Source organism: Mauremys reevesii, linkage group 2 (genome assembly GCF_016161935.1).
Source record: "Mauremys reevesii isolate NIE-2019 linkage group 2, ASM1616193v1, whole genome shotgun sequence".
NCBI lineage: Eukaryota > Metazoa > Chordata > Testudines > Geoemydidae > Mauremys > Mauremys reevesii.
The window spans coordinates 122,502,546-122,574,634 of record NC_052624.1 but is presented as its reverse complement, the minus strand read 5'-3'; the positions used below and the strand labels follow the sequence as shown (position 1 = coordinate 122,574,634).

Sequence of the window (72,089 nt, the reverse complement as noted above, 5' to 3'; positions counted from 1 at the left end):
TTAACTATCTTGAATAGTTTTGTATCATCTGCAAATTTTGCCACCTCACTGTTTACCCATTTTTCCAGATCATTTATGAGTATGTTGAACAGTACTGACCCCTCAGGGATACCACTATTTATCTCTCTCCATTCTGAAAACTGATAATTTATTCCTACCCTTTGTTTCCCATCTTTTAACCATTTACTGATCCATGAGAGGACCTTCCCTTTTATCCCATGATGGCTTACTTTTCAAAAGTCAATTTAAATTAAATACATTTTTTTTAAAAATTATATTTTTTTAGAAATGTAGACCTGTTATGTGTTTTGGTATAACTTGCATTATCCTTATGTTAAATTTGCATTATCCTAACACAACATTTACTTTATTCATCTCTCTTTTATATATCTCATTGGTCCTGACACACACACATCTTGTGAATTCGAGCACCACCCCTAATTTCAATTCCTGGGGAAACCACTGCCGCCAGGCATGGAAGAGGGTCTGCCCAATGGAGAATCCTCCCTTTCTTATGCTTCCCTACCATTGCCTCCCTGAGTCCCTGAGCCATTGCCCTTGCTCCCTGACCCAACCCCGGTTAACCAGCCCCAAGATGATGCCATGGAGGGCTGGACCCTAGTACAGGGGAAGCGGGGCAAGCGGAAGGCTCGAGCTCCGCTCCTTTCCACCAATGCGGAAGCCCCCCAAAAGACCAGGAAGGGGGGCACCGATGCTGAGCCTTCCGCTTTGCCCTCTGGCACCTCCCATTTAATGGTGCCGGCTGGGGAAGACATGGCAGCATCGGAGGGTAGCGCCGTCCCTTCCCTGGAGTCCCTTCCATCAGAGGCCCCTGATGGAGCCCCTCCTGCCCCCTTCACAGTTGAGGCCCCAGCGAGCCCCAAAGCGAGCGTCACTTTGGGTGCTGGCGGGGTGAACCCCGGGGTGGTGGACGGTGATCTCCCCTCTATTTATGAGGAAATCAAGGCCCTGGGTCTGACCTCGGTCACCCTGGGGGAGGACAAACCTCTGCCAGCAGGCCTCGATATAGGTGACCTCACTCCAGCCCCCATTTCCACGTGCTCCATCCCCCTAACCGTTGCTTCTGCTCCCGTCTTCAAGGGTTCCCACGGCTTTTCCATCTGCCCAGCCGAAGGTGGCACCCTGTTGACGGCCGCCGAGCCTACTGAGGCGACGGCCGGTGCCATGCGGCCGGGACCCAATTCCCATGGGGTATCCCTCTTAGGTGTGAGGCAACTGGCCTCCTTCCCGGGCGGGGACCCCACTGAAGACTGTCCATCTCCCGATGCCATGACTGCCACACCGGCCATAGAATCATAGAATCATAGAATTCAAGATCAGAAGGGACCATTATGATCATCTAGTCTGACCTCCTGCAAGATGCAGGCCACATAAGCCGATCCACCCACTCCTTTAGCAAGTGACCCCTGCCCCATGCTTCGGAGGAAGGCGAAAAACCTCCAGGGCCACTGCCAATCTTCCCTGGAGGAAAATTCCTTCCCGACCCCAAATATGGCGGTAAGCTGAACCCCGAGCATGCGGGCAAGACTCTCCAGCCATACCCTCTGGAAAAAGGTTATATCATATCATTGACCCATTGTACTATTTACCAGTGTGGCACTTAATTGACCTATTGACTAAGTCCATTATCCTATCATACCATCTCCTCCATAAACTTATCTAGCTTAATCTTAAAGTCATGGAGGTCCTTCGCCCCCACTGTTTCCCTCGGTAGGCTGTTCCAGTATTGCACTCCCCTGATGGTTAGAAACCTTCGTCTAATTTCAAGCCTGAATTTCCTGACTGACAATTTATATCTGTTTGTCCTCGTGTCCACATTAGCACTGAGCTGAAATAATTCCTCTCCTTCCCTGGTATTTATCCCTCTGATATATTTAAAGAGTGCAATCATATCTCCTCTTATCCTTCTTTTGGTTAAGGAAAACAAACCGAGCTCCTCAAGTCTCCTTTCATACGACAGGCCTTCCATTCCTCGGATCATTCTAGTGGCCCTTCTTTGTACCCGTTCCAGTTTGAATTCATCCTTCTTAAACATGGGAGACCAAAACTGCACACAATACTCCAAATGAGGTCTCACCAACGCCTTATATAATGGGACTAGCACCTCCTTATCCCTACTAGAAATACCTCGCCTAATGCATCCCAAGACCGCATTAGCTTTTTAACGCCACATCACATTGCCTACTCATAGTCATCCTATGATCAACCAGGACTCCTAGGTCCTTCTCCTCCTCCGTTACTTCTAACTGGTGCGTCCCCAGCTTATAACTAAAATTCTTGTTAGTCATCCCTAAATGCATAACCTTACACTTCTCACTATTGAATTTCATCCTGTTACTAATACTCCAGTTTACAAGGTCATCCAAATCTCCCTGGAGGATATCCCGATCCTTTTCCGAATTGGCAATACCTCCCAACTTGGTGTCATCCGCAAACTTTATCAGCCCACTCCTACTCTTGGTTCCCAGGTCAGCAATAAATAGATTGAATAAAATTGGACCCAAAACCGAACCTTGAGGAACTCCACTGGTAACCCCCCTCCAACCTGACAGTTCCCCCTTCAATACTACCCTCTGAAGTCTCCCCTTTAACCAGCTCCTTATCCACCTCTGGATTTTCATTTCGATCCCCATCTTTTCCAATTTAACCAGTAATTCTTCATGCGGTACCATAGAATCTGAGCCCGGCATCATTGAGGGTCCCCTTCCCACCCCCCAGATCCCTGAGCCAAACCAAGTGGGACCACCTTCCAGCGGCCCAACTCCTGAAGTTCCAGATCCTGCCTCTGTCCCCCTCCCTGACTCTGCTCCTGACCCCTGTCCTGCCCCTACTCCTGACCCCTGCCCTGCCCCTACTCTTGATCCCTGCCCTGTCCCTGATACCAACCCCGTCCTTATCCCCTCCACCTCCCGTGATGCCATTGCCGCCCCTGGGGCCGACTCCTTCCATATCCCAGAGGATGACCCCCAGGGAGCGGCCTTTGTATTCCCCTGTCCTGACCCACCAGGGGCTACTATCTTCTGTCCACCGCAGCTCCTTTATCTCCATCCAAGAGGTCTTCCGTGAGACCTCTCTGGGCTACCGGTCTTCTACTAAGACCTCCTCTGGACCTGGAAGCTGTTTTCAATGACTGGGTCCGTGGCGGCTGCCGTGGGGGCTAATCTCCTCGTGGAGCCCCGCTACACAACCCCCAGCTCCGTGTGCAGGTGGCAGAGTCCCCCGCGGTGTGCCAGAGGTTGGTCCTGGAAGAAGTCACAAAAGTCGGAGACCTTCTGGTCTCTGACCGGGGAGACTGGCTGGATCCCCTGATGCTCACTCAGCACATGGGGCTCTCCAGACCTCATACTCCCCACCGTGTACTTCAGGAGGTGAAGGCCACTTTGCCTCCCGCTGCTCATGCCTACCTCGACTGGGTCCTGCAAGAGAGCACACCCTGCTCACCCTCCACCCCTGGCCCTCTGGACCTTTTCATCAGGCCCCTGCCTTGTGGACCCAACCTCACTCCCCGCCCTTTCACCGTGAGCCGGCTGCACGATTTGCAGCCGGTTCGGTTCTAGACTGCGCCAAGAAAACATCTGTACATGCTCGTGCTGCACACCCTTCACTTCCTCACCCTCACGTTCCCACCCCGACACAAATGGCAGGACCTCCTGCCACTTCTCGAGGGTGAGGAACCCCGGTGGGCCTCGGAACCAGGGTGGAGTATAGGCTGGCCCATCGGGGATATCAGTAGGCAGCTTCTTCATGGGGCCGTGAGCACGGGTGTGTACTTGGTGCAGTTCAGCCCTATCCCGGACACCTGCCCCTTCTGCGGCGTGAGGGAAACCCTGGTGCACGTTTATCTGGAGTGAGCCAAGTTGCAGCCCCTATTCCGGCTACTCTTAGATATATTATTACATTTTTGGTTGCACTTTTCCCCTCACCTGTTCATTTACGCATTCCCCATCCAAGGCCCCACAAAGTCGCAGGACCTCCTTGTCAACCTCTTCTTGGCCCTGGCCAAACTGGCCATCTACAAAACCAGGGAGAGGAGGTTGGCCGATGGGATTTCCTGCGACTGTGGGGCCTGTTTCCACTCCTCAGTCCATTCACGCATCTGGGCAGAGTTCCTCTGGGTGTTGTATTCTGGCTCCCTTGACACCTTCGAGGAGCAGTGGGCGCTGTCTGGGGTTTTCTGCTCGGTGTCCCCATTAGGTTCCCTACATTTAGCCCTTTGACCACACTCCTGTCCCTGTTATTTCATTTGTTGTCCCCCGGAATTACTTGGTTATCCAGGTCCTGTGGCTTCTCCCCTTAGGCTGGGTGGAGGTCCTTTGGCCCACTTCCTGGCTACCAATAAGACTACTCTGCTGTTCCCAAATGGCCTGGGTCTATCACACTTCCTAATGGCCCATCAAATCTGATGGCCTGTCGTCTGGTGGGTGTCTTCCCAATACACCTAGCTGGAATAGTCACATAGCCCATATTCCTAACTTTAGATACAGAAATTATACATGGATACAAATTGGATAATCACATTCAGTAAATCATAACCTTCCCAATGATATCTTACATGAGCCATCTTGCATAAAGTACATCTCGGTTATATCATATCCATATCATAAGCATATTTCCATAAAGAATATAGAGTGTAACATCACATCAGCAGCCAGATATTGGGGCTATTAGAAGGGCACAGTGGGGGATTATTTGAATCAGGTAGGCTTTGAGGCACCATTTTGACAATAATGTGTCTTTCTAAACAGCACTCTGCCATGCTTGGTTAACTTGCTGTCTTGCATGAAAATTCTGATGATTCCTGACTGTGCTTTATACTCAGGAACTGATCAAATTGCCACTGTGTGTTAATTCCAGCACTGTGTGTACGAGACAAATAAAGATTGCTTATCTTTCAGATAGTTTGTTTTTATTAAATACCAATTAAGAAAAACACACAAATGCTTGGTGGGAAAGGAGATAATAATGAAGGGCAGTGTAGATTCTTATAGCTGTGCGTAAGTCCATCTATCATTTTGGAAGCTGTCCAAAGGTGTTGGTGTCATTAGGCATGACTCTAGGTAACTCAGGAGGGTGGAAAACCACAGTGTCAATGAAGCCTTTTTGTAGTAGGCCTGAATGAACTAAAGTCACTCCATGTCTGACCAAAGTGCTTCCATGTTTATGTTTGAACTTTAATTGACCTAACAGGCCGGCAACAAAGAATGGTTATCAGTTACAACACCTGCACCAGAAGGTAATAACAAGGCCTGCTATAATGACGCCTGCCTGCTCAAAGAGGGAGTAAAACAAGATAACTGTTCACAGAAGAGTTACTAACGAGCTAAAGTGGTTTTTGCCAAGTATGACTTAACTGCTTAATGTAATTGCCATTGCAAAGTGTATTTGCTACATGGGAATAGACGGGAGGGGCAAGAAGGGGGCATAAAGGGGAATGAGTAGTGTGGGGGGTGATGGGAAGGCTTAGCTGAAATCATGTATAAAGAGGGGAAAACTGCTTGTAGGGGTGTGCAGGATTTGAGATTGCTATGTCTCCCTTGCACCTTATTTGGGCTCAAATAAACCTGGTTTGCTTCTCCACCTTGGTGTGTTTATTGGAGCGAAGCACACTGGGCAACGAATCACTGTTTGCTGCCTCGGGGCCTCTGTGCCGGCAACAAAGGGGTGGAATGAATGGGGTACTGAGACAGGCTGGGAAGTTGCAAGGAATGTGTGGGAGGAGTTTGGGGAGGGCATGGAAAGCAGTTCTGTATTGCAGCGAGAGGGCGGTGATGAGAGCATACAAGTATTCTGCCTGCAGCATGATTAGGGACTTCAACGTATCTATTTGCTCCTCCATCACTTTTACCATCCACTCTTGGCCCATTAAAATTCACTCCTGGCTTTCTTTTCTGTTCTGACAGTCTATTTTGCCACAGGGTCCTAGTGCCCCCCTTCTCCTACTGACAGGGCAGGCTGACCCTGAGCCTGCCCTTCCCCCTCAGACCCTTTAATTTTCCAATGGGACCCTCCACCAGCACAGGCCCCCCCACACTCGTAGTCACTGCTCCTGCCCCATGCTGGACAAGGGGCAGCCCCATTCCCCACCCCCAGTGAGGATACAGTGAGGGGCAGCAGCAGGGGAGGAGGTGCACATATGATGGTAGCCCCCCACGGCACCCACCGCATAGGAGACAAGGGGGCTTCCTGTACCTGAGAGGGGCCCTAGGAGTATATGCAGTGACAGCGGTGTGAGGTGAGTGTGGTGCAGCCCTGTCCCACCCCAGAGCTCTCACCCCCATACCCCAGCCCTCTGCCCTAGCCTTGAGCCCCCTCCCACACCCAAACCCCTCATCCATAGCCCTCATTCCTGCACCCCAGCCCTCTGCCTGGGCTGCTCCCACACCTCAAACCCCCCATCACCAGCTCCACCCCAGAGCCCTCACATTTTTACATTATTTTAAAAAATATACAGTAACTCCTCACTTAACGTTGTAGTTATGTTCCTGAAAAATGCTACTTTAAGTGAAATGATGTTAAGCGAATCCAATTTCCCCATAAGAATTAATGTAAATGTGGGGTTAGGTTCCAGGGAATTTTTTTTTTACCAGACAAAAGAATGTATTTTATATATATACACAGTATATGTTTTAAACAAACAATTTAATACTGTACACAGCAATGATGATTGTGAAGCTTGGTTGAGGTGGAAGTCAGAGGGTGGGCTATTTCCCAGGGAATGCCTTACTGCTAAATGATGAACTAGCACTAGGCTGAGCCCTCAAGGGTTCACACATTGTAGTTAATGCAGCCTCACACTCTATAAGGCAGCAGGAATGGAGGGGGGAGGGAGGAAGACAGCATGGCAGAGAGACAGAGACACACACCCTGTGTGTGAGAGAGAGACTTTGAGACAGCAGCTGCTGCCAGCAAGCTCCCTCCATTCTGAACCCTGTCATGTCCCCCCTGCTCTATGGAGATGGGGGGGCAGGAAGGGGAAGGGTGGCACCCTGACAACAGCACCCCTCTTCCCCCTCCCCCCCTCTGCACATAGGGTGACCAGACAGCAAGTCTGGGTGGGGGGTAATAGGAGCCTATATATGAAAAAGACCCAAAAATCCGGACTCAAAAATCCCCCCAAAATCACCAGTGGTCCGTGAGCTCCATTCAGGTGATCTGTGGATAGTTCCCTCCAAGGTACACTCCTGGGCAGCCGCACATGAGAGAATGAAGGGCCACCCACCTAATTAGTGGAGCCGTGCAGGCGTGGCTCCTCTAATTAGGTGCTTGGACCCTGGAGAAGATGCACTTGTAAGGTGAGGTGGTGGCCTTGGGGGGAATAGGGAATAGGTAGGAGGGGGCAGTGGTGAGAGAAGAGGGGGTGGGGGAATTTGGGGTGTGCAGGGCTACAGTGGCCAGAGAAAGAGGCTCAGGGCTGCGGCTGCTGGGGAGAGACCCCCTTCCATCCCAACTTCAGCTCTGTGGCTGCAGTGGCAGGGGAGAGACCCCCCTCATTTCCAGCCAGAGCTCAGGGGCTGCTGCAGTGGGGGAGAGAGGGAGAGGACCCCCCTTCTTCCCAGTCCCAGCTTGGGGGCTGCTGCAGCAGGGGAGAGAGGGCACATCCATCGCATTAGAAAGGTTAAGACTACTGATATTAAAATGAGTTGTGTGCTTTTATGTGTAGAACAAAAAAAGTTAATTATTATTTAGGGTTTTTTTTATATAGCACTTTTATCCAAAGTGCTTCACAATAGTTAGCTAATGGTACATACAACATTTAGAAAGATCATTAAGTGTCCACTAAGACTTAAGGGGGGATGGATAGCTCAGTGGTTTGAGCAATGGCCTGCTAAACCCAGGGTTGTGAGTTCAATCCTTGAGGGGGCCACTTAGGGATCTGGGGCAAAAATTGGTTCTGCTAATGAAGGCAGGGGTTGGACTTGATGACCTTCCAGTTCTAGGAGATTGGTATATCTCCAATTATTACCCTTAGCAATTTTCAAGTGGTCTGTGGGAAAAAAAAGTTTGAAAGCAACTGCTCTAATTGATCAACAACAAAACAATGTTAACTGGGATTACTTTAAGTGAAGAGTTACTGTATATTCACTTACAAGGCAGATGTGTGTGGGGAGATGGGAGGTAGGACTTTGATCTGTTCTGGGCACCACCAAAAATTATACAAACCTGCTGCCCCTGCCTTGAACCCATTGTTGATGTCATGGCCCATGACTGCGGGACTTCCGAGTCCACAGCTGTACCCTTTTGTTTTCTGAACATGTTTTTACAATTTGTTAGTACAACTTTAAAGATTTTTAATTACTTGAGATTTTACATAGCCCACACCGGCACTGGGGCTTACAATGTTCACCCCCCTTGGGCTGGAGGGAGAGATGCTAAGCCTCCCTCCATATTACTCGGTCCAATATTACTGAGGGTTCATACACCAAAACCCTACCTTGGCAAAGCAAGACACCCTATGTTCTTCTCTTTAACTCAGGCATGCTTCGGCTGAGGGTGTATGCACCTAGGATTATATGCATGGAGCGAGACTCCCTGAATCCTCCCCTCCTATTACCTGGGACTTTTACAACCAGGAGTATACCCACCTGCACCCTACCTCCGCCAACTGGGGTGGAGAGAGGAATGCTAAACCTTTTTTCGGTTTTTAGACCTTTTATGGCTGACACCTTTAATTATAAAATTTTTAACATGTAAAACCAACAGTGCTGAACAGAGCCAACATGAAATATTAAGGGCAAAACAGTTGGTGCACTTCACAGGGTTCCCCCCTGCACCGCAATTCTCCACCAAAACTGTGACAGATTTTTATTACCAATTTGCCTGAGGCATCAGGTGATCAGGCTGAGGCCGCAGGATTGTTTGGGGAGGAGATGATGAAACACACCAAGTGTCTAAGTTTTAAAGCTTTATTAATAAAATAATAAAATAACAGTGGAGAGTGCTAGGTGGGGAGGGGTTCCCCACATCACTCAGAGGAAGGAAGAAAGCATTCGTGTTCCAAGCCTTAACCTACTTTCATACTCACACCCACACTACCCAAGGCTGACCAAGCCTGTGTGTAAAGTAAGACGAAGAGTGGGAGTGGTTAACAAGAGTTCTTGTCCTGGGCCCAGGTTGTTCGGGGTTCACTGTGATTTCCAAATTGCTCCAGCTCTGGGGAGGGTTTTTAAGTCCAGGGTTCCTTTGGGCATGTTTTGTTTCGTGATCTCTGTTTTTGGTGTTTTTTGTACCAGTCCAAACCGGCTTTCTGTGGTCTCCTTAACTTTTCCAAAACACACCAGCTTTAGGGACATGCAGCTTTGCTTCCCCACCCCTGGTCATCTCGCCTGTGTTTTCCATCTCTGCAGCCCTAAGTTTAGTGTACTTTTTTTTATGGCTGTCTGTGGCTGAGTGAGAGAGAAACGCAGCTGCAGATTTTTCATCTAGTGCCGTAACCTTGGACTGGGGCCAGTGTAGCATCTTATTATCAGACTGAGCTAGCTAGCTACAGTGTTGAGTTAACCCATTCTCTGCTTTTTTCCTCCTTCCCCCTCTTGGCCTCTCATAACCTGCAAAGGAATCTTGCATTCCACACTCACACCTTTGAACCTCCCCAAAATGCCCTGTGATGCTTGCAACAGCATTAGCAATATAGAATGCTGATTTGCCTCCCCAAGGGGGACCCCTTGAGGGAGGGGGCCATTGGGGTGTGACACTGTCCCCTGCCTTCAACCATTTACCAATGGCAGTTCCTGATCCTACCAAACTGGGTGCAAGACATGGAGTGAGGACAAATGGTTATGTAGTAGAGAGGGAGATCAGTGGGATGGATGGAATTTGGGCAGAACTTTCTGATATGCCAAATATAGCTATTCTTGAGGGCCAATGACAATTTATTCAGTCATGTGATACTAGTATAATGGATTCCAGTATTGCCATGGTATGCTCATGGGTGGACTGTCACTTCTGGTACAGGAAAACCAATATCATGTGGTGGGATCACATTGTTCTGGAAACCTGGGATGACCAGCAGTGGCTTCAGAATGAGGAAGCAGGCCTTTGAGGAGCTGTGTGAGGTGCTTGCATCAATCCTCCAGTGCCAGAACACTCAATTAAGGGATGTCAGACCATTTGGGTTGCTATTGCCCGGTGGAAACTGGCAATAGTAGACTGCTATTGGTCCATTGAAAACCACTTTGGGATTGGAATGTTCACTGTTGGGGTCTTGGTTGTGCAGGTTTATGAGGCACTTAACACTGTGAGCTAACCATGAGTGGTTGCCATCAGCAAAATTCCAGAAAGAATAATGGGATTTGAGAGGATGGGTTTTAAGAACTGTGAAGGGGCCATCAATGGCACCCGTATCCCAGTACTTTTCCCAGTAAAACGGGCAGTGAGTATATGAACTGAAAAGGTTACTATTCACCTGTTCTGCCAGGCTTAGATTCATGAATATAAATATAGGGAGACACTGGAAAGGTACATGGTGTCAGCATGCTGAGGCGATCAGGATTGTATTTGAAAGGGAGAAGAAAAGACTTTATTCTCCCAAAACAATATTGTTCTGTACAATGTGTCTTTGCCAATTGCTATTTTGGGGGACAATGCATACTTGCACCTGCCTTGACTTCTGAAACTGCACCCTGATATCAGTGTCCCTGGAAAAAGGGAATTCAGTTGCAATCTCAGTAACTGAAGAATAGTCGTGGAGGGTGGGTTTGGTAGACTGAAAGCTCATTTGTGTTGCCTATGCACTCATCTGGATGCCAGTGTGGCAAACACTGTTAGTATAATCCTTGCCTGCTGTGCACTCCATGATGTTTGTGAGAGTAAAGGTGAGTGTGTCTGTCCCGAGTGGGCTCAGGACAAGTGGGGACATAGGACTGTCATAAATAAACAGATCAGGGTTAAGGTCTCTTTTACCTGGAAAGGGTTAACAAGCTCAGTAACCTGAGAAACACCTGACCAGAGGACCAATCAAGGGACAGGATAATTTCAAATCTCTGTGGAGGGAAGCCTTTGTGTGTGTTCCTTGTTTGCTCTGTGTGCTCTCTTTGGATCTAAGAGAGGCCAGACATGTCTCCAAGTTCTCCTGGAGGATTTCCTACTATCCAGTATAGTGAGTATTAGAAAGGCGAATTAGTCTTATAATTTGATTTCTACATTTGCAATTGTGTGTTTGCTGAAGGAAATTCTTTATTTCTGTTGCTGTTACTGATTATTCTGAGGAGGAGGGAGGGGGAAGTCTCTCCAGTTTTTATAAGTTAGACCCTGTATTTTTGCATCCTGGTAATACAGAGATAGTGTACTTTTTTTTCTTTCTTTAATAAAATATTTTCTTTTTAAAACTTGATTGATTTCTTCCCTTGCTTGGATTTTCAGGGGAAGGGGAGGGGGAAAAAGTGAATCCCTCTTTGTTTGATTCAAGGTATTTTCCCCAAGGACTAGGGGAAAAGGGGGGGGAGGGGAACTGGCTGTTTCTCTCTGGTGAGATTCAAGGGGTTTGAATCTGGGTTCCCCAGGGGAAGCTTGGGGGACAGGCAGTGTGTTATCCACTTTAAATGTAACTGGTGGCAGCGAAAACCAAATCTAAACTAGAATTTTAGTTTAGAGGAGTCCATGCAGGTCCCCATCTTGGAACCCAACAGCTCCAAGTGGGGGAATAAACCTATGACAAGGACAAAGTGTGTACAGGCAGCCAAATCCCACCCACATGCACACTGGTCATGGTTCCCACTGAGCAAGGGAAATCAGGGATGCCATATGTGCACAATCTTGATACTGTAGGAAGGCAGAGGATGACATCTGCCTGTGCCAAGGGATATCTTCACACTCTGTGCAGCTGCTGGAAAAAACACGTGATGGAACATTAGCACATTCTTGTGGGGCTACATAGCTTTATTCCCCTGTAGGTGAAGGTCATTAGCCATTTTTTCCTGTGAGGTTGCACAAATTAAAGACAATTATAACAGAACACATCCAATGCGCTATCACCTTGCGGTTGGGTTTGTGCTGTGGAGGGTGGTGGCCTCGTTGTAATGGGGTCATTGATTAAACAACCTTTTTGTCTTCACTATTCACACTTCTTTTACAAACCTTTGTTATTTGGAGCACTCAATCTCTCAAGGACCTTATAAAGATTTGCTTGTGGGTGGGAAGTTATGCAGCCATTTTTTTAACCATTCATTGTCAGTGGTGCTAACTGCACTTAGCGGTGCTAATTGCACATACTGTGCTTGAAACTGGTCAAGACTTTGTGGGGAAAGGAGGTGCTGTTTATGCTTAGGGTAGTGGCAGTTGCTGTCATTGCCTGTATTGTTACTGGAATTATATTTCAATTTTCTGCATGAAATTTTCTAAGCCATAAAGATGTTCATGAACCCTTTTCTGTGTTGTAGAGTTCTTGCATTGAAAACTAGCAGTGCTTTCTGTAAGCACATAACACCTTTCACCATCCTTCCCATGTATCCTTGGGACTGTGGATATTTCTGAACCTGGGGATGGGTGGAGGTGGGACAGACAGAAAAATGTTTGCAGTATCATGGCACTAGATAGTTATTCACTATGCAATTTCATGTGCTGTGAATCACGGGGCCCAATCCTGAACCTGAAAACATCTTCAGTTCATTATACTTAGGAAGGAAGCAGCATACACAATTCAGGGAAACTATAATATTTATTAAAAGTACTTGATGGAGCATGTAATTAAAATAGCTTAAAACATAGGCCAACCAAAAATCTTTAAAACATTAAAGGAATGAATCCAAGTACACTGTCCAAATGTTACTGTCTCTGCACCCATTTTCTTATCTTCCTCTGACCCGGAAGAATGATGGGGGAGGGAAATCATGCTAGGTAGAAACTGGAGCCATCTCCTGTGTGGAGCCTGAGGGGTGGGCACTTGCAGGCTCATCATTCCCCTCTTGTATGTTCATGGGAGTCCCCTGGTGAGAGGTTTTGGGTGCAGGTGGAGGGTGAGGTCCCAGGGATCCTACAGACTCCATGTTTTCCTCCTTGGAGGTGGGGGATCCTTGAAGGAGTGTACTATGGCTCAGCAACACCTGGCCAGCATTCAGAGAAGGAGGAAGAAGAGGAAGAGCTGTTAGTTCATAGACTGGTTGAGGTGGACCCTGAACTGTTTGACCACCAGTTTGATTAGCCTGGTCCTGTTCCCTATGTCTTCTGCTCCATAACTAGTTCATCAATGTCTCTTCCTGCTAAAGACCCTGCTCCTCCCATACCCTGAGGAATTCAAACTTCTCCTGATTTCTCCAGTCCATGCTTATGAGCAGCTCTTCCAGGGTCCTTGTCTATCTGTCTCTGCAGTGCTTCTTCTGCCCTCCTAGAGTGGTATCCCTCTTGGGAACTGAAGATCCTACAAGTTCAAAGACAAGGGTAGTATTATATATTTTTTCCCTTTGGAAGAAGCTGAGAAATCCCTCCACATAACGTAACTTTGCTGTAGAAGGCCACAATTCTGATACTTTTCAGCATTCCAGGAATGCAACTGATAGTTATCCTTAATTCTCAGACAACTTTTGTAGCCCATGAGCAGGAGAAGAGGCTATTAATGGTAAAAAAAAGAAAAAGAAAAAAAAGAAAAAGAAAAAAAGAAAAAAAAGGTCTATTTTTTTTTAAATTCTCAAGGAGACAGGATGGGTGGCAGGTCCTTCCAAGTGCTATGTTACCAGTTTGCAATTTCTTCTTTAAAGGTTGTCCAACATTTGGAGAACATTGGATGTTTTACTAAACGATATGCTGCAGGAATTATTTTGGGGAAGTTCTATGATCAGTGTTATACAGGAGATCAGACTAGATGATCACGCTGGTCCCTTCTAGGCATGGAATCTATAAACATAGCCATTTTAAAGGTTTCAAGTCCAGTTGTGGAGGAGATGTGGCAATCTATTCCAGATAGATGTTTCTGCTAATGGTCACCTCTCAACATATTGCTGAAAGGTGGGGCTTGGTCAGCTATGAAAATGAACCAAGCAGATTTGCACTGCTGTTGAACCACAAGACCCAGCTGGAGTTTCTGATACACTAGAAATGTGCTGAAATATGCTTACAAGACTGGGAGGCAATTGGACTGGAAACTGATTATATTCTCAGCTAGCATTAAGAGTTTCCATGCAAAGGGAGATGTAATCCATAAACACTACCCACTCACCCACCAACCCTGGCATCATGGGCAAATCCTGCCCCTATGCCTGCCTAACAACAGTGAAATGGACAGGGAAAGAATGAGACAAACCACAACTTTATTTGGTTTTCTGAAGTTTCAGATCAGCACCACAAGCTGCTTGCCACCCCACTGAAAAGAGACACCATACTGTGTTTATTCAGCTTCCAGACTGGATCCTTCTCCCACTCCTGTTGCATTGGTTTGTCTTGTGCATCATGGCTCAGTGCAGGGAGAAGCCAGACAGCAGGGAGAGAGACAGTAAACATTTTATAATCTTCCAGAGGAGAAAGGACTGCTGTGACTAAGTTTTCATCAGACAACTAAAGTGTTCTAAATTCTGTTCCCTTCCTGGACCTAATCCCTGCACTCCCCTCTCAGTGCTTACCTCTCTTCTTCATGGCTTCTGTTTGTAAGGGGGCAGTAAGATGGGGTGGGGGGAAGCATTGAAACTGTAATCTTTCAAGGTACAAAAGACAAACAACTATACAGTATCTACAACTGTCCCACCCCCAACCCAGACCTTTCTAACCTGCCCCCTCTGTTCCCTCACCCAGTCCATGTGGCCGTGGAAGCATTGCTTCCTGACTACTGGCCAAGAAATGCACAGACACAGGGGCACAACGATTTTTTGTTAGTAATCTGTTTTTAAGACATAGCTTCATCCAAATGCATAATAGTGGAAATCACTATTTATAACTTTCTCTTGCTTGGGAACCATTGTAGGGTAGAGCAGAACAGTGGCTGGATAGAGTGGGAAAGCAGGAGGACTTTGGTAAGGGGATGGACATGACATTGCTGTAGCTTCAGCACTGCAGTTCAGACACAGACACAGCAATGCATGACATGATATCCAAGGAGGAAAAGCCAATGCTCAATACTTCAGATGCTCTGGATCTTAAAATCAGTATTTAGCACCATAGCAAGAGGGGATATTGATCGGGTGGGTGGAGATGGTAGAGGTATATGAAATAATGCATGGTATACAGAAAGCCAATTGGATACTCATATTTATTCTCAATACAAGAGCCAGGGGATATTCAATGAAATTACATGACAACATATTTAAAACAGATAAAATGAAATACTTTACTACACAATACAGAAGGAGCCTATAAAACATAGGACCTCAAGGTTTGTAATTGAGTGAATCACGATTCAAAAAAGTTTCATCCACAGTTACACTAGGTAGGTTAAAAATCACCCCTTTAGCATCTTGCCTGGAAGCTGCTAGTCTTTAGCTGTATTCTTGCATTTGCATCTAGAAGGTATCTCACTGACTACCCTTTCTAGAAACTTCTGAGGTTCCCAGAAAATACAAATTCCAGAAATTTCTGACCAATCCCTGTACCTTCTTTGCTTGTGCTCCCTCTTCACCTTTTTCCAAGAACCAGTAGTTCCTGTAGTCCCTGCTAGATGGCATGGCAAGCCACCTCAATAATAACAATGTGATAAGATAAACTTCCTAACATGTAAGCTGCACAGCGCCAAGGGAGACTGCTCACCTATCACTCTTTGCTTCTGTTTTTCTCTTTTTCTTTATGTAGCTGTTATTGTTCAACATTTTATTTTATTCCACAGGTGGGAGACAACAGTTACACTTCCAATCTCATAATTATGCAAAGAATGTCTAGGTAAACAGTAGGGGCCCAGTTCTGCTCTCTGATTCACAGATAAAAGGGATTAAATCAATGGATGTTAAAGCATGAAACTGAAGGCCCCGGCATCCCTCCTCTCATCTTCCTTGCACTATAAATGCTATAAACCCAGCCACAGGTGTACCTTTCCCTCCCTAGACTGTAAACCCTATAAACCCAGTTGCAGCGGTAGCTTTCCCTCTTACACTGTAAAGCATGTAAATTTAGCTTCACCTACCTATCTCACACCTCATTTTGCCACCACAATGCCATGCAGGAGTGGCAGGGATGTTACTTGAATGTTGGTACCAGCAAGCACACATATTTAAAAAGGATGTTTCCCTTGGTGTTGTTACTCCATTCAAGTTATTAAATACAAAGAGCCTTATTCTCATCTTACTTATGCTGGTAAAAAATCACTGAAGTCAGTGGAGTTACACTGGTGTAAAACTAGTGTTAATGAGGCTCAGAATCAGAGTCCAAATGTTTAGACAGTGACATTTTCAGAAATCCGGGTTGTGAGCTGTGGCATGGCATTTTCTGATGAGCTTAAGTATAGTTTATTTATTTTTTATAATAAATATAGGTGCTCAGATACCATGATGATGGGCAGCAGTATAATTCCTTAAAAGAGATTAAGTTATATGGAGCCACCTACACTTTCCCCTGGACTTGTCTGTAATGGGAAATATTTTTCTAGCACAATAGATGTTTTAAAGAATTATGAAACTAATAAATCAGATTAGGGGCTAAAAAATGGTCTTATCTTTCATTGTGAAATCTAATAAGTATGTATTGTATTACAATCCAGATCCATAGCTTTACCTTTTCCAGGCAGGATCACTGACTAAAAATCATTCTAAAAGTTAGTAATCCTGTACAGATCACAGAGAAGAGAGGAAACAGTTAGGAAAATAGTGAATATATTATAAATAATACTGACATCCATTTTCACCCCATTCCTCCCCTCTGAAGGAATGAACAATAATTACTGCAATGACTCCTAATTTGTGATTAATACATTTTTCCTCGTGTAGAATTTCAGACAATATCTAACTAAAAGCATCTGCACTGTGATGAAAGCAGGCTATTTACAGTCCATACACAGAATTTCAACAGTAGTAGAACTAGTTTTGAAAACAATTCAGATATTATGAGGAATGATGTAAATTATGCTATTCTGTTTTAGAAGATGCCCCAAGACATAACACTCAATTTTAGAGCCTGAAGATTTGTCCCTTTTGTATGGGTCTTTTCTCCTATTAAAGTCAATGGACATGTTTTCCTGGGTAAGGACTGCAGGAACAAGCTCATAATCTGAAAGGATAATACAGAAGGAGCTAAAAAGATGATTAATGATTGACCTCTCAGTAAGAGGATCTCTGAAGTAGGGGTGAACATCTCTGTGGATAATCCCTTAGTTACATAGTTTCTTCAACAGTAGGTTCTAGCAGTTGTTCAAATGGGGTGGAAAGAAACGAGTGCTCAGGAGACCCTTCCTAACCCCCTTCATACCTGCACAAGGATGCAACCAGAATCTTGGTGTTTCTGCTTCCTAGGCCTGCTCCTGCTTCCATGGAAATCTCTGGCAGAGCACCCATCCATTTTAATAGGAACAGGATAGATGTCCTGGGCACAAGCACCAGGAGAGTCAGAGCTCCACTAGATGACCCAGGGAAAGGTGGAACTACAGAACTGCAAGGCATTCTGCTCTGTCTCTTCTTCACATGAAGAATACCTCCAGCTCCTGACATGGGTGCAATGTCTCTCAACAGCTCCAATACAGCATGGGCTGCTAAGGTCACAATCTGACTTCATGTCTACAATGGGTTTAAGATTGTTTCACAAAGTAGGAGATTGTTTCATTACTGCAGATAAGAAAAAATAAATCAAAGCCTAAAAACTCTTTTAGACTAACAACAAATGTCAAAAACACATTTATAGATAAAAAATATCAAGTTCACTTTTTTAGTGAACATCAGAAAATCTACATTTTTGCTAGTTCAGTATCAACATTTAAAATAATTTTCTAGATATGTATTCAAAATTCAGTGCAAGCTTTGCTATTAATATCTTCTTCATTGTTAGTAGTACTCACATTGCTTGTAATTTTGTCATTATGATGAAACAACAGATAAGAAACAGACAATATATAAATCAGTTATAATATTGTCTGTTTCTTATCTGTTGTTTCATCATAATGAATGACAAGGTGCAGAGTTACAAACCATTTCATCTTGGAAAAGGGTGAAGAAGAGAGCAAAAGAAAATAGAAGGAGATATAGAAAGGTAGAAGGTGACAAGAGAGCATTAAGCAGAGTGGGAATATATTGTAACATGATTTCAAAAAGTATGTATTAATAATTTGTAATTTCACTTATCTAGCTCACAAATATACAGTTTTAAATCCTGATTTTCTATAGTTAGTCTATATTCCCTTACATTTGTAACCTTCTTTCTACTTTCTATTTGTTATAAGCAACTCTTATCAAGTCTACCATTTCAATGAATTTCACAGCCTGGTCATAAGGGGATTTTTTGAGTGATCTGTAGATCACTTCCATACATTAATCAAACAGAAAGCACATCAGGTCTGATTACAAAAGGGGCCATTACAATATAAAACCCCCCTCTCTCTCTTTTTACAGTCCTGAGGATGCTTATCAAATTTCTGAAGATCCTTTTAGCTTATAAAGCTACACCAAGGTAGTTTTGTTGTGCTTTTTTTTTTAAACAATACCCTCTTCATTGCACAGTCCAAACAGTCTTCATGAGCAACTGCAGGTGAATATGAGTGCTGAATCGACATGGATTTGTAAAAATACTTTTTATGGAGATGCCTTATTACCAACATAATACTCATCCTTCTGTGAACCAGTATCAATATATCAGAAATCAGTGCATCTGATCCCTGTTAAGAAAGGTAGAAATGATTTTTTTGTTCACCAAAATCTATCTTAGATATTTACACAGCACCAAAGGACTCGAGAGGGGACTCCAAAGTAAAACATTGACACCAACAGAGGAACAGAAACCTAGGTAGAAACTGGCCTAGGCTGCAGGTGTAGGAGTGCCTGCCCGCAGGCCACACATTTTTGAACTATTGTTTACTGTGCCCTGGGTTAGAACCCAGTGAAGCAGGCTGGGCCCAGGTTCCCCTACTCTGGTCATTGTCTCTCACCACCGGCTGGCACCATAGTAGGTGATGACAATGATGCATTCTTTCCTAAACAAAATATAACCTGAGAAAGCTTCATGGAATCACATAGGAACACTGGGATCCTGTGCAGAGAAACCTGGAAAGAAAACTTCACAAGTCAGGTATACACGATGAACAGATAGATATTGAAACAGACCTTGATGCTGGGATTTTGACTACTAATCCTATTAAGGGGAACAGTAACAACAGATAAAAACCTCATAAAATAGGAAACACATCAACTGTACTCATGCTCAACCTAGGGAATGTGATCAAGTCTAATATCATTCTGTAGTGTCTTAAAACATGGGAAGTAACTGTCCCACTTTATTCGGCACTGGTGAGACCTCAACTGGAGTACTGTGTCCAATTCCACGTGCCACACTTTAGGAAAGATGTGGACAAACTGGAGAGAGGTCCAGAGGAGAACAACAAAAATGATAAAAAGTTTAGAAAACCTGACCTATGAGGAAAGTTTTAAAAGGCTGCATGTTTAGTCTTGAGAAAAGAAGATTGAGGGGGACCTGATAGTTTTCAAATATGTTAAGAGCTGTTATAAAGAGGATGGTGATCTATGTTCTACATGTCCACTGAAGGTAGGACAACAAATAATGGGCTTAATCTGCAGCAAGGGAGATTTAGGTTAAATATTAGGAAAAACTTTCTTACTGTCAGGGTAGATAAGTTATGGAACAGGCTTCTAAAGGAGGTTGTGGAATCTCCATAATTGAAGTTTTTAAAAACAATTTGGACAAACACCTGTCAGGGATGGTCTAGGTTTACTTGTTCCTGCCACAGTACAGAGGACTGGACTTGATGACTTCTTGAGGTTCTTTACAGTCCTACATTTCTATGATTCTATAAGCCCATCACAAACATGAACTGGTTAGACCTCTGAACAGCAAGCCTGGCTTAATTCAGTCCCAGCTGCTGCAGTTTGACACCTCAGGGGTGTCAGGCAGCATTACTGCAGTACCTATCTAAGTTCACAAGCAGGAAATGAGAACCCAGAATCTCATGCAATGGTGGAGAGAATCTTTGTGAGACCTGAAAAGTACCCGCTGCATGAAAAATAGTCCCTGTAGAAGGGTCATGGCACTCAGGGGCGGCTCTAGACCCCAGCGAACCAAGCAGGCGCTTGGGGCGGCCGTTTCCCGGGGGGGCGGCATTTGGCTCCGGTTGAGCTCCCGCCGTCATGCCTGCGGCAGGTCCACCGGAGCCCGGAACGAGCGGACCTGCCGCAGGCATGACTGCGGCGGGTCCCGTCTTCCCGCGGCTCCGGTTGTGCTCCCGCAGGCATGACTGCGGCAGGTCCGCTGGTCCCGGGCTCCGGTGGACCTGCCGCAGGCATGCCGGCCGGAGCTCAACCGGAGCCGCGGGAAGAGGGGACCCGCCGCGGGACCGGGGAAGGGCGGCGCAGCGCTCCGCGCTGCTTGGGGCAGCGTGATTTGTAGAGCCGCCCCTGATGGCACTTGAGTGGATTGGATAATGCAGCTTGAAACTCTGAGACTTTCAGATAGAGGGCATCTGTCCAACCGTTCTGGCATTTCTTAATTTTAGAGTGCTTGATATTTCAACCTTAACATTATTTTAAGTTAGCTTATTTAAATGTAATTTCCTAAATTTAAAAAGCCCCCAAGACTTTAAAAATAGAATTTTCAGCAGATAAAACCATATTCACCCCAAATTTGGGCCATCAACAAGGTTCAAACCTTTAGATTGATAGCACAGATCTCTGCTACTTGTGTTAGTGGAGTACCTGGTAACAGCAGTAGACAGTTATCCTCTAAGTGGACCAATCACCAGTGGGTGGAAGAGGTTCACACTTTGCCAGTGAGTTTAATAATTATTTGCTAATGGAAAAGGAATGCAGAGACTGAGGACTCATGAGTTCATTTCCAGGTCCTGTAACACAGTGTGGTTTTGTGGTTATAGACCCTTCTGCTGCTGTGCCCCTAGTCTTCCCCTGTCTCTGTTCCTCTCTCCTCATAGTCACCCCTCTGTAATGTGGTGTACCTGCACTGGGGGAGGTAAGTGTTAAGGAGCATCTCTGGGCCCAGAAAGTCATACCCAGCCACCCCTGCTGGGTGTGGGAAGCTGAGAAGCTTAGCTCAGACAGACAGGCAGGCTTAGGCAGACCAAGCAGGAGAGCAGTTGTGTGGTACAGGCTCCTGCTGAGATGCCACTAAGGCCCCACATGGCCCAGACCAGGCCCTACTACTGGTCCACTGCAGGCCTTTCAACCACAGAGGTCAACAATGATGAGCCACAACTTAGAGATGAAGCCCCTTAGAGCACGACCAGAGAGGACTCTGGAGGGGATTCTGAAGAGAACCAGTGGCACCAACGGAAGAACCAAAGCCAGAGTAGGAGTGTCCCAGGGAGCCGGCAGAGGAATGCCCATCCCCTAGACTGCACATTTTGGAACTCCTATTTACTGGGCCCTGGGTTGGAACCCAATGGAGCAGGGAGGGCTTGAGTTCCCATACCCCTGACTACAGACTCTTGCCGCTGGGTGATACGGTCATGGACTCCCACCATTAGGCAACACAGCCCACAGTGCCTCCAGTAGACAGTACTGCTGGGCCTGGACACTAACCCCTGACAAGTGGTGAAGAATGCCCAGGTCCTGTTAAGAGGACCACTGGAATACTGATTGAACTGGCCCAAAGGAAGCTGTGGAAATCAAAAAGCTGCTGAAATGGTTGCTGGAGAACCAGCAGCAACTGGCAGCACAGCAACAACAACTTCAGAGCCAGATATTACTATGACCATGACTCAGCAGCAACAGCAAGCAGCTCAGCAGCTGCAGTGGCAGCAACAGCTGCTTCAGAAGCTGGCAGCCCAACACCAGGCACAGCAAGAACACCTGATCCAGCAGGTAGCAGCACTATTGCAGCCCTGGGGGCCTCCAAAGCCATGATGTTTGGGCCCACAGTGGGAGAACTAAATATTGAGGCAGAATGGTGTGGAGGTACTGAGGTCTCTGAAGAGGGTCCTATGCCCTACCTGGGGGACCCATAGCCCCAGGGGTGAGCCAGGTGCTGGTGACACTGAAGGGCAATTTCTTCAAGTGTAGACAGGAAGGGCATTTTAGGCAAGAGTGCCCCTTCATGGACTGCAGCTATGGGCAGGCATGGACGGCAAGCACCAGAGCCTGGAAATGGAGCCTGGACAAGATGCTGCTGCCTGTACAGGTCAACAGCACCAAAGTGACAGGCCTGGTGGACCCTGGGTGTAGCCAGACCATACTATGGGCAAGCTCGCTAGAGTCCTCCAACATAGTGCCAGCCCCGATCTACCTCTAGTGCATCCATGGGGACATGCAAACCTACTCTGCAACAAAAATTCTACTGGAAGTAGGAAGCCACACTTAGACTTATTGAGTTGACTTAGCAGCCACTCTGGCCTACCCAGTAATATTGGGATGGGATTGGAGATGGTTTGGAGAGCTCCTGTGGCAGTGGAGCAAAGGCCCCCTGATCAAGACCAACCCAGACCCCAAAATGAGGGGGTATGGTTCAGGATAAAGTGGAAAACCCTGGGGAGCCCCCCTCATGCCCATCATATATGCTAACTTGACAATATGCTAGCTTGAGGACACCTTAGGAACTGAGCCTTGGCTGGCTACCAGAAGATGAGGACTTCATACGGGATCAGCGAAAGGACCAGACACTGAGCCGGGCCTGGGAGCAGGTAACCATCCCTGACAGAGAGGAGAGTGAAGCCCATTTGAAGCACTTTGAGCTCCAGAATGAGCAGCTCTACCAGGTGAACAGAGACCCCAAACCTGAGAGGTATGGTGACAGCTACTGGCATTTAGGAAGTTCTGGTAGAGACTTCTCCACCTGGCCCACTCAGTGCCATGTGCAGAGCACTTGGGGAGGGAAGAGACATTGGAGAGAGGTTTTTCTGGCTGGAGAGCCACAAAGAGGTCTGTGACTTCTAGGCCTCATGCCTTGAATGCCAGCTGGCAGGGACCAAAGGGATGCCAAAATCCTCTCTGATTATTTATTAATATGTCAAACAATACTGGTCCCAGTATAGGTCCCTGGGAGACATGGCTATTTACTTCTTCTATTCTGAAAACTGACCATTTATTTCCACCCTTTGTTTTCTGTCTTTTAATCAGTTACTGATCCATGAGAGGACCTTCCTTCTTATCCCATTACTCCTTACTTTGCTTAAGAGCCTATAGTAAGGGACCTTATCTATGGCTTTCTGAAAGCCCATGTACACTATATCCACTGGATTACCATTGTCAACATTTTTGTTGACCCCTTCAAAGAACTATAATAGATTGAAGAGGCATGAGTTCCCTTTACAAAAGCTGTGTTGACTCTTCCCTCAATATATCATGTTCACCTATGTGTCTGATAATTCTCTTCTTTACTATAGTTTCAACCAATTTTCCTGATACTGAAGTTAGGTTTACTGGCCTGTAATTTCCAGGATCTCATCTGGAGCCTTTTTAAAAAATCGGTGTTATATTAGCTATCCATCAGTCATCTGGTACAGAAACTGATTTAAGCAATAGGTTTCTTACTGATTTATTAAATGAAATTATAGTTTCATTTACAGCAGAACTAGAATATATGTTCAAAACTTGTAGAGCATTTATGCAAATCTTAATAATATAAAGTTATATTCATCCACCCTTTAAGTTTGTATTATTTATGATGTTTACTATTATTCTACCACTGTAAGCAGAGCAATTTTTTTTAATCGCCTGCAGGCTGAAATATTTTTCTTTGCCTAGGTTGAAGGTCTTCTGGTTTGTCACTGGAAAGGCCCTTTGCTTGCTGATTTCTACTCATTAAAGTGGTAGTTTATCCACCTTCAAATGTCTCTGCACTATGTCACAGACACTTATTTGTTCTCCAGCCATCAAAGTGTATTAAAATTAACAGCAGTCATCACATGAGAGGATGATAGCCGTCCTCAGACACATAAGATAGTTACATAGTCACAGCAGGAAACTTGCAATCAAATTGTAACAAAAGGTCACATTTGCAATAAGTAAAGGAAAATGTAGGTAATTGGTTATGGAATCAGTTAATACCTCTGCAGGCCTTGAAAGGCAATCTGATGGACTTGAAACCTTTTTTGTTCAGGTAATTAAAACTGAGATTTCATTATATCATTAAAAAGTGAGAGAACATTAGATATTCAGTAAAATAGTATTACTCTAAAGGGAGACAAAACTCAGGAAGGAATGTTATTTGTGATTTGTTAAGAAAGAGATACAAATTACAACACTATTTAAAACAATGTAAAAAGTAATTAGGGGACAGACTGACAATGCAAGAAGAGTGGACCTTGAAGAATATTTCTTAAATCCACTTTAAAGAGTCTGCTGCTATTTGACTTGAATAGTCTAGATTTGTGATCATACTAGAAACCTCAGAGCCATATCATGCCAGCAGTATTTACGCAGGACTCTCCTGTGATTTCTGAGGAGAGTTCTGCTTAAAAATTGGTGGCATGACTTTTCAAGGACTTTTGTGGGTTGGAATATCAGTTTCTGAAATTCTGCCCTTTTGTTAAATGGTAACTATTAGTTCAAAGCAGTTATATCACTGCTAGCTATTTCTTGATTTAACGTAAAGGCTATTTGAGGAGCTAAAATTAGAGTTAGGCAAATAAGAAAAATATTTCTGGAGTATTCATTACATTTTTTTTTAAATAATTTACTTTGCCCCCCCTTTGGATTTGGTGTCTGTGACTGATTTTAAGTGATTTTTTAAGTGAGCTTTTATTTTCACAAATGCTTGTGGAAAACAAATGTTAAGAACACAGGCTTGCATTCTCTCCAGAATTGGTATTTTATTATGTATCCATAAATCTAGATTCTTATACAGTGCCCTTCATCACCATAGTATCTGATGGGATGAGACACTGCTTGACACAGCAATGGGGCAGAGTTGTCAAAACACCTTTCATTGGAATAGATGCAGTTAAAGGAGCCATGCAAGAATCTGACTCCTTTTGAACTAGGACCACATGCACACACACACACGCACACACACACACAATTAGTTTGTGTGAATATGCTAGAGATGGTTGGAAAATGCAAATTATTTTTCATGAAAAAATTAGCTTTAAGAAAAATGTCCCATGCCATTTTTTGTAGTTTTTAAGTGAAAAACAAAAGCCAACAACTGAAAAACAGGAAGTTTTAACCAAAATAAAGATTTTCAAAAACTCAAAAATTATGACCAAAATGAAAGTTTTCCACAAAAATGTTGAGTTTGGTTGAGAAGCCATTTTTTCAATGAAAAAAGTTTGGATAAAAAAAATTCACTTTAAAAATTTAAATTTAAACTATTCACCCAGTCAGGAAACCTTTCACTAGCCTAATTGTTCTAAGAATGATGCCCCAGTCATGGCCAGGAAGTGGCAGCAGCAAGGGCTCCCCCATCAAAAAGTGGGGGAAGGAGGCTCCCAGGACAATGGGCTTCAGAGTAAATGGGACATTAAGGTGAATAGGACAGTTCAGGCTGTCTACATCATGAGTTACATTTAGTTCACATTTTCAAACTTTTCTTTGGAAACATAAGGACTAGAAAAAACATTTTTTAAAATTAAAACCTGTGATTGCTTCTGGACCTCTCTGTCTCCCCAGACTCATACTCTCTACTCCTGCCCTTGGCCCCCACCCACACCACATTCTCACTGATCTCTCACACATTCACTCCATGTACACACTGTCATGCTCACTTTCTCTTTGAACACTCAGGCATTTCTCCCACACAGACTGGTGCCTTAAACCAGTAACAGTGCAAATGGCAAGAGCATGATGGCGTGTACATGGAGAGAGAGAAAGAGACTGGGAATTACAGGATTATCTTTAGAGTGGGGAGCAGCTGGCACAGACAAGGCACAGGCTACCTTGATCTTCACCTGTTCCCTTCCAAGTTTGGAGCTGACAACACCAGGATCTTATTATTTCTTTCTCCAGACCTGGCAACAAGGCTCACATGGGGCTGACCTTGGCAAGTTTTCTCTGCCATAAAAGTGAAACTCCTTGTCATGATAGCTCACCTTAGTTACTCCAAGGAAAAAACATAGCTTGTTTAGCAATAAAGACAAACACTTAGACTGAAGTGGGGATGGGAAAATGCCTGCCTAGTGTTAGAAAGGATGAGAAGTGGCAGCTCTGAGCTGGGCTCTTTAGGCTCTACTACTGTGAGATTGTAGCAGGCACCAGGGGAGGCAGATCAGCCTCAGCTCCTACTGAGTGCTGCACTGAGCCAAAAAAGCTTAGAAAGCATTCTATGAAGCTTGGAAAGAACCCTGATTGGAGTTTGAATTTTGAATATAGACTACTCACAGCAAACTGTACACAATCATTCCGGGAAGGGGGAAGGATGAATTTCTGCAGAAAACATGTCAAGTTTATTTTAGTAACAAATACATTTGAGGAAATCCCAAATTTCTTACAGAAATTAAAGGAAAAGGAAAGGAGACTCAGTTAATTCAATGAATTAGATGGAAATTATTTGCTCAAATCTATCTAAAATTATTACAAGGAGTGCTTTGTAGATTTGGGAGTCATCCACTAAGTGAAAAGAAACAATACTATGATGATTAAGTAACCAGTCCTACAACATAAATTACAAATTAGGATTAGAAAATACCGCAAGCAAAGGTTGCAGCAAATATGTCTCAAACTATAGACTGAAATATGTTTGCATAAACAGTTTGCTAAATAATTTCAAATGGCAAACAAATTAGAAAAAGAAGTCTGCTAATAGATAATTTTTAAATAAAAAGGGGCTAAAGTTGTTGAATTAATTGTTTATGTGATGAATTTACCCAGCTTTAATTGAGGCTAGAGAACAGAAATAACTGAATAAAATTAACAAGGATCCCTCAATATTTTGTTACTTTTCAGAGTAAAATATAGTCAACATTAGCATCTTAAAGTACAGTATTGGAGAATAATAATAATCACAAATCAGTTTCTCTTGGAAACAGTTTTTTTTTATTGCTGAGAGTTTAATTATATTGTCATAGAAACTGTGCTTTTGTCATCAATTCCCTTGGGGAAAAAGTATTAAACTTTTATTGGGAATTTTACTTTTAAAATACTTGGTAATACAGCACCAAAATATTCAGGAAACCTATGAAAACATTTTGTTAAAATTACACTTTATTATGAAAATACTCATGCACTCAAAATTGTAAGGTAAACTTTCAAAGGTTAAGAGATTTTTCCAGAAAATTGAGCAAATACTTTGAGATTAAAAATCTTCAGAGACTTTCTTTTACTTCTTCAAATTATGGTAAAGTGTCTACATATTCTTTGTCTACTGTATCACACTGAAATCACATAGTGCAAAATTCATTGCACTGATAGATTTTAACATTGGCTCCTGTAAGAAGCCATTTTAAAGGACAGGAATAGTAAAAAGTTTTAGAAATTGATATTACTCTAAAAAATTAGACAAGATTTTCTCAACAAGGAGCAGATGCTTCAAAGTTGAGTAAACATCCCTCCTATCAGCTGGAAATCCCCACTCTGTCTCTTTGCCACTTCTGCTACTATTGACTCCTCTCAGTGATGCCCTGCTCCAACTGGTAGGAAGATAGTTGATTCTGTTGCCTTGGCCTGCAAAATGACTCCAATACCTATTAAGATGGCCCTTTAAAATGAAATCTTGTAATTTTTTGTTCAAGTCTCCTCCTTGCTTAAGGTGTTTCTGTCAACCTTCCAGTGCCAAAAAATATACTGCTCAGACCCATATGAAACTTTAAAAATCCTCATAAACTTGCAGGTCAACAGTATAAGTGAAAGATCAGGCAGCTTGATAATGAAATTTGTGGATGACTCTTTCCTTCTTCAGCCACTCTGTCTAAATCAGAACTCCACCCACTTATGCAAATCCCAGACCACTGACTCCACCATACCCAATCTCATCCATCCACCCAAACCTCTCACTCTACATCCCAGACCACCTAAAACAACTGAGCCCAAAACACAGCCATATCTCTCTCCCGCATCTATCCACCCAAAGGCCCAGAACTGTCCATATTCCTCAAACCCAGTTACCCAAAATCTCAGACCATCTACCACAAACACACTCAGCACATTGTCAGCATTCCACAAGTGAATTAATGTGCTATTAATCATGATATACCACATGACTTCGTAGATGTTTCCCATCTCTCATTTCTACCATTTTTATTATCAAGAAACAATTAAACAATTAAACGATTAAGATGTTCAAAGATATTTAAAAATGTCTCCTTTTTGAAAATTACACAATCTAACATTTCTTTATGTTCCTCTGTGTACCCAGTGACATCACATTATATCACAAAATTCAACATATAAGTAGATTTTAACACTGGTTCATACAATAGCTAGTCTTAAAGGGCAGAAGAACTAAAAATTAAAAGGGGAAAAATATTTAAGGAATATTTAAGAAAAATATTTGCTATTATTCCAAAACTTGCCTTGAATCTCTATTATTGGAACTGACAGAAAACAAAAGCATATTGCAAGGTAGCATCTTTGTGTTCAAAGCTAAAGTATACAGTTTTAAGTATGCCTTTTTGACACTGAAACTTTAATGTTTGAGCCTGTTCACAAGGAATAGTTCTCACCTTGTGTAAATTGACACAGCCCATGACTGAAAGTCTTATGTTTTGAATATTTTGGGGCTTGTGAGGTTGCACTCCATATGCTTTATGAAAATATGCTTGGAATGTAAATATAATGTAACTGAAATATGCTTTATGCAGAAGGTCTCTTGTAAGGTATCATTACGAAGCTTATAATCTACTGAGTCTGTTCATCCTATTTGTATCATTCTAGAAATGAAAGCTAGAAATATGAAGTATTACTCTGAAGTCCTATTGTAACTATGCAAAGCGTGGGCCCTTAATGGTGGTTTAGAATCTTGATGGCTCCCATTAACTAGGACAATTGGTTGTAAATGTCTCTGTTTATTGTAAGCCTTCCTGTATACTTGGGTACCAGCCAGTGAGTAATGAAGACTCACAGGACATGTGAACATGTCACATGATACTGGAATCCATCTTAAACCTAGTGCTTTTCCATTTAGAAGGAAGAGTGGGAACCCAGAGAGACAAAGGATTCCCACCTTGTGCCAAAGATATAAAAGGGGGTGGACTAGAACAAAGGGGGCTGCCAGTCATGAGAAATTCCCTAGTTACCACCTGAGCTGTAACAAGGACTGTACAGGGGAAAGGATTGGGCCCAGACTGAGAAGGAGTCTAGTCTGTGAAAGAAGCTTATTGGAACATCTCTGATGCTGAGATTTTATCTGTAAACTGTTTATTAATGTATTAGGCTTAGACTTGCGTGTTTTGTTTTATGTTGATTGGTAACTTACTTTGGTCTGTCTGTTATTACTTGAAACCACTTAAATCCTACTTTTTATACTTAATAAAATCATTTTTGTTTATTAAGTAACCCAGAGTAAGTGATTAATACCTGGGGGAGCAAACAGTTGTACATATCTCTCTATCGGTGTTATAGAGGGCGGATAATTTATGAGTTTACTCAATATAAGCTTTATACAGAGTAAAACGGATTTATTTGGGGTTTGGATCCCATTGGGAGCTGTGTGTCTGGGTGCTGGAGATAGGTAACCTGCTGAGTGATTTTCAGTTAAAACCTGCAACTTTGGGGGCATGGTTCAGACCTGGGTCTGTGTTGCAGCAGACTAGCATGTCTGGCTGAACAAGGCAGGGTTCTAGAATCCCAAGATGGCAGGGAAGACAGGCTCAGAGGTAGTTTCAGCATATCAGGTGACAGTCCCAATGGTGTCTCTGTAACCGAACCGATCACAGGGCTAATTTCAGTTGCTGGGTAAGTGTGCAGGTTCTGGGTAATGTTGGTGGCCTGTGATTCACAGGAGGTCAGACTAGATGATCTGGTGGTCCCTTCTGCCTTTAAACTCTATGACTATGTGTAAGGGACTATGCAGTCTGGCCTAGTGGTAACAACTGGGCTGGGTTCTGCAAATCAGGGATATTAGTTTGTGAGCAGGGGATGGAGGAATTGCTAGAGCCTGGTTCAATAAGCAAGAGTCAGGGTCAAAGGCAGGCTGGGCTCAAAGACTGGCGGTAGTGTAGTACCAGACTGGAGTCAGGAGTCAGGTGTCAAGTCAGAGTCAGGCCAGGGTCAAAGACCCAGAGGTAGTACCAGGCTGGGGTCACGAGGCAAGTGTCAGAGACCAGTTGCAGCAGGCCAGAAATCTGCATGGTTGCCCAGACAACTTCTTGGGGCACCCTCCAGGGTTAAATAGGCATCTGGCCAATCCGACGGCTGCAGGGAAATGTCACTCCAGGTCCTTTGGGTGATACTTCCTGTGGCACCTGCTCTCCACAGTGCTCCCTGGCTATGGCTCTGTATGGCCTCCTGGTGGTACTGTGAGGATATCAGCTGGTCCAGGCTGTACAGAGCTGGATTCTAGTCCACGGATCCTTCTGCTATGAATATTGTGATGGACTTCATTGGAGATTTGCACCGAGAGTCTGTCCCTATTTGTGAGCCACACATCTTCCAGCCCCCAGCAGTCCCCCAGAATGGGAGGAGGTAGGCAAGAGAAAGTTTTATAGATTTGAGGCTTTATATCACCCAGGATTCCTCTCCCCAGGGGAATATCCATTTGTCCCAGATATCCACCCCCTTTGCATTGCCAGAGCATTATTATGTGCATAAGTGCTTTGCTAGATCAAGGACATAATGTTCAGCATGTTGCAGAATTGAGCCCTAAATCCCTAAGTGGTTTGGAACCCGGGTACTAGAGCTGGTTGAAAGTTTTCCTAACAGAAGTGTTCCATTGGAAAATGCTGATTTTATGGAACTGAAATGTTCTGAAGGAACATGTCAATCCTATCAAAACATTTGATGGAAAAGCCAGCCTGCCTCCTTGCTTGGTTGTCTGGCACCCTGCACACCAGCCAGTCAGCTGGGTGGGACCCTGCCAGAGTCCCCACCTGGTGTGTTGCTAGGCTCCTGACTCGTCAATTCCCCAGAGTCTGTGGCTTCCTGACTCAAGGCCAGCCAGCATAAAGACTGTCTCTGAGTCAGAACCCCAGGGCTTCTCTGGTCAGCAGCTCTGGAGTTTCCAGGGTCTTGGCGCCAGGGCAGCCAACCAGGGAGACTGCCTGAAGTCAGGGACCCCTGGGCCTCCAGGTCAGAGGCTGCCAGCCAGGAGGACTGCCTCAGAGTCTGTGACACCAAGGCTTCCTGGGTCCAGGGAAGCCAGCCAGGTAAACTGTTTCTGATTTGGAGACCTGGGGCTTTCCCTTCTGAAGAGAATTTCAAAATTTTTGATAGATGTGTCAGTCCCAGGATATTAGAGAGACAAGGTGGGTGAGTTAGTATCTTTTATTGGACAAGCTTTCGAGCTACGCAAAGCACTTCTTCAGGACCTTGTCTCTCTCACCACCAGAAGATATTTCCCCAACCACCTTGTCGCTCTAAAAATTTGGTGGTTATTCTGAATCAGGATGAAAACAATTTTAAAATATCAAACATCAAAATCTTCTGTTAAACAGAACTACATGTTTTGTCAGAACCCTGGTTGCAGGGCACCCAGGCTCCTCAGCTGTCCAGTTGCCCACCTGATAAGGGAGCATGGGAGTGGGGGCTCCCAGTACTTCAAGCTTCTGCAGCTCCCCAGGCAATTGCACACTCCAAGGCCAATTCTATTCTCCCTGGTATATGTCAAAGGGGAGAGCTGAGGACTGGAGAAGTTTTGTTGTGAAGATATGTTAACTGTTGCTATGAGTTTATTTTATGCTGGATAGGGAATCCCAATATATATATCCTGTGAAATTAAATTATATCAGGGACTATAGACATTGGGACGGAACCTCTTTTTCTACTTAGAAATTGAAATAATGAATAAACAATTTGATAAAAATTTTAAAAAACCCTTGTTTTATGATTAAAAGCAAGATTTTATTTTTTAAAAAAATCCTACAATTGGTTTAGCTCTCAAGATAATTTTCTCTGTAATTTTTATTTTTTTGTGTAGTTAATACTTTTTGATTTAAAGTAATGATCAGTTTTACACTTGCTGTTTCCTTGTATGCCCTCAGGCAATACTGTGTAGAATTATTGGAGATATTGTATATTCAAAAGGAAGAACAAAACTGTAAGGTTTTGTCATATTTTTAAAAAATCCACACATATTTATCATATTTTCTAATTATTCCTATTACTTTACTGCATATTATTAGTTTAGTTGAGCCATAAACTTTAGGCTAATAACACCAATTTGTCTTACATTATAGTTTGCTCTATTAACTTTTACAAATGTGCTCATCTCAACCCCTGGGTACAATGCTACTAGGATGTGGAAAAATTGGGAAGAGTCCAGCGGAGGGCAACAAAAATGATTAGGGGGCTGGGGCACATGACTTACGAGGAGACACTGAGGGAACTGGTCTTATTCAGTCTGTAGAAGAGAAGAGTCAGGGGGGGATTTGATAGCAACCTTTGAAAGAAGATGAAGCTCGGCTGTTCTCAGTGGTGGCAGGTGACAGAACAAGAAGCAATGGTCTCAAGTTGCAGTGGGGGAGGTATAGGTTGGATATTAGGAAACACTATTTCACTAGAAGGGTGGTGAAGCACTGGAATGGGTTGCCTAGGGTGGTGGTGGAAGCTCCATCCTTAGAGGTTTTTAAAGCCCGGCTTGATAAAGCCTTGGCTGAAATGATTTAGTTGGTGTTGGTCCTGCTTTGATCAGGGAATTGGAGTAGATGACCTCCTGAGGTCTCTTCCAAACCTAATATTCTATGATTCTATGAGTCTATGGTGTAGAGGGTATTGTTGGTTGGGGTTTTCAGTCTCTCCTGTTGAAGCTATTCCACTTTGTATGAAATACTTTAATAGTTATTGGTCAGTGAGGGAATTAAAGTGACTCTATAGCCTAGAGCTTAGTGCATTAATTTGGGAGACCCGGGTTCCAGTTCCTGCTTCAATGATTAAGCACTTAATACAAAATTAAACAAATTCAAAGGGAAAGATTAAGAGAGAGTCCCCTCTCCCCAATACCATATAGCCCATTAGTTAGGGCACTTCTAGAAGGCAGGAGACCTGTGTTTGAGTCCTTGCTCTAAATCAGGTAGAAAGTGAATTAGAACCTGAGTCTTCCATGTCCTAGGTGAGTGCTCTAACGTGTGGGCAATTAGGAATAAAAGAGATACCAGTACTACCACTTCCTTCATAGTGGTGTTCTGTATGAGGATCCCCCTCATGCTAGATGTTTCTCCACCTATCTTCCCTCTGGGATGCTGGGGCTTAGGCACCAAACATCTTAGCAATGACAGGCCTTGAGTGGATTTGTGCTTTCCCACTGGCAGAAATTTAGGCACTTGGGGGCTCTATTGGAGGAAATATAGGCAGCTAAGGAATTTAGTCACCTGCAGGGTTTGGTGGCATCTAAGTGGTGGTTTTGAGGATCTAAATTTTGGACTTTAGTGCCTAAAATGGTGGTTAGACACCTAAATCTGTTTGTGGATCTAGCCCTTACTTTTTTTTAAAATGAAAACTGAGATTCTCATGTATTCCCAAGCCTCCAGGAGCTGTGACATTGAGTAAAACACCAAATATCATGAGACTCATAATAAAATCATGATTGCTGGCAAAACTGAATACTAGCATAATGGTGTGTTTAATAGAGTCCTGATGCTTACAGCCAGCTTGCTTACTTAATCATTTTACTGCTAATGAAATAAGAGAAGAAAGATCTTACCACCAGAGGGATAACATGGTGACTCACAGTCACCTGAGAAATTGTCACAGAGAGGAGAATGGAAGAGAAGAGAAAGAATAGAGAATCATCTGAATTTAGTTATGTTGAGTGATCAGGCATAATTTGTATTCCCCAAATCTCATGTGAGGGATAGATAGCATCATTGGGGGTAGGCTAAAAGAACTGGAGCAGAAGAGGAGAATAAGAGGAGAGATTGATGGAGGAGAGAATGAAAGAGCAGGAAGAAAATTGAAAGTTTCAGATGAAAAAGAGTCTTAGGTTAACATGCTTTTAAGGTGACAAATCTGAGGAACTGTCCCAGATTGAGGTGCCATTAGAAGAGGTTTTTGAACAAATTGATAAATTAAGCAATAATAAGTTACCAGAACTAGATGGTAAGAGTTCTGAAGGAATTCAAATATGAAATTGCAGAACTACTAACTCCAGAGGGAATTACAATTACAGGCTGGTAAGCCTAATTTCAGTACCAGGCAAACTGGTTGAAACTATAGTAAAGAACAAAATTGTCAAACACATAGATAAACATGATTTGTTGGGAAGAGTCAATATGTTTTTTGTAAAGGGAAATTATGCATCACCAATCTACTAGAATTCTTTGAGGGGGTCAACAAGCATGTGCACAAGGGAGACCCAGTGGATATAGTGTATTTAGACTTTCAGAAAGCCTTTGACAAGGTCCCTCACCAAAAGCTCTTAAGCAAAGCAAGCTGTCATGGGATAAGAAGGAATGTCCTCTCATGGATCAGTAGCTGGTAAAAAGATAGGAAACAAAGAGCAGGAATATACTGTCAGTTTTCAGAATGGAGGGAGGTAAATAGTGATGTCCCCGAGGCGTCTGTACTGGGACTAGCACTGTTCAACATATTAATAAATGATCTGGAAACAGTGTGGTGGCAAAATTTGCAGATGACACAAAATTACTCAAGATAGTTAAGACCAAAGCAGATTGTGAAGAGTTACAAAAGGGATCTCACAAAACTCCGTGACTGGGCAACAAAATGGCAGATGAAATTCAGTGTTGATAAAGCAAAGAAATGCACATTGGAAAACATAATCCCAATTTACATATAAAACGATGGGGTCTAAATTAGCTGTTACCACTCAAGAAAGAGATCTTGGAGTCATTGTGGATAGTTCTCTGAAAACATCCACTCAGTGTGCAGCGGCAGTGGAAAACGCTAACAGAATTTTAGGAATCATTAAGAAAGGGATAGAAAATAAGACAGAAAATATCATATTGCCACTATATAAATCCATGGTACGCCCACATCTTGAATACTGCATGCAGGTCTGGTCGCTCCATCTCTAAAAAGATATACTGAATTGGAAAAGGTGCAGAGAAAGGCAACAAAAATGATTAGGGTATGGAACAGCTTCTGTATGAGGAGAAATTAAAATTAACCAGGATGAGCAGGGAGGCAAAAACATGCTCTGAAGTGTTCCTTTGTTTGCAAGAAGCTGGGAATGGGTGACAGGGGATGGATCACTTGATGATTACTTGTTCTGTTCATTCCCTCAGAAGCACCTGGCACTGGCCACTGTCAGAGGACAGGATACTGGGCTAGCTGGACCATTGGTCTGACCCAGTATGGCCGTTCTTTTGTTCTTATGTAAAGAGAAAGGTAAAAAATTGAATAACTGAAAGGCAGACACAGAGTAGAATGACAAAACAGAGTGTAGGTAAAAAAATCATGATGAAATTTAGAAAATCTAATGCCAAACATTATAATGAAATACACATTCAGGTGTAGGCATTAAGCTTCTTTTATTTTATATGTTTTTTACTTTATTAATGATGGCATGTTTTACCAGTCATAAACTGTGGGCCTGATGGGAAGTATGTGAGTGCATTTAGGGCCCATTGGTTTTGGTGTCTGTACTGCAAACCTGGAATATCCCAGATATACATCACAGAGGTGTTGATAATGATTCCATAGTTTGAGTCTTCCATTCTAAGCCCTATCTTCTTCCTCTATCTTTTGACTGGAATGTTTGCAAATTTAGATGCTAACACTACAGCATGTGAAGATTTTTTTGTGTTCGGAAAGTGAGGTGTTTTGGTCAGAGGTTGGGTTCTGGGTGAAGCTTTAGTAACTACTGCTACCATTTTATTTTTCCAAATTGATCCCTGCTGGTGAGAAAGGTTTGGAGTAGAGCCTAGAACCTGTGATGGAGGCAAAAGGAAGTAGGAACAGTATTGCTTACCTAAAACACCTAAAAAACAATGACTTCCAAAAATTCATGACATCATTTTAAATAGGATGAGATTTAATGAATAAACAATATATCAGGAGCAAAGCAGGGGACCAGGAACATGACCAGACATCAGGAGCAGATCTGGGGCCAGGAATAAGGTAAAGTATCAGGAGTGTGCAGCGAGGCCTGTTTGCAGCAACAAGCCAGGAATCCACCTAGTTGTAAAGACAGCCTCGGGGTGTTTCCCTTAGGATATAAATAGCATGCCTGGGCCAATCAGGGAATGCAGTAGGGTCCAACAGTCCAGACCTCCAGCGCAGGATATCCAGTGATGCTTGAATCCATAGGGCTGAGAGGTTGCTGTGCCTGCTTTACCAGAAGTGGCAGTGTGGACATAGCAGCTGGCCAAGAGCCAGCAGACTCAGGTTCCAGACCTGTAGATTCTCACACTCTGCGATGATTAAAATTAGGAAAGGAGCAGAAAATGGGAACTTGAGAAGGAATCCAATAATAATGGAGAAAAGTTTGAGAGTAGAGAGAGGAACTAAGTGGGGAGGAAGAGAAAAAGGTGGAGAATGGGAATGGAAAACCTAGGAACTCTAGCAAAAGATGTTAAGAGTAACAAGAAGTGTTTCTTCGGTATGTTAGCAACAAGAAGAAAGTCAAGGAAAGTGTGGGCCCCTTACTGAATGAGGGAGGCAACCTAGTGACATAGGATGTGGAAAAAGCTGATGTACTCAGTGCTTTTTTGCCTCTGTCTTCACGAACAAAGTCAGCTCCCAGACTGCTGCACTGGGCAGCACAGCATGAGGAGGAGGTGACCAGCCCTCTGTGGAGAAAGAAGTGGTTCAGGACTATTTAGAAAAGCTGGACGAGCACAAGTCCATGGGGCGGGATGCAGTGCATCCGAGGGTGCTAAAGGAGTTGGCAGATGTGATTGTAGAGTCATTGGCCATTATCTTTGAAAACTCATGGCGATCGGGGGAGGTTCTGGATGACTGGGAAAAGGCTAATGTAGAGCCCATCTTTAAAAAAGGGAAGGAGGTTCTGGGGAACTACAGACCAGTCATCCTCACCTCAGTCCCTGGAAAAATCATGGAGCAGATCCTCAAGGAATCAATTCTGAAGCACTTAGAGGAAAGGAAAGTGATCAAGAACAGTCAGCATGGATTCACCAAGGGCAAGTCATGCCTGACTAACCTAATTGCCTTCTATGAGGAGATAACAGGGTCTGTGGATGAGGGGAAAGCAGTGGATGTGTTATTCCTTGACTTTAGCAAAGCTTTTGATACGGTCTCCCACAGTATTCTTGCCAGCAAGTTAAAGAAGTTAAAGAAGTATGGGCTGGATGAATGGACTATAAGGTGGCTAGAAAGCTGGTTAGATCATCGTGCTCAACAGGTGGTGATCGATGACTCCATGTCTAGTTGGCAGCTGGTATCAAGCGGAGTCCTTCGGCTGTTCTTGTTCAATATCTTCATTAATGATCTGGAGGATGCCATGGACTGCACTCTCAGCGAGTTTGCAGATTACACTAAACTGGGAGGAGTGGTAGATGCGCTGGAGGGTAGGGGTAGTATACAGAGGGACCTAGACAAATTAGAGGATTGGGCCAAAAGAAATCTAATGAGGTTCAACAAGGACAAGTGCAGAGTCCTGCACTTAGGATGGAAGAATCCCATGCATTGCTACAGACTAGGGACCAAATGGCTAGGCAGAAGTTCTGCAGAAAAGGACCTAGGGGTTACAGTTGACAAGAAGCTGGATATGAGTCGACAGTGTGCCCTTGTTGCCGAGAAGGCTAAAAGCATTTTGGGCTGTATAAGTAGGGGCATTGCCAGCAGATCAAGGAACGTGATCATTCCCCTCTATTTGACATTGATGAGGCCTCATTTGGAGTTCTGTGTCCAGTTTTGGGCCCCACACTACAAGAAGGATGTGGAAAAATTGGAAAGAGTCTAGTGGAGGGCAACAAAAATGATTAGGGGGCTGGAGCACATGACTTATGAGGAGAGGCTGAGGGAACTGGGATTGTTTAGTCTGCAGAAGAGAAGAATGAGGGGGGATTTGATAGCTGCTTTCAACTACCTGAAAGGGGGTTCCAAAGAGGATGGATCTAGACTGTTCTCAGTGGTAGCAGATGACAGAACAAGGAGTAATGGTCTCAAGTTACAATGCGGGGGGTTTAGGTTGCATATTAGGAAAAACTTTTTCACCAGGAGGGTGGTGAAGCACTGGAATGGGTTACCTAGGGAGGCAGTGGAATCTCCTTCCTTAAAGGTTTTTAAGGTCTGTCTTAACAAAGCCCTGGCTGGGATGATTTAGTTGGGAATTGGTCCTGCTTTGAGCAGGGGGTTGGACTAGATGACCTCCTGAGGTCCCTTCCAACCCTGATATTCTATGATTCTATGAAATAGAAGTGAAGGTGTGGCTAGGAGAGGTGGTGAGCCACTTCTGATGACTTATGCTATTTGGAAATTCCCCTATTCCAAAGGCATACGCAGCTGCCCTGTTATGGAAGTTTTCTATCCCCTTTGTGCAACCAAAGTGGTACAAAGGGAACAGAACTGATTCCAAATTCAGTTGAATTGGTATGTGACCCTACTAGCAATGATTTACACCACAGCAATAGTGAAGGAAGATAACCTTGTGAAAATAATCCTAAACTTACTGAACAGGAACTTTGAAGCAGTAGATAAAACTATGTATGTAACCAGATCTGGAGTGGTAATCTGTAATTTAAACTGATATACAATTTGTTGTGGAATATTAATGTTTGTTAAAGATTATTTGGAAAAAATGGAGGGAAGCAGTGGAGAGATGTGTGTTTTTAAATCTATATCAGGAAGCTGGGCAGAAAGGTTCTGTACTTCTTTACCTCCATCCCTTTGCTGTATCTAGATTTTATCTCTTGCCTTATATACTTAACACTTTGGGACAAGGACTATCCTTTCATTGAATGTATGCAAAATTAGGCCCTGATCCTTAATGGGGGTGACCTCTAAATACTACAACAAGCAACAAAAACAAAACAAAATAAAACAAAACAACAACAACAATAATAATAAATTATTAATTAATAATTAATCACTCTCTGGAGTGAAGGGGGAAGAAGGAGAGAGGCAGAGATCGGTTTAGAGATAATGTTTTTCTTATCCTAAACAGTTCCTTATAAGAAAGTGATTCTTTCTGTGATTTGTTAACATTCTCACATGACACTGATATTCCAAGTCAAAAGGATGAGAGCCACTTTCTCATTCAGTTCTGGCATTTCTGCTTTGAGAACAGTGTAATGTGATGATAAATAAAATGAATAATAATGCTTTGCACTTCTATGGTGCCTTTCATCTAAGGATCTGAAACCAGTTTACCAACAACCAGACATTGCAAGCCCCCATTAAGGTAACAATAGCTAAGTATTGTTATACCTGTTTCAGTATTGCCAAACTTAAGTGTATAAAAATCATGAGTCATGAGATTTTTAATTAAATGTTAATTTTAGGTTCTTTTTCTTTGCTTTCTGGTCTTTGACCCTCTATGGTAAGCAGTCTCTCCAATGTGCTCAATGTCATTGCCTGTCCAGGAGTACACCTATTGTCAGTAGTTTCAACAAACTCAGATTGCGCCTCCCCGCCCACCCCAGGCTGTTGCCTTGCTAGCCAGCCTATGTTCTAAACTACATCTGCTCCTGCCTCAGTTGGCTGCCTGGTGACTCTGACAGTCTGTCCTTCTTAAACAAGATGCTTTTATTAATAAAAACAGATATAACTAAAGGCAAAAAAAGGGCTTTATTTGATTACTAGGGAGCACACCCTATCTGGAACCTTGTACAGCACCACATAGCTAGTGGCTGAATAACATGCTGTGAGTAAACATATCACAGTACTGTTGAGCAACAGATACCTTACCAGCAAAGCATCCTTGTAGGTAAAGCTGTCTTAACTATGATTACATCAATTTTAAGTTAATAGGTTACACCTTTACTACTGAAATGTTTAAAACAACAGTACATTTTAAAATGTTTCTGCTGTTCTATATAAAATGCTCCATTAAAATAATATATAATGAGCAGCTGTGAATGTGTTGATGTTTGTCACTAGGTGAGTTGGTTATTTTTATTTACCTTTACCACAGTTATCTGTAAAAAATAGCTTTAGTGAGAAACTTCAATAATTCTCCCCCTCACACACCCCCTCAAATGGTGTTTCTTTTCTTTATGAGAGATGATTATATGTTTGTGTGGTATAGTGATGTGGGAAAAAATCAATTCACTGATGTTTTAAAATATAAAAGTGCATTTTTATCATTTAATTTTAACTTAACTGGGATAAAAAATATACAAAAAGACAGTACATCTAAATCACTTCAAATGTTTTCATTTAATAATTTATTTTGTTTCTCCAATTCTCTGTGTGTATTCATAATACGAGAGAAGAATTAGGAAGGAAGTGGAAAGACAGTGTCATAATGTAAGGAAAAGAAAAGTAATCTCCTTCCTGAATTATTTACTGTATCTATCTCCTCTTTCTTGATTTTTAAATTATTTTGTAAATTTCTTACCAAGAGTTTTTGGTAAATTATTTTTTAACTTGGAAAGAATAATATTACTAATAGTTATTGAGCAAAATCTTGAGAAGAGCTTTAGGGGCTCAACCCTGCTCCCACTGAAATAAATATTGGTTTACATTAATTTTACTGGAAGCAGGCCTGGGCTGTCAATTATCAGCTAAAAATTTATCTGAATTTTCCAAAGATTACATGCAATAATTGATGCTTAAACTGATATATTTTATTCCCAATAGGATTTTCATACATATAATTCAGATAGAAGAAAATTACTTTTTATCCTATAAAGAAAGGCTTTTATATTTATTTTAAAGATATATTTTCTGGAAATGTAGTGTTTTGGTTAGAAAAACTCTGCAGCTTATGAAGTTGTCTGTTATTTTGCTGTGATTTTATACACAATGGAAGGGTGAGGAAAAGGTCAGCAATAACTCTGCTGTTGCATTTTCACTGAGAAAAAACATAATATTGATCGATAAGAAAATGGAAAAAGCACAACTATTAGCAACTTACTTGATCTTCTCCGACCTTTACCCTGCCATGTTGATTTTATTCTTAAATGTTATGTCTGCTTTTCCAAAGGTTTGTTCTGTTTAGTCTTTTGTTTAATTAATACATGATCTTCTTTACTCTCTCTAATGTTAAAACAAGAAATACGTTTTTATTTTCTTGTTGAACCATTGTCCTTCTTACACTCTGCACTGCATGCTGGATAACACCTTTATGTATGAATTGGTCTGCTTAAAACTATTAAAAATCACAGTCAATAGGTATTTAACATCACCACAGAACTCTGCGGGTCCATGGAAAAATTCAGCTTTTTAGACTATAAATTCTCTAAATTAAACTTTAAACCTCTACCAGGTGAAATCATGAAACAGTCATCTAGAATACAAGGACTGTCTTCGGATCTGAAAATGTACTTTTGTAAATGTTTGTTTTTATAATCTCTCTTCTATATGCAGATTTAAGAGAACAAACCATGGCCCTGAACCGTGGCATTTTAATATATGCAACTGCATATATTAAGCAATATATGCAATGCTTAAACCATTTCCTGTAATAAGATAATACGCTACACAAAATGTACTCAGAGACCAGTATAGAACATTACAAATACTGTACCTCCATATTTTGTGCATGTGCACATAATAACACATCCATACTTGATACACTGATGTGCAAATGAGTTTAGTGTGTAAGATTCATGAACATAAGAACATAAGAATGGCCTTACTGGGTCAGACAAAAGGTCCATCTAACTCAGTATCCTGTCTTCCAACAGTGGCCAGTGCTAGGTTCCCAAGAAGGAATGAACAGAACAGGTAATCATCAAGTGATCCATCCCCTGTTGCTCATTCCCAGCATCTGGCAAACAGAGGCTAGGGACACCATTCCTGCCCATCCTGGCTAATAGCTATTGATGGATCTATCCTCCATGAATTTATCTAGTTCTTTTTTGAACCCTAGTATGATCTTGGCCTTCACAACATCCTCTGGCAAGGAGTTCCACAGATTGACTGTGCGTTGTGTGAAGAAATACTTTCTTTTATTTGTTTTAAACCTGCTGCCTGTTAATTTCATTTGGTGATGCCTAGTTCTTGTGTTATGAGAAGGAGTAAACAACACTTCCTTATCTACTTTCTCTACACCAGTCATGGTTTTATAGACCTCAATCATATCTCCCCTTAACCGTCTCTTTTCCAGGCTGAAAAGTCCCAGTCTTATTAATCTCTCCTCATATAGAAGCCATTCCATACCCCTAATTATTTTTGTTGCCCTTTTCTGAATCTTTTCCAATTCCAATATATCTTTTTTGAGATGGGGCGACAATATCTGCACACAGTATTCAAGATGTGGGCATACCATGGATTAATATAGAGGCAACATGATGTTTTCTGTCTTATTATCTATCCCTTTCTTAATTAATCCCAGCGTTCTGTTCACTTTTTTTGACTGCTGCACATTGAATGGATGCTTTCAGAGAACTATCCACAATGATTCCAAGAGCTCTTTCTTGAGTGGTAACAGCTAATTTAGACCCCATCATTTTATATCTATAGTTGGGATTGGAGTCAGGAGGTCGGCATTGTATCACAAGCTTTTCTTTGAAGCCACAATAGACAATATGAGCCATTTCAATATCAAAACAATTTAAAAATAACAATAAGATGCATGTCTGCTTTACTATGTAGATGGAACACACATTTTTCCTTAAATATTTTTTACAATGAAACAATGTTTAATTTCAAGAAGTTAGGCACTTCCTTGGGTGAGGGTGGTGGAGCATGGCATCTGCCTTTCTCCATAGCCACTTTCTTTTCTCAGCCCCCAGATATCCAAGCAGATATCCTAGCTGTCAGTAATGTTGCCTTAACATTAGCTCTGGAGGAGTCCTCTAAGTGACTGTTACTGTGCAGCTGCAGGGAGACTAGACCATTGGCAGCACAGTTCTTCCTAGACCCAATTAATCATTGCGGGATGGAGGTTTGCTGGCCCTATGTGGAAAGCAATTCCCTTCCTGGTGGATTCCCCTCTTGTCATCTTTTCAGGCCTCTGAAGAACCTACATCTTGAAGGGATGCTTTTCAGACAAATCTGCATCTACAGTTTTTTGTCCTGAATGGCTTTTACCCATGTTTTTTCTTGAAAGAGAGAGTGATGCGACCTCATAATAATGTGCAATTAATGCCATTAACTTGCAATAACAAATAAATAAACTAATCTTTATAGTTTCATAAAAGTATTAAATAAATCAATATGTCAGTAGTTTAGGCCTTGTCTACATGAGAAAGTTGTACCAGTTTAACTAGAGGTATAATTTTAACCTGATTTAACTAAACAGATGGCAAAGACTGTGTTAACACTCTTATTTTGGTTTAGTTTAAGGGGTGAGGGATAGCTCAATGGTTTGAGCATTGACCTGCTTAAACCCAGGGTTGTGAGTTCACTCCTTGAGGGGGCCATTTAGAGGTCTGGGGAGTGGTTCTGCTTTGAGCAGAAGGTTAGATTTGATGACTTTCTAACCCTCATATTCTATTTCAGCTTACTTTATACTAATTAGAAATTGATTTAAAATAATCTGAAGCGAGCCACTCTTAAACCAAAATAAGTGTCCGCACAGGGGTTTGAACTGGTTTAACTTAATAAGTTTGAAAAATGATTTAAGTTAAACCAGTGCAACTTTCTTATGTAGACAGCATCTTGTTCATAAAGAAAAGGCTCTAGATGGTTTCATCCCAAGAATTTTAAAAGAGTTGGCTGAGGAGCTCTGTGGTCTGTTGATGTTAATGTTTAATAAATCTCAGGAATACTAGGGAAATTCCAGAGGACTGGAAGAAAGCTATTGTTTAAAAAGAATAAATGAGATGACAGATAATCATAGGCATGCTAGCATGACACTGGTCCTGGCAAAATAATGGTATGGCTGATATGAAATTACAACCATAAAGCACTAAAAGATGGTAATATAATTAATCCCAATCAATATGGTTTATAAGAAATACATCTTTTCAATAAAACTAGATAGTAGTTTTTTATGTGATTACAAATTTGGTTGATTAAGGTAATGTGTTGATCTGATAGACTTCTGAATGGCATTTGATATAACACACACATTCTCATTAACAGCTTAGTATCATTCAAAACTGATGTGATAGGTAAATATCAAGCAATTGTTAATGGGGAATCATCATATGGATTTGTTTTCACTGTGGGGGTCTCACAGTGATGGATTTTCAGTCCAGTGCCACTACATACTTTTGTCAATGATCTGTAAGAAAATATAAAATAATTTTCAAACTTTGCAGGTGACAGATATTCTTGGAATAGTAACAGTTATGAAGATAGGTCACTTATACACAGTGTTCTGGATATCTTGACAAGCTGGGGACAACCAACCAACATGCATTTATAAAGCTAAATGCAAAGTCATACATCTAGGAACAAAGGGTGGGGTTCACAAAGGAGAATTAGGGTGCTGCAGTGCTGAGTGGCCTATCTTTTAGGCATCTGGCCACCTAGTGGAATTCACAGCCCTGAGTTAGATGCCCAGTCTTCCCTATAGAATGCATGGATTCACAAAAGCCAGCACACTGAGTTGGGAGCTGCTTCAGTTAGCCATTAGGAAATGGCAAGCAGTCTGGCCTTAATATTTAGATGCCTAACTCTGAGCCAGAGAGAGACAACTATCTCCATTTGGAATTCACTTCTGTGAACCCTAAGCCAGAGCAGCCCTTTTTTCAAGAAAAATGAGGAAGAGATAAAGCTCTGCTTCTGCCCACTGAATAGATTGTTTGCCCAGGATGTGAGAGACCCAGATTCCAGTCCCCTTGAGCCAATTGAATATTTAATTATTTATACACAGTGGATTTGTCCAGAAGGAGAGTTTGAGACATACCTCTGAACATAGCTATTGGATCGAGCCCCAAAGACGAGGCGAGGAATACCTCATTCGTGAATCCAGTTAAGATTTAGGAGTGAGATAGTCACCAAGCTGCTGCGTGGTACCAGGACTTCAGTGTCTGTACACATGTTGAGTCACTAAAATTTAGATGTTTTGGGGACTTAATGGCAGAAGTTTAAGTGCTTAGGGAACTTAGGTGCCTACAGGTTTAGGTGTCAGCTGAGTAGGGGTTTTCTGAATGCCAATAGGCACCTAAATATGGGACTTAGGCCCCTAAAATGGCACGTAGATACCTAACCATGCCCCCTACAAGTGAATGCCACCCAAAGAATGTGGGCCATGTTTTACAGCTTTCAGAATGGGGGACTGCAAGTTGGAAAGCAGTGATTAAAAAGGAGATGGGGTCCTGGTGCATTATTAGCTGAACACAAGCTCCTAGTCCAATGCTTGAACAAAAGGGCTAATGCTATCCTTGGATGTAAAAACAGGGGAATATCAAATAAGGGTAGGAAGAGGGATTGTCTCTGTATTTGACATTAGTAAAACCATTACTGGAATGTTGTATCCAGTTCTGGCATCCACACTTCATAAAGGATGTTGAAATATCAGAGAATGTTCGGAGATGAGCTACAGGAATGATTTGTGGACTGGAAAACCTGTCTTACCATGAGAGATGTAAGGAGCCCAATTTTGTAATTTTATTGAAGAGACATACAAGAGGTGACTTCATCACAGTCTATAGGTACCTACAGTGGTAAACCCAGACAAACAGCTGGGTGGTGGTGGTGGTTAGTAATTAGTCCCAGGGGGTTAAAGGCCTCTCCCTATCCACTGAGGAGAGAGAACCATGGGGAAATAAGGTTCAGCTGGAAAAGGGGTTACCAGGGAACTAATTAGGTTCAGCTGGCTCCAACTGCTTGAGACCTTTTTTAAACCCTCCCCTGGGTGGAAAGAGGTGGCATGAGAGAAGCAGGGAAGGTGCCAGTAGACTAGATGCAGCAAGGCACTGAACACTTCCAGGAAGGAAAGCTGCACTCCCTCCCGAGAAGGGAAGGAAAACAAGCACAAGGGACTGACTGAGGAAAGGAATAGCCGGACCCTGTGCTACCTGTAAGGATTTGCCTTGCCCAAGCCTGTGTCTCCAGGGCTGAAAAGGACTGAGCCTGCTGAGGAGAAGAGGGTACTTTGTCACACTACCTACAGGAAGTGAGGATTTTTGATAGTAGAAGGCCCTTTCATTTAGCAGACAAAGGTATGACAAGATCCAACAGCTGGATTTTGAAGGTACACAAATTCAAACTCAAAATAAGGCACAATTTTTAAACAGTAAAATTCTGTGGCCTGTGTGACAAAAGGAGATCAGATTAGATTATTATCACAGTCCTTTCTGGCCTTAAAATCTATTAATCTATATGACTATGTGAAGGTAATCATCTTACATATAACAACATTGCTTGTAAGAGCCTTTGATTGTGATGCCTGCCTTTAATTATCTTATTATTATTTGTCTTCAATTTTTCTTAAGGGTGCACTTTTGCCTAAATATATCTTAGATCCCAGTATAGTACTGTGCTTCTTTTTCATCCAAACTACTGTCATTTACTTAATGCTTTCATTTTGAATGATTGAAAAACTGGTTTCAGATGTAAATTAATTATGTATATAACTATCAACATGGCAAAAGAGGTTGTGAAAGAGTCTGACCTCATTGAACTCTGGGTGGTTTTTTTTTTTAAATAATATTGTGACTTCAAGCTAACAAGGGTGATGGTTAGATTTACTGTAATACAAGTTACTCCTTATAAAGTCTGATTTATTTTCCTTCAGAGTTTTGCATATTTCTTCCACTATGTGAGGTTAGGAGGAAGAGCCACAGATAAGAAACTATCTGGAAGACTCAACAAGTTATCTGCCTTGACCTTTGGAGAGGCTTAAAGGGAAGTGTTGTCACTCTGAGGAGATGTAGAGGTCATACTAGGCATAGAGCCAATCTGCAACTTTTTTTAGAGTGTGTCAGAGTCAGAGCAAAGTGAAGACAGACTAGACTTAATCTTTTAACCTAACCTGTCAAAACTGCATCAAGTCAGCACTGCCAAATCTGCAGCCACCTCATAACTCAAAAAGGTATGCATGATTGCATTTATGAATTTGCTTTTGAAAAGCGGTTTTACGGTTTGGTATTCAAAGCATTATGAAACCTGGGCCACATCTCTGTGTATGCAAACATAAAACTAAATACTGCCTACTGCATGAGCAATTCATCCAAATGAGTCATAAGAAGAAGATATTCAACAGATTATGGCATAAAATATTTGTAGGGGGATATTTACTTCAAAACACATAAAATAAACATTTTAAATAAATTAGATTTGTGTAATTTTGAAGAAAATAATAAACATATGCTATTTGTAACATTCAGAGAAATTACTAAGGTACACAGTTCAGCATATTAGTCTGATATTTTGTATTAAGTGCCTGTGCAGAAAATACTGCTGCTATATAATTATGACTATCTCCATTTTTAAGGGATATATAGATATTCATATAGATATTTTTTATCTTTTTATATTATGCATGAACTTGCAAATGACTATGTAAGAAAGCATTCTTGTGAAAAATACAGTTTTATGCAAAATATCAGGCCAGATCCTAAGCTGCTGTAAATTGGCATAGCTCAAATGACTTAATGATGCAGTAACCACAAAATCACCACAGTTGTTACAGATGAATATACTAAAATGATTTGTACCTGATTTTAAGAAAATACCACAATAAAAATTAGAAATATTAGAGAATAAATGTTGTGTAATTTGTGAGTTTTAGGTTTCAATATGCAATCAAAGGGTAAGAAATGTAGTGATTTTTTATCTGTCCTTTGGGCGGAAATTTTAGATTCTAAGTCTTATTTTCCTCTCACAGAGAAGTAAATCAGGATTAATTCCAATGAAATTACACTAGTAAAGGTAAGAGCACAATTGGACTCTAAATTTGTTTTCCTTATAGTAATTAAAATGTGTTTCTGTCCCAGCCTCCTGAGCTCAATAGTCAGTAAAAAAACCTTATCATACACATTTAATGTTTTGTCACTCTGTGGGTAACAGGAGTAAATTTTTGGATTGTATGAAGAAAATACACATTTAATAGAAAATAGTATCATAGTTACTATTAGTTTAATAGGAAATTTAGTCTGATATTTCTAGCTTCTGGAAAGGAAAAATGTGATCAAAGTAGTATGGGTCCTCTTTGCAAAGTTTTCTAATGTAATCACTTCTAATGGGAGGGGCTGATTAAATTGGAAATCTGTTCAACGTGGGCAATAATAAGGAGAAGAGAAAAATGTCTGGAGCTATGTCATTTGAGAGTGTGGAGAATCTGAATTTGGACAGTCTGAATTATGAGTGAAGTCAAGGAAAAAGGAGATGATTTTCAACATTTTATTGCCAGGGATATTTCTTAATGAACATGTACCACTGGTTACCTGAGGAAACTCTCTGCACTGATTCTGAATTCCATTAACAGAAAAAGCAGTAAGTTGTTGTGATTTCCCAGTACTGTAAGAGGAAGGTCCAAAGAGCAGTAGTCTGCAGGAAGAAGCAGACTTTACAGTTCTGAGTGATGGAAGTAATGGCCTGTTTATAAAGCACTTCAGCAACTTTGTGAGGAGACAAAAATTAGCTTTGCTACCTGGATGCAAATTTAAAGGGCTAGTTGAACATGAAGTGGGGGGAAAAAAAGCCCTTATTATCCTAAAATCAGAACTAATTTACTTGTATTTAAGAAGAAAATAATGGGAAAAGGAGGCACGGCTACCTGAAATGTAAAGAAAGCTTATTGTTCCACGCCTTATGCATTGGAAGAAGGTCACATATATATATGTGTGTGTGTTAAATGTCTGTTATATATATATGACCAATGTCTGCATGGAAATTATTTACTACATTAATCTTATAGCTGCTTCAACTACTGTCATTTGCTGGTAGTCATGGGTCATCCCAAGATGCATCAAGAAAAATAGACTTCAAACAGTCACCAGGCTAAAGATGCATAAGTCATGGGAAGAGATAGATATTAGCCAAATGGCTGTTTCTTCTGAGGCCTGGTGGTGGGAAGGATTACTTATTTCACAATGTCCCTGCAGAAATATCCAGTTTCCAGTACACAACTCACAAATCATGCTGAGTTCTTGGATTTAACATATATAGAGCAAATTATTATCATCATTATCAAAACAGTGGTAGATGAAATAGTATACAGTATACTCCCGTTTACCTGAAACCCTATTATCCAATCTTCCACATTATCCAAATCCCTTTCTCGTCCCCCAGCGTGAGCCATGCTGCAGAGGGCACATATCTCATATGTCATGCTGAGGAACAAAGAAGGGATTTGAATAATGTGGAGGTTTGGATAATAGAGCAGAGGCCCCTGGCCAGAACAGCGAGGAGGAGAGGGGAAAAGGCCCTGATATGGAGGAGGCCATCCTGCTGCTGAATGGCTCCTGTGGCCATGCAGAGAGCTCTCTGGAGCCCCATTGGCTTGGGAATGAGTGAGCTTGTCCATGACAGCAGCGCTGCAGAGGGGTCCTGGTGCTGCTGCACCTTGTGTCAGCAGGGATTGGGTGTCACTGGCCCCATAACATGTGTGGAGCCCTTTGCAGCTCCACTGTCACAGGAATGAGTGAGCAGGGCAGGACAGAGAAACCCAGCCTGGGCTGCAAGGAGAAGGACAAGCTTTTGTCCATGGGGGAGGCCTCCCCACTGCTGAATTGCTCTTGCCCTCTTGATTATCTAAACTCCCCAAAACCCATGTCCCCCGTGCCAGTCAGGTAATCTGGAGTAAACTGTACTGTACATTATACATTTCCTTCTTGAAGGTTAGAAAAATGTCTATGGATTCACATTGCACTGACTGAACACACACAGAGGTACAAAAAGAAAAGGCCTGCCCATAGATATAATCACCCGAAACCATCAGCTCAACCTCTCCTCAATAGCCTGAGAAATAAAAGTAAAGATAAGATGCCAAAGCACAAGCCTTGGATTCAGGAGGTGTTTTCCCAGTTTCATCACAGATTGTCTGCATTTCTTTGACCCATTTTTGGATAGGATCCAGAGGCGAATGACAAAAATGATCAAAGGGGTGGAATGCAAGCCGTGTCAGCAAAGGCTGAAGGAACTGGGTATGTTTAGTGTGGAAAAGAGTGGATTGAAGGGGGACATGATAGCGGTCTTCAAATACTTAAAAGGCTGCCATAAAAAAGATGGAGAAAAGTTGTTCACTCTTGCCACAGAGGGCAGGACAAGAGGTAGTGGGTTCAAACTTCAGCATAGCATATTTTGATTAAATCTCAGGAAATACTTCCAAACAGTAGGACAACAGAACAGACTGCCTAGGGAGATCATGGATGCTCCTTCACTGGAGGTTTTCAAAAGGAGGCTGGATCACCCTCTGTCTTGGATGGTTTAGACATAACAAATACTGCATCTTGGCAGGAGGTTAGACTACATGATCCTTGAGGTCCCTTCGAACCCTATGGTTCTGTGATTCTATGATGTTATATAAACATATAGCAACCACATGGTAATGCATACCCTCCAGGTTTCAAACCAATTAAACTTCATATTGATATGTCGTCCAAGTGCAATTACCATGTAATCTCCAAAACAAAATAATCTCCTATTTATTCTAATAGTTAATATTATTTAGTTGTACACTAATTCTATATACTATTTTGTTTAAATGGAAGTGCATATCCTGAAATGATTTATTTCCTTTACACAACTGGTTTTCATGCAGTAACACTGAAAACACATGTAACATGACTTTCTAATGTTGCTTGAACAAAAGAGACAATTTATCAACCTGGATTACTTGTAGCACAATGGGTCACCTTATGCAAGAAACACCAAAGAAGTGTAAGTGACAATGGTGTGGTGAATGAGGGGGAAAACGATACATTTTCAATGTTCAAAGAAATTTATCCATGAATCCCAAACCTTTTTTAAAACCCCTATGAACTATATGAGCAAGTCGGTATGGGCTTCATGCAGGAATTGCTGGGTGAAATTCTACTGGCTACGTTATGCAAGAGGTCAGACAAGATTATCAAAATTGTTCCTCCTTGCCTTAAAATCTAAGAATTCATAAAGCCAACACTGGCTTTATGCATTAACAGTTGGATGCAAATGACAACAATATTCAAGCACTCCTTGTGGCCCATTGAGACGTGCACTAAGTTAAACTGAACAACCCGCCTTCTCTCACAGCTGCAGAAGCATTCAAGAAATCAAAATCTGAAGTGCAGAAAGTGTGGGAGATGGAAGACACTTGATGGAGAAATAAACAACAGAACTGCAAGCTCTTGTTGATATAACACCCAAGGTTTTTTCAGGAGTTAAAGTATGTTTACGGCCCAAAAAGAGGCAATAACTGTCCAATCCTGTCCACTGATGGCACCACTCTCCTGACTGAGCACAGTATGATACTAGATAGATGGAAAGAATATTTTGTGACTCTCCTCAATTATGAGTTGAGGTAAAATAATTAAACAGTAGACTCAATTGAGCAAAGACCCGTTCAGTTTGAACTCAGAGATCCACCATTTTGGAGGAGACTGAGAAACGGCAAATGGAAAGGCAGCTGGAGCCAACAAAATCCCTGCTAAAGTGCTGAAATATCATGGTCCTACACTTCACAAAGCTTTGTTAAACCTATTTACTTTCTACTGTGAAAATGAGGTTTTATCCCAGGATTTCAAAGATGCCAAAATTGTAACAATCTAAAAGTGCAAAGGGGAGAGATGTGACTGTGGCACTTATCATGGCATTTTGCTCCACTTCATCCCTGGTAAGACCTTTTGGTAAGCTGCTGCTGAAGAGGCTTCAGGTTATTTTGGATGATGTACTCCCTGAATCCCAGTGAAGTTTTCATTCATCACACAGCACTGCTGACAGTTACGGGAGAAAGCTGCTGAACAAAAAAGGCCCCTGTATGTTGCCCTTGTCAACGTTAGTAAGGCATTTGACTCCATCGGACGCTTTGCTCTTTGGTGCCTTCTTGCAAAGTTTTGCTGCCCAGACAAACTAATCAACCTTATATGATGCTTCCATGGCAATATGCAGTTTGTGTATCAGTGGGTGCCAATTCATCCTAACCCGTCCTGTAGCCCATGGGATTAACCATGGCTGTGGGCTTGCTCCTACATTATTTACTCTGTTCCTGGCTGGACTGTTAGAAGTCATCTCATGTACTACCACTACAGGTGTCGCTTTAACAAAATTTGATGGCAGACTTCTACACCTCCACTGATTCAAGACCAAAAGCAAATCCCAGCAAAATGAACTAAAGGATCTATTGTATGCCAATGACTCAGAGTCAGTCGCCCTTTCTGAGAAAGACCTGCTACATTTGCTGAATTCCTTTGCCCCTGCTTTATCCTTTTTTGGCCTTTTTTAATGTAAAGAAAACAGAAATCCTGTACCAACCATCTCCTGGCAGAAGTCCATCAGTTCCATCACCACCACAAATAAAAATGAATGGCTTCCGATTAAACAACATCAAGTAATTTGGCTACATAGGTAGCACAATTACCAAAGACACAAGCATTGACAAAGAACTTTCAGTACACTTAAAGTCAGCTGCCTCAGCTTTCAGTCATTAAAAAAAAGACTATGGACAATATGAAGGGTCAAAGTGTTCACAAAATGTCAAGTTTACAAAGCTGTTGTACTTCCTTGTCTTCTATACTCGTTAGAGATCTGCCCCCTGTATCTTCGCCATATCCAAAAACTTAACAGTCTGCAACAATGCCACCTATGCAGCATAATGGGAATCAAATGGTCTGACAAAATAACCAACAAATGAAGTACTAAAGCTAGCAGCTATGCTAAGCGTGGAAGCCATGCTAGTGCAAAGGCAATTGACCTGGATTGGCAATGTTATATGTATGGATAACAATTGACTGCCTAAGAGTTCTGTACAGTGAACTTGGAAAAAGCAGTAGGAAGGTTGGCCATCCCAAACTCGACTACAAGGATTGCATCAAGTGGCACATACAGTCTGCTGGGCTGGACTCAATGACCTGGGATAATATGACCCATCACAGAGAGCTTGGCACTCTGCTATGAAGGATACAGAACAAGCAACAAAATACCGTCATGCCACCTTGGCCAACAGTATGAGGGAATGTAGACACCAACTTGTCCTGGCACATCTCGTGAACTGTATATGAGGAAACTGATTTCCAGTCATAGTCATATTTGAATACAAGCGACAGTCATTATTATATTACATTTGCATTAATAAAATACTTCAAATGACTGTGTAATGGGAGTCTACAAACCTGATACTGAGCATAGACAGAAAAGCAAGGAGAGTCTCTCCTGTTTACAAGCAAGCAGCTTGATCACTCCCTGGCAGCTGCCAGAGTTGCCAGTCATGGACACAAGCACCACAACTGGAACCAACAGAGAAAACAAGACCTGCTATAAAAAGGAGAGTACAGAGAAGGAAAGGGTGGCAGAAGAGCCTGGGACATCAAAGGGATGACAGCCCTGCACCAGGCTGCCTCCAATAAAACAGCCAGGAGATTGAAAGAGATCAAAGCCCTAAAATTGAAAGGCTGATAGAAAATTGACGTTGAGAGTCTTGGAACTGATCTGAGTGAGACCCAAACTAAGGAAGGTCAGTCAGGAGAAAGAGATCCCTAGAAAGACCTCATACCAAGAGATGGAGGCAGACCATATATAAATAAAAATAGTGTATAAATCCCAGTTTACCTATACTCCTAATTTAACTCAAATTTGACACCACATATCTTCCCAAACTCTACTGCTTCCTGTCCCCCTTATATGTCCCCCTGTCTCAGTGGTGCCAACTGAAGGGGCTGGGGGTGGGAGGCAAATGCCCTCCCAAAGACTTTTACATTTGCTCAAAAGTTCCACAAGCTGCAGATTGGTGGAGGGGCATGGCCCAACCACTCTTAAGCAGTGGTTTTGTACTACATTTGTTCAGCTGCTGCCAGAGAAGTCTGGAGTGTCACTCTGGCTTCACGGTCACAGTGCTACTGAAATTTGACCCGGCCACCCCTCCATACAGACAGAGGGTCATCCAGGACAAGTTGCAGTGAGTGGTGTTGTGATCTGGTGCAAGGGAGTCTGTTCCTGTATGGCAAAGCACAGGGGAGTCCACTGAGAACTTGACTCTGATGGTATCAGCCAATGTTCTGTGGGGATAAGAGAGAGAAGATTCCCCCGCCAAGAGAGATCTACAGTCACTGCAGGAGAGTGGGGGAAAACAAGCAGGGACCAGAATGGGGCCCCTGCTGGGAGGTTCAGGAACCAGAATTAACCCCCCAAGAAATATCTGAATTGGTGCCATTGCCCTATCCTATTGAACCTCACACCCAAACCCCATTTGCCGCAGAAACCCTGTCCCTACCCCCTCTAAATAGTCTCCCTTCCTCACTGAGCCCAAGCCTCCCCCCACATAAACCCAGGGACCCATCCACTATCCCCCATACATATTCTTCCAACCTCCCATTAATTCCCCCCTCCACTGGGATGGAATGTCTTGTGAGTGGTCAGTTCCTGTTTCGGGGTGGGAGGGGAATGCCTGGGAGGTGTTTGCAGCATGAGCCTGCCCCACACTCATTAAGCAGTGGCAGCTTCTATCCCATGGTGCTGGTCCCAGCTCCCCACACTGGATGTTGAAACCTGATGCATGGAGTTGCAGCAATGCTCAGGTTTGGCCCACCTGACCCTCTGTGATGATGGAAGGAGGCCAGGCCAAACTTGAGCAGCACTGTGACTCCATGCGCCTCTTGCAAAGCCACTCACTGAAGTTTGGCTGGCCCCCAGCATCAAGATGTAGGGGCAGCTGGGACAAACCTGAGCGGATGTGTGACCCAACGTCCCAGCTTACAACACCACTCACTGAAGTTTGGTGCACCTACCCCTCTTCCCCCCCCCGCCCGATGATGGAAATGTGGCTGGCTCAAACCTGCACAGTGCTTTTTTGTTTGTTTGATTTCATTTTTTACTTTGATTTTCATTTTATTTCATGTTATTTCACATTTGTGAAAAACACAGGGCTCTAGCTGTGGAGTATTCTGGAGTAGGTCTAGCTCAACCTTTCCTGTTGAAACTGGTCTACTTTGTATAATTAAATATTAATTGGGCCAAAGTGTGAGTGTAAGAATGACCTTTACACCAGTAGTTACAGCACTGTCCGAGGTGGCCAGGGGACACCCAGGTTTCAGTCCCACTGCTCCAATTAATGCTTAATTATACCTGTACAACAGGATAGCTATATCAGCAGACCTTAGTGTAGACACAGTTTATACCAGCAAAAGAGTGCTTTTGCCATTTTAGTTTATACCAGTCACTGGAGCGAAGTGAATTATATTGGCAAAAACAACTATTATGCTGATATAACTGATGTCTATAGTATGGCTTTTGCTGATATAGAAATGTCATAATACAATCTGACCCCTAACCAACATTACTGTAGTCGATTACTTCTGCAAATATATTAACTTGGCTATACTTACACAGATTTCATTGGTCATCCAGAAACTAAAGTCAATATTTGCTAGACATGGAATTCCTAAAGTCCTCATCTCTGATAAGGGCCTCAATTTACCTTGGAAGCTTTCCTAGCATTTGCACAAGTCTTAGATTTTGAACTCTGTATTAGTAGTTCACATTACCCCCAAAGCAATGGGGATGTGGAGAGAGCAATGCAGACTTTAAAAAGATTTCTGCAAAAATCCATGGACCCATGTGTAGTAAGTGCAGGCCCTGATAAAGGCCCAGTATGAGGCCTGAGGCCTGAACTAAAGTAATGGTCAAGACTTTGCTAACATAAAGCAAAGTTAAGCTGTGAGCCAGAGGTAGGCCCTGCTCACAGAACCTGGCATGAAAAGGGCTAATGCTGCATAAACATATATTCATCTAGCATAAACACAGCACTAGAACACACTATACTAAAACATTCCATAAATAACAGGAGGACAGGCCGACCCATCCCAATGACAGGGGCAAAAGGGCAAAATGATGGATAGAGTTGTTTTAATCGAACCAACATGTACAAGGTGAGGGGTGGCACCGTAATACGTAGAGAGGTTGAACCTTGCTGCGTAGAGGGGTGGCACCTCAATACGTCAGGTGTGATGTGTAACTTGTTTGTATCTGTGTATAAGAATGCATCCTTGGGGCGGTGTCTTTGTCCGGCCGAGGGGGCAGTGGAAATTCCCGCCACTGACTGAGCCGGGTCCATTGCCAAGAGGCACTTTCTCGTAGTATGCCCTGAATTAGGCTAAGAAACCTACAGGGAACTGCCATTGTGTCCGAGGTCACAATAAACCTAGTCGACGTGACTTTGCATCTTACTGGACTCTGTGGTTATTGGGGATTCTCGTCGGGTCTGCTGTGTCAGCTATCTGCAGAGCTGGGGCAGCACACAGAGGGAACTCACGCACGCAGCCGAGTGATATCAACAAGGAGAAAGCAGAGCACCATACCGGTACAACTCTGACAACACCATGCACTCCTTGCATATCTGTCAACACTGCTTGTGACTGGACTATCTCCAGCAGACCATCTGATGGGAAGATGACTAAGGATGCCTTTACTTGTGGCATCCAAACAGCTTAAACCTAAGTGTCCCAACCTGAAGGAATTTTGAAAATGGGATGCTGAAATAAAAATTCAGCAGCTACGAAACGTCAATGTTTTTCACACACCAAAAACACTACCTGCACTGAGAGCAGGGAATAAAGTTTGGCTCAAAAACTCCCAAACATTTGGAACCATGCAGAACTAGGGCAAAACTCCCAGATCCTAACTAATGGAAACTCCAAAAGGACTTCTCCTGGGGAATCAGGTTCATTTACAATATTTCCCAACACAACAAAGAGAGAATCTGGAACCTGCCGGTACTTTGTCAGGAAGTGAACCTCCTCCACAGGAAACCCCACACACCAACTGTACAGAAGTGAGAATGCAGACCCCTCTCAAAGATTTGATCATTAGAATGCTGCTCAAGACTACTTAAATGCAATTGATGAACATAGTAACAAGTAGTAGTTTTAAGGAAACTGAAGTTATCTTGAATTGTTGTGTGTGTATATACATTGGTTTATAATTTCAATTTTAATCTTTTATTATAAAGGAAGGGGGATGTGAAGTGGTTACAGAGTTTCTGGTCCTCCACAGTTACCAGAGAAGACCAGGATGTGTTTTAATGGGGAGCTTAAGCCCTGGGTAGGGTAGGGAGTTGCTCTAGTTGCTGCTGAAAGCATGGTGGAGTGAATAGGTGATAAAGGAGGTGAAGATCTTGTACATTTTAGCAACTGTGGAGTTGGAAAGTTGAAAGTGTTAATGTAGTTTAGTGTGGCATTGCTGAAGGAGGGCTGAGTTCACATTACATGGACATTTCCTGGTTTTCAGAAGTTTGACTTTTGCTCAAGTCAATGCTCTGCAAGCAATCTTAACTCTTGTATTTGTTTTTTTTTTTTTTGAAAGATTTTTTGTTTGTGGTAATTAGTAGTCATTTATGCAGTTATACATATCATTAGTTATAATTTACATATCATAGTCAGCAGTCACTCCTCCTCCCACACACATTCACTCCCACCCACCCACCCTAGCCCCTCCTCCCCTCCTCTCCACCACCTCCCCTCCCCATTCACACCATCCATTCACTCCCCCCCCCCCACTACCCCTCCCTGTACACCCCAGTATCCCCCAGTATCTCCTTGGTATTACACTGTTTTACATTATTTTACACCCTCCTATCTGATGCATACAGTGTACAGTGCACAGAGCAGCAAGCACAGTGGAACTTACAGTGTTCCTGGTTGTGCTTCAGAATGGCTGCTGGATGATGTTTGTGATGGATGGGCAGTGAGAAATCACAGACAGGGTTTCTGTTCCAAAATGCTAACAGTTTTTGATATTTGAGAAAAAGCTCCTCTGATCCCTGTCCAATATATATATTCCATCTCCAAGAAACAGTAAGGTGTCACAGCTTGCATTGCATTGTTTCTATGCCATACAGTACACGTTTTACACGTTTCTAGAAAACTCCAACCTTTTTGATAAAAATTCTCCTCACCAAAAATCATAACTTTCATCATATGTCATATCATTCATCATCACGCACTCATCTCAGATCAGAAAGAAATCAGAAGCACCTGGACACAAATCTCTGATGCGATCTAGATTTCTCCTCATACATTGTATAAGGTGAACACAAGGAATAAGGCCCCAATCATTTCCACCCAAGTGTATCATCCCACAGTGCAGTAAATTACACCCTCTTCAGTCACTGTGCAAAGTGGGCAAAAGATGATGTCAACACTGGCCACCTCTCTCCACCCAAATCAGTCTGTAGTCAGCAATCCTCATGTTATGGGGGTACTTCTTGCCCTCCCAGTATCCTGCCTTCTGACAGTTGCCAGTGTCAGATGCTCCATGCAGAAGAAAGAGAACAACAACAATTTTTTTTTTGGCCCCCCCTGTTGTTCAGTCTCTCAGTTTCTCAGTTGGTTGGATAGGACACAACACAGCATGGGGGTTTCATCCCTGACCATCTGAGCTAATAGCTTTGATGGACCTATCCTCCATAAACTTATCTAATTCAAAATAGTCTCTCCTCCTTCACCTAGAGTTTCCTTGCAAAACTCCCCTATTCACTGCTCCTGTTAGCTAGCTCCTTATTTTCTTTTATCTTTAATAAAAGGTCACTAGGGTTTTTAATGGTGTGTTTCACATGGTACTAAGCAGGCTGAAGTCTCCTGTATACCAAACCCCAAACCCTTTTTAACACTGTTTAATGTTGAACCATGATTGGGTTCTGTTAACACATATATTCCATCTAAATTAATATAGCAACCTTCAAAGATTTAGTGCCATGCACTACCTTGAGTAAAACTCAACAAACGGAGACCATTTTGAACCATATCACATCAATAATTTGATCTCTAGCTCTGCACAAAACAAGAAAGCAAGCAAAGAAACAAATAAAATCCACCACCTAGAAACTTTTTGAAAATTAGCTATTTTTTCAGGGCTCCACACCCCTACCCTGCACCCTCCTGAGGCACACTGAACCTCAAAGGAATCCAGCGAAGCACGTATCAAGCGGAGTGCCTGAAAGGGTCAGTCCTGGGGCTGGTTTTGTTCAACATCTTTATTAATGATCTGGACAATGGGATAGATTGTATCCTCAGCAAGTTCGCAGATCACACTAAGCTGGGGGGAGAGGTAGATATGCTGGAGGGTACGGATAGGGTCCGGAGCGACCTACACAAATTGGAGGATTGGGCCAAAAGAAATCTGACGAGGTTAAACAAGGAACCTGCACTTAGGAAGGAAGAATCCCATGCACCTCTACAGGCTGGGGACCAACTGGCTAAGCAGTAGTTCTGCAGAAAAGGACCTGGGGATTACAGTGGACAAGAAGCTGGATATGAGTCAGCAGTGTGCCCTTGTTGCCAAGAAGGCCAATGGCATATTGGGCTGTATTAGTAGGAGCATTGCCAGCAGATCAAGGGAAGTGATTGTTCCCTTCTATTCGGCACTGGTGAGGCCACACCTGGAGTATTGTGTCCAGTTTTGGTCCCCTCACTACAGAAGGGATGTGGACAAATTGTAGAGTCCAATGGAGGGCAACAAAAATGATTAGGGGGCTGGGGCACATGACTTATGAGGAGAGGCTGCGGGAACGGGGCTTGTTTAGTCTGTGGAAGAGAAGAATGAGGGGGGTTTGATAGCAGCCTTCAACTACCTGAAAGGTAGGCTGTTCTCAGTGATGGCAGATGACAGAACAAGGAGCAATGGTCTCAAGTTGCAGTGGAGGAGGTCTAGGTTGGATATTAGGATTACTGGACACGGATAGAACTGGGAGAAACAGCCCAGAAAGCCCATTGACATTTCCTTTCCTAATATAATTCGTGAGAATAATTGTGCCTTAAATCACTGGTGGCCAAGTGAAGAACCTCCCACCAGATCAGCAGTGGAATGGATTATCTAGGAAGGTGGTGGAAGCTCTATCCTTAGAGATTTTTAAGTCCTGGCTTGACAAAGCCCTTGTTGGGATGATTTATTTGGTGTTGGTCCTGCTTTGAGCAGGCAATTTCGACTAGATGACCTCCTGAGGTCTCTTCTAACCCTGATATTCTTTGATTCTATGATTCTATGTGAGCTGTGGAAGATCTTTAAACAGAAGTAATGACACAACCTTAACTATAGTGGTGCTCCTGTGTTACTATAATAACAAAAGAAGTCCCAGCCTCAAAGAGCTCACGGCTGAAGTAAAGTGTTGGATGTGTGCAGGGTTTGTACATGAACAGGGTTGTCATAAAACAGTTAGTTAAGGGTTAAGGTCTCTTTTACCTGTAAAGGGTTAACAAGCAGTAACCTGATGAACACCTGACCAGAGGACCAATCAAGGGACAAGATAATTTCAAATCTCTATGGAGGGAAGTCTTTGTCTGTGTTCTTTGTTTGAGTTGTCGTTCTCTCTTTGGATTTAAGAGAGGCCAGACATATTCCTCAAGTTCTCCAAGGTTTCCTGAAGTATTTTCTTCTATTCAGTATAGTGAGTATTAGAAGGCGGTTTAGTCTTATAATTGATTTCTACATTTGCAATTGTGTATTTCCTGAAGAAATTTCTTTATTTCTGTTTGCTGTTACTTTGATTATTCTAAGAAAGGCGGGGGGAAGCCTCTCCAGGCTTATAAGTTAGACCCTGTATTTTTTCATCCTGGTAATACAGAAATAGTGTACTTTTTTTTCTTTCTTTAATAAAATCTTTTCTTTTTAGAACTTGATTGATTTCTTCCCTTGTTTGGATTTTCAGGGGAAGGGAAGGGGGGGGAAAGTGAATCCCTGTTTGTTTGATTCAATGGGTTTGAATCAAGGTATCTCTCCTAAGGACTAGGAGAGGGGAGGGGGGAAGGAGGGGAGGGAAATAGGTTATTTCCCTTTGTGTTGAGATTCAAGGAGTTTGGATCTGTGTTCCCCAGGGAAAGTTTGGGGGAATAGGGAGTGTGCCAGACACTAAAAACTTGGCTGGTGGCAGCGTACCAGATCTAAACTAGAATTTTAGTTTAGAGGAGCCTATGCAGGTCCCCATCTTGTGAACGCTAAAGTTCAAAGTGGGGAATAAACCTATGACAAGGGTTCAGTGCAGAGCTGTGGGGTACAGGGTAGAATGGGTCAGGGCGGTTGGACTACACTGGCAGATCTGAAGTGGGTTAGGATGCACTGGCAGAGCCAGGGGTGGCTCTATGTATTTTGCCGCCCCAAGCACAGCAGTCAGGCGGCTTTCAGGCAGCATGCCTGCGGGAGGTCCACCGGTCCTGCGGCTTCAACATACCTGTGGCCGAATTGCCGCCGAAACCACAGGACCAGTGGACCTCCCACAGGCATGCCGCCAAAGGCAGCCTGACTACTGCCCTCATGGCGACCGGCAGGCCACCCCACATGGCCTGCCACCCAGACACACGCTTGGTGTGCTGGAGCCTGGAGCTACCCCTGGGCAGAGCTGTGGGGTGCAAAATGTTCTGGTATCACTTGATATTGGGATGTGTTTGCGTAAGTACTCTGTGCTTAGCATGTCTTAGGAATATGTATTTTTGCAATATTAGCCCTGTTCTTGCCAAATTCTGTAAACTTGCAAGCAGGGAGAGCCTGACATTTGCTAACAGCCTAACTTTTTGCTAACTTTGCTTTATATCAGCAAAGCTTGCCCACTACTTTAGCTTAGGCCTCATACCAAACCTCTATTACAAAGGCTTATATCTCAGGCTCTCTTCCTACTAAAACTCTCTTGACATATTGTGGAGCAGTGGGCACTATCTAGGGGTTAACTGCTACATATCCCCACTGTTAGCTGGTGGTTTTTGCTTGTCTTTTTTTAGGCCGTGTCTACATACAAAAGTTGTACTGCTTCAACTATACAGATACGGTTAAAGCAGTACAACCCCCTCTAGTCTGGATGCAGTTATCTTCATGTAAATGTGCTTCTTATATTGGTATTGATTGTTCCCACACAGGAAAGAGGGTGCGCTGTACTGGTAGAGCTGCACACTTGGAGTAGTAGCAGTATAACTATTTCAGTAAAAACATTAACCCCCTAAGAGAAATAGTTACATTGACACAAAATCCTTGTGTAGACTAGCTCTTAGTTGACTTAGGTTCCTTTTTGATCCCTTCCCTCTCTTGAGAGGGTGGCCACCAACCAAGGTCAGTTAAAATGATGCCTTATATGAAGCACTAAATGTACACACAGGTTTTTTTAATGAAGTTTATGGTTACATGCCAATTATTTGAAAATATGCAAATTAATTCCCCACATTTTCACACAATAACATGTAAGTATTTCTAATTCCCCCCCTTCCACCCTCAAACATTGCCAACACTATCTCTGCCCATTCTCTGGTCCTGACCACCCAGTCCTCATCCACCTGCATGGAAGTGGGAGAAGCAACCTCATAAAGCAGTGGTTCCCAAACGTTAACATCCTGTGAACCCCTTTCATTAAAATGTCATGTCTCGCAAATCCCCTCCTAAAAATGAACATTTCCAGGGATTTTTTCCTTTACCTGATTATAAATTATAAAAGCAGTGATCTTGGAAATATAATATTTGTTTTTACAACATGCTTATTACACACTATTTATTATTAATTACTATTTATCATTACATTATGAAAATGGCAACACTCTTCCAAGATCTTTTGTAGCTTGTATCACTTTGAATAAGCCTCTTATAAGACAAGGCAAGGAGTATCAGATGTGAAACAGCATGAAGGTATTTAAGAAACCAACTCAAAGAGTTCCTCCTACTCAAGCATTCAGGTCTTGAGCAGTCCAGGCAAACAACGCACTTTACAACAAAACCTAAACTTGTTCTTCATAATAATTTTAAAAACAATACTAGCTGCCTGTTTAATTTTAAAAACAGCAAAAGATATCCACCTTCCTTTCCATTTCTTATAAGGAGTCTTCAAGTTTAAATCTCCTCAGTGTGATAGATATGGTTTCTTTGATCTGCTTAACTGTTGGAAGTCCCCAAGGCTCCAAGCTGCTGGCCTCATGCTGTCTCGGGTCCCTCAGGACAGCTGTCTGCCATTAGGGATTTTTTTTCCCAATAACCCTTTGTAACATTTTGTGAACCCCCAGGGGTTCACGAACCCCAATTTGAGAACCACTGTCATAGAGACTGCTCTCACTGCTGTGCTGTGACCCACAATGCGAGTAATCCACTTTAGGGAAGTGAGGGAGCATATTCCATCCCTTTACTTGTCTGCACTAGTGTATTTTTTGGCACAGTTCTACAATACTGGCACTCTAGTCTGAGGAAAGGAATGTCCTGGTATTTCAGAACAGGATTGCTATACATTGCATTGACAGTACTGCATGGGAACTCTTAGGCCTTAGCTACACTTGCCGCGCGGGTCGACGCGGTGAGTTTGATTTCTTGGAGTTCGAACTATCGCGTCTAATCTAGACGCGATAGTTCGAACTCCCCACGCGCTCCAGTCGACTCTGGAACTCCACCACTGCAAACGGCGGTGGCGGAGTCGACCTTGGAGCCGCGGACTTCGATCCCGCGGCGTCTGGACGGGTAAGTAGTTCGAACTAGGGTACTTCGAGTTCAGCTACGCTATTCACGTAGCTGAACTTGCGTACCCTAGTTCGACCCCCGCCCTTAGTGTAGACCAGGCCTTATACAGCATCTACCTACAACTTTATCAAGTTCTGTCAGTATCAATTTTCACAATACTACGTACATTACACTGGTTATATTTAGAAAAAATTCTAAGCATGGTATACATATAATGTTATAATTTGTAGGAGTAAATATTGATTATAGGAACTGTTTGAGAATATTTGTAAAAACATTTTCCATTAAGAGAGAAAATGAGTGTTTTGAATTCTGAGATTGGATGCACTACATTTTCCAATTATTTTATTATAAATATTTGAATTTGATCTCTTTAACATGCATGTGTTAACAAATGATGAGTTGGTATAAAATAGTTAAACTGCATGAGACATACGTTGGATGAGACTAAATTCAAAAGATTGCATTTATTTTTAATAAACTTAAGTATGACATAAGATAAAACATAGCTGCATGCTTTAATACATATAGACAGACACATGAATTTACAAAGATTACTTAAGAGGTCTTCTTATCTTCTTTCAGAGTCCCCAGAGGAATAAGATGACATATGGAAAGTGTTCTTTTAAGGTAATCGTATAAAGAAAACTAAACAGACAGAAATACATTAGTTGTTGACTGCAAGGTCAAAAGTCCCCAGACATGTTATGGTGAAAGCCAGCATGAGATTGAGTCCATACTAAAATGGGCTTGTGTTCCTGCTCATCAGTTCTCTCCATTTTGAACAAAATGTAGTGTTTTCAGTATTAAAATACGTTAATCATGGAGCGGTAGAGTGATTATTGTTTTAAAAAGGGAATTAAAGTGATACTTTCAGGTTTAAAACAATATATTTTAAAATAATTATTCTTATATTTGTCACTAATAACTCCTGAGATTATAATTAATATCTAATTTATATCCTAATTGCAATAGTTCTAACTAAGGTAAAGCTCCCAGTTACTTCAGTTGAATGTTAAAGCTCTCACTTTTCACATTTATGACGTTTTCTTTTTTAACAATAAAGTAGTCATTTTTTTCACCAGTTTTGTTTCTAGTCATTTTTCATTTTCTTCTCATGTACAAGCACAATTCTGCTATGATGAAGTTGCAAATGCATCTAGGGTGTGAAGTGGCTGTTTAAATTTCAAAAAGAGACCTTTTTCATTAAAAAATGAATAATAATGAAAACATTTTTAAGATTTGTAGAACCTTTTTTCCAGAAAATCTGTTTGAAGCTTATTTACTTATTTTAGCACTTCCTGATTTACATCAGTTCTACAATTTTAATAGTTACAGGTACTCAAGTATGACATAAGTATGATATCACTCACTCAGGGGCGGCTCTAGGCACCAGCAAAACAAGCTGGTGCCTAGGGCGGCCAAATCTAGGGGGCGGCAGGCTGCGGGAGGTCCACCGGAGCCCAGGGACGACCGGACCTGCCGCAGGCATGACTGCGGAGGGGGCGCTCGTCCCGCGGCTCGGCTGAACCTCCCGCAGGCATGACTGCGGCTGCTCAAGCGGAGCCGCGGGATCCGCGAACCGTCCGCAGCCGCGGGGGTCCAGCCGAGCCACGCGGGACCCTCTGCAGTCATACCCGCGGGAGGTCCGCTGCTCCCGCGGCTCCGGGGCGCCTCCCGCGCATGACTGCTTGGGGCGGCCAAAACGGTAGAGCCGCCCCTGCACTCACTGGCCATGTTTTTTAAAAAATGAGCTAAAATTAGGCTCCTAAATCCATATTTAATCACCTTTATATGGGTGAGTGGCCTGTAAGTGATGTTTATATAGTGAGCGGTCTGATTGTCCAAAGTGTTGAGCACACAGCAATTCTCAGCAATTTTACTGGGAAATGTATCGGGCCCTATATGGACAACATTTCTGCTATTATAGGTATTCATTCCACATTCTGAATTCTACATAATTGCATTCATCATAAAATTAATCTGTTTCTTACATTCTGATGCATGGGCCTTCTTTTCTAGACTGAACCTTAATGAGTAGAGCTGCAACAGTTTGTGTACCACCTGAGCACACAAGTTCAAATATTTCTGTACTTTCCTTGACATTCTCTGGATTCTCATACATTGCCAATTTCCTATGAAACTTGTTCTTGGTTTCTGTCTGTTATATGCTATTCATGACAATATATTAAATTAACATAGTCCTTTGTTCTGTAATATACGTGGCATGGCTGTGGATTTTTTCCTAAATGAGATTGTTTTCCATAATTATTCATCAGATCATTTGTAAGAACAAATATTACTGTATGGATTGTCTGCAAATCCAGAGCTATGCTTTGTGTTATGTGTGATTGGCCACGTAAATCACATTTTTTGTTTTGTTTTTGTTTCTTGATTGGATATCCTAAGCCTTATAAACAGGAGCAGTGCCTGAACAAATTTTTGGAGATTTGAATCTTTCAGGGAGGAAAGAGAACATTTTAAGGAAATAAAGTCAGCAGGCCTAGGGAATTTTAGGACAGTTTACATATTTTTCTATCCTCATTTGCAAAAGAAATAGCATTTTGTTTGTTTACATTCATTGAGCACAGATTTAGTAGTTTAGTTCCTTCCTGACACAATAAAGTCAGTGGAAGCTTCTGGGTGCTTAGCATTTTAAAAAATCAGGCCATTTATTTAGCTGCCTAAATAGGGGTTTAGGGCTAGATTCACAAAGGAGACTTATTGCAACACCTAACTTTAGGTGCCTAGACATGCAGTGGAATGTACTACCCTGAATTAGGTGCCCAGGCTGCCTATACAATGCATGAGGAAGGTTAGGCCACTAAGAACAGTATCCCTAAAAGCCAGCATGCTGCGCAGGAAGCTACTATATTTTCTAGTCAATAACAGATACTGAGAAGAGGGCTGTGTCCTAAATCCCACCTGTTTCAGGGAATTAGGTGCCTGTCTCCACTTGGGATCCACATCCAGAAACCCTCTCCCATGACAAATACCTACGTGGTTTCTTGCAAGAAGACTGTGGTGCATGCCTAACATGACACGAAACACCCAGGATATGGGGAAGGAGTCCTCCTTTATAACCTTTAGCCCAGTGTTGAGAGCACTCACCTAGGATTTATGAGCCCCTGATTCAATTCCTCCCTCTGCCTGGTAAGGAGAAGGAATTTAAACTTCGGTTTTCTCCCTCTCAGATGATTGCCCTAACCACTGGACTATAGAGTCATTATCACACTCTGTGTGGCCCAATGTGCATTTAATTATTTATATACAGTGGAACATCTTCAACTGGAGAGATTGAGAGCCAGCCACCCCCACCAGAATACTCCATAACCCACTCGGTTAGAACACTCGCCTGAAAGGTAGGATACCCATGCTCAAATCCCTTTTCCTTATCAGGTAGAGTGAGAAATTGAACCAGGGTCTCACACATTTTGGGAGAAGGCTAAAGGTCATAGAGAAGACAGCCTCCTCTTCTCCTACTCCCCTCTTCTGTTTGGGGCAGAGTTAGGTGTGCTCTGAGTATGCCAAACAGGATGGATCTCACAGGAAAAATAGGCAGGGCAATGCCTGGTTTGAAACTCCTGCTAGGGCTTAAATGAGAGAGAGGCATGTGGGTGTTTCCTTGAGGGAACATGCTCAAGGAACACGCACATGCTCAGCAACATAAACTTAGGTGCCTATGAGACTTTAACTTTAAAAATGTGGGTGCTTTAGATGCCTCCAGAGTTAGGTGGCAGCTGCATGGGGATTTTGTGAATGCTAGTTGTGCCTACATATTGGACTTAGGCACATAAAAAGGCAATAGGTACCTAAGTCCCTTTATCAATCTGGCCCTTAAAGTCTAATTTTAGACACATATGTCTAGAATGCAAATAAGAGGGAGTTAGGATGTGATGAGTAGATGGAAGTATCTACATCTTTCCTGCAAATTTAAAAAAAAACATTTCTGTATATTTTGCTACAATTTACTACAGATTTCTTTTGCAACCCATCCATAAGTTATTCTAACATTAGACCAGTGATAAGATAGGAACTCAACGCTACAGAATCTGAGGTGTTTTCTTTTTTCTGTTTTAACCTAGTCATTATGAAGGAAGTTTCTTCTCTCAAATAACCAAAAGCTGTATGTTTTACTCCTTCTTGGCTGGAATATTGCTATGGGTGTACCAGGTACTGAGGGTTTAAAAATCATAGAATATCAGAGTTGGAAGAGACCTCAGGAGGTCATCTAGTCCAACCCCCTGCTCAAAGCAGGACCAACACCAACTAAATCATACCAGCCTGGGCTTTGTCAAGCTGGGTCTTAAAAACCTCTAAGGATGGAGATTCAACTCCTCCCTAGGTAACCCACCCCAGTGCTTCACCAATCTCCTAGGGAAATAAGAAGAGAGAAGGAGAGGCAAAGTATTCAGCTGCTCCATGAACCATATAATTTTCAGGAAAATGAAACTGCAAGTCATATCACACTTCTGGTGAATATATTCCAGGAGAAAATCCTTCTCTCAGATTCATATTGCAGATCTAAGTCCCAATACTGCTCTTTTGTCTACCTGTATAGAAATCTCTACATATCCAGAATTCCAGTTGACATAAATGGGAGATCAATGCATATAGGAGAAGAGAATATCAAAGTAGAGATAGATCTGAGAAGAGCTTGTCCTAAAATTTTCAAGACTTATATCTATTAGCTTTTTTCCCTTTGCATATTTATGCCCATACAGACACCTTTATTAATACTTGAGTGATCTGATGCCTTTTTGATGGTCAAGTGATTACCTCCCAAACAATATATATAGCCAGAGCCAACTAATCTTAACCTTCACAGATTTGGTAGTGTAATCTCTTGTGTCTTTCAATTTGTTAGTTTTCAATATTAATTTCAATTACAGTTTAAATAATAGAATTAAATTCATAGAAATAAGAGATAGCAAAATACCTATAATAATAGAGTTTGTCCTTCTAAGAATGTTTCATTGTTGCCCCAATTTTATAGGAACCCCCTGAATCTCACATGAACCCCAAACATGTAACAAGAAAGCTAGGTGACATTGAAGAGATTAAAAAGTAACTCCAAGCTGTTATATTTATGCTTTGTTCATCCACTGCTCCCAGACTGAGCCTGACAAGATGCAAAAAGCTCTGCAAAACTCTTTTTGCTGTGTTGATTTAACCTCCTTGCTCTTTTGAGGGCTTACAAGAAGCAGCTCCCACAGACAGTAGCCTAGAAGCAGCCAGTGGGAGGAAAATTTTTGCCTGGCAATCCTGACCAAGAAGCCTGTTAGCAGGCTTCAGAAATGAGAAAGATCTCCAGGTTATCAAAGGTCTGCCCACCCTGGATGCCTCAGATCTGGACAGCCAGTGGAGGCTAGACTAGAGAAGAGGAGTCATTGTCCTTGGGCCTTGAGCCTGACTGACGTGCCAGCACAGCCAACTACAGGCCAAGACTAGCTTGTACATGGCTACGATCACCCGGAAGGTTGCTGAATCCAGGCGAGTAGTACTCAGGGGAAGGGAGCGAGAGATGCAGCTCCTCAGTTAGGAAAGGAGTCTACTGTATTCTGTGTGGGTAAGAGAAATCGGAGACTGGGGATCAAATGCAAACCTCACTTGGTCAGCCTCCTCTGCACAACAAGCCTGGGGCAGTGGTCTCCAGGAATTCACCTGACCCCAAAGGATGAGCTCTCTGTGACAGACACCGCAACTCCCTACCCAGCTCCAGCCCACTAGTACTGTGAGGACTACAGAGATACATGGTAATTGCACCTGCATGACTCCTTAATTCCCCAACTCCGCTTTATTTTTTATGTTTATTTTGTCAGTTTTTGATTATTTCAGTGAAGGGAGTCTTTAATTATTGGTGTGGGGTTATGGATTCCTTTGCTTATTTATAATCCCTGATTTCCCTTGCCTTTCCCCTTTATCCTGGCTCCTACATATACCACTTCTTTAAGTTTCACCCTATCCTTTCACCTTGCTATAATAACAACATATTCTTACAATTAGTTAGTTCTTGATTCCTGAAGTTATAATGACTGTAAATGTCCTAAAGGATATCGGAACTGCCTATTTATTTAGTTACCTCTTCCCTAGTGGTGCGACTGCACGTGTAAAAGTAAAAAGCAAGTTGTCTCATATTTACATAGTATATAAAGACCAGAGTCCACTGGATTTCTGGTGCCTGGAGTGCTCCAGGAGGAGACTGTATTAAAAACATATAATTTAATTCAATCTAAAACATTTTTTTCAATTTTGTGATTTGCCAAAAAAAATGAAAGATTTAATTTTTGGTTCAACTTGAGACTAATGTTTTTTAATATATTTCAGAATTGCCAGCAAACCAAATAAATATATATATTATTTGCCCGGCTCTAATCATGAATTTGCTTTTTCTTCCATTTTGTTTTTATGAGATGTATTTTTGCTGACAGGCTCTGAATGATGCTATGCTTTATCCCAACACATAAGTTAGAAAAGTTTCTAAATCTTTCTGCTATTCTTCATCTGATCATCTGAATGTTATTTATTATATTATTGAATATATCACAGTGATTGTTAATAGGAAGCTAGGACAAGCTCTGGAGATCTAAATTACTTTCCAGACCTGTTTTGCACCAGCGGAGTATTCTGAGGCCCATTACTGTTATCCATTCTGGATGTCACAGTGGGATGATGGTCATAGTTGGGAGAAATGGCCCCAATTCTCTAACTAAACAAAGATGGATTCCTCTTAGGATTCCACGATCAAAGAGGGAACCAAAGTGCAAAACTCCTTGATAATGAAAGAGCATAATTCAATCATTAGGCCATGTATACATGTACACAAAAGGTGCTCCTACCTAGGCTATAACTCAGCCAGGTCAAATAATTAAACAGTGTTTGACTGTGTCTACATAGGCATCAGGGGTGCCTAATCTGACTATAAAAAAATCAGTTTTGGTTTTGAAAGTTTAAAAAGAGAGCATAATTCAGGGAATCCCCACTAAACTCCCACTCCCCCCAAAGGGAGGTCTTGCATTGCTGTGAGATCTGGATAGACAGAGAGTTCCATACTGGTGTCAGCTACCAAGAATGGAGCCAATACCCAGGAATCCAGTCTAGGTAACCCGCAAGTCTGGTAGAAGTCAGAAGAAGACTCTGCTCCAGCCAGGAATGAAGAATAAGGTAAGGGGAACTTTTGGTTTAAGCTGGCCAAAGTAACAGCACTGCAACATTCCATCTCAAGACTCAACCTCAGCATACCATGTGCCTTAGAAGGTGCCAGGGAGGAAGATGGGGTTGGGGATGAGTTGTAAATGTTGGGAGATTAGTTTATTTATTAGTTAACCATAACTTTCCTTCCCCAAAACCTATTTTCCTGTTCTCAGTAAAATCTCTGTTTGTTACACTGTTATTTTGGGTTTGCCATTCCTTTGCTGGGGTTTGTGTTATCGTTTGTGTACTAAGCTTTACACTTCTTGTCAACTAATTTGCTCAAGAGACAGCCCTTTTATCCATGGCACAGTTTGGAATCACCTTGGGTGGAAGATTGAGGTGCAAAAAAGAACCCATAACCCAACTTATTCAAGAGAGGCGAGAAGTCACTTCTAATATTGATGATAGCAAGCACCAGGGAGAGAGAAGCGAGGAGGCTTAAGCCACATCTCAAATAAGGGGCTACATAGGTCAAAAGCACTGCACAGGTCAAACATATCAATGTCTATTGACACACCTAATGGACTCCTGAAATCTGTCTATTGGTAGTTGTAAGTCAGTGACACTAATACTGTTTCTGTTCCATATCACTGTAAAGCCAGGCTGAAAGTGATCAAGAAAGACTGAGGACGGCTGATGACACCAGAATTTTCTCACCACTGGCTTAGCAGTAATCCTGTCCCTAAAAAAGAGTCAGAAACACACCAACAATTGGCAAGGCTGTTGAGATCCAATTTTGAGAGCAAGAGAGAGAAAGGCATTCTGCCCTGCGGTAGTGGATATTGACAGTCTCTAGCAACAGGACTAAGACCTCTGCACTAGATTTTAGCACCTACAAAGGGACTGAGTTTTATTCACAGGTTGCATTGCAGAAGAAACTTAGCATATCCAGAAACTCGCCAAGCGAAATTGGCCAAATATCAACTAGCAAGATATAGCATTTATCCCCTCCCACCAGAGGTTAAATTAATAGATTCATAGACTATAAGCCCAGAAAGGATAACTAGATCATGTAGTCTGATTTACTGTATAGCACAAACCATATAGTTTAATACAGTTACCACTGCATTGAATCCAATAATTTGTGTCTGACTAATGCATAACTTCCAGAAAGCCATCCAGTCTTGATCTGAAAATTCAAGAGACAAAGAATCCATCACTTCCTTTGGTAGTTTACTCCAATGGTTAATCACCCTCACTGTTAAAAATGTGTGCCTTATTTCTAATTTGAATTTCCTTGGCTTTAACTTCCAGTCTTTGATTCTTATTATGCCTTTCTCTGCTGGATTAAAGAGCTCTCTACTGCTTGGTGTT

General features: G+C 42.3%; 1 long non-coding RNA gene across 1 annotated transcript; it reads left to right on the top strand.

The window, feature by feature from the left end:
* Positions 1–45,593: 45,593 nt before the first annotated feature.
* On the top strand, positions 45,594–64,308 carry LOC120399667. The gene is made up of 3 exons (XR_005595287.1): positions 45,594–45,621; positions 47,866–47,909; positions 64,167–64,308. It is a non-coding gene; the product is annotated as an uncharacterized LOC120399667 (long non-coding RNA).
* The last annotated feature ends 7,781 nt before the right edge of the window (positions 64,309–72,089 follow it).